Source organism: Phodopus roborovskii, unplaced genomic scaffold (genome assembly GCF_943737965.1).
Source record: "Phodopus roborovskii unplaced genomic scaffold, PHOROB, whole genome shotgun sequence".
NCBI classification, from domain to species: domain Eukaryota; kingdom Metazoa; phylum Chordata; class Mammalia; order Rodentia; family Cricetidae; genus Phodopus; species Phodopus roborovskii.
Window position 1 is genome coordinate 222,155 of NW_026126714.1, and position 72,089 is coordinate 294,243.

Genomic DNA, 72,089 nt, shown 5'->3' on the forward strand with positions numbered 1-72,089 from the left:
TGACTTGCAAACCTAGTCATCTGAGTTCAACCCCTGCTATTGAAAGTGGAAGGAGAGAATTGACCTCAAAATTTTTCTGATGCTCGCATGCATACTATGGTATATACATGTATACAAACACACACACACACACACACACACACACACACACACACACACACACACAGAGATCATGGTCAGGAGTTCTGCTATGTCGGTTGCAAATGTGATGTCAGTGTCTAGGACAATTACTCTCTCTAGTTTGGCAGGAAGAGTCTGGTCAGAACCCACTTCATCAGTCCATAAAGCCCAGAGTAGAGTTTGTTGGGTATTCAGGACACTTCAGACTAGACAGGACAAAATATAAAGAAAAAAGTAGAGTGTTGTGCCCACCCTCGACCATCAAGGAATACGCAACTCAGGGGAGATCTTCTTCTAGCAGTTTAATCAGGATTCTTGAACAAGCTTCTTCTTCTAACACCAGGGAAATGCCATGTGCATCCTGCAGATAGGCTGCTTTTATATGGAAGCAAGCAAGCTGAACAGGCTTAGCCAAATAAGGACTTGGTTACCACAGAGAGAGCTCACCATCGGGAAGGTGGAAGGCGGAAGCCAGTGCCATCTTTAAGGCCTGGCACTTCGCAGCTCTCTACAGTAGAGAAGGAGGGAGGGAGGAGAAGGAAATACAGGGGGAAGAATATGGGTAAAGAGAGGGGGAGGGATAGGGGAAAGAGAGGAGAGACATGGTAAAATAAGAAAAAGGGGAAAACAGCCATGTGGATTCATTGCTTAAACATTAAAAACCATGCTGAGAAAGAAACATTATCCAATTTTACAAACTTTTTAAATAAATAAATGAATTTTCTTTAAATATTTATTCATATAACTTTGCCACATTAAGTTTTTTTCTGGGAATAAAAATGTATTTGAATCAATGCAGGCATAAAATCCTAGTTGTGATGTAATTATTAAATGTAAATTCTATGATGACTTTTGAAAAGACTTTATTATTATTAGGGAAATTATATAGGTCCAGGGAAGAAAATAAGTATATGAAAACAAAACAACCCCCCCAAAAAACAAAACAAAACAACAACAAGGTAGCACCTCATTTTTTTATAGGTAGAATCATTTCTTTTATTCACTACATTTAGGTGCCATTAAACATCACTACATGTTTTGGTGACTATATAACCTGGAGAAACTGCAGAACCCAGAAAAAATGGACAACAGTGTGGAAAGCAAGGGAGGGAAATAGCAAGGCATAACCACATAGAATTAAACCCTGGTCAGAGTAAAGCATAATACCTCACAGGTCATAGGGGCAAAATTGAAAGTTGGGTCAGGTGAATGGAGGGCATTAAAGGAGAACAGTAACCATCCAAACATCAACCCCACTTTACAGCAGGTATTATGTAAATCTGTGGTTGGGATTGCTAGAGGAGGAGCTGGCAAGATAGCTCAGAATAAAGTATTTCCTGTACCATCAGGAGGACCAGAGTTTGGACAATAATAAACAACACAAAAGGAAGGAAATAGACCCTATGCAAACACTCATCCCACAACATCCAACAGAAGCAGAGTACCTGGCAGAGGCACTTGCCACAGTGGATAAATGACAAAGGGTCTACATAATAATGAACACATTACCCTCATTGTAGTGGACAGAACAGTATTCCTATAGTGACTGTTAGTAATTCTAAGCACATGTGGCAGGAGCTTTAATTAGCAATAATCCAATTGAATCCAAGATTTCTATATATGGCACATATATAAGGGAGCAGAAATAATCGCAACTGACAAGTTCCTTCTCAAGTGGTTGATGGAGGTCACTATGAGTTAGAAACTCACCTTGCTGAAGCTATGACACTCTGGGTATTCATGGGAACTAAATGGCATTTCCTCAAAGCTCTCTAGCTGACTTGAGCATACTGAATATTCGGTAGCCCTGTAAAAATAACCTAGAAAACCTGAGTTAGTGTAGTGATATGAGTTTGAGGACACTCCTGATTTATCTTCAAAAGTCAAAAATCCCAAGCCAGGAAATGAAGGACAGTGGTGTGTCAGTCATAATGTCAAGTTTTTGGACTTTGACAGGTAATACACAGGCAGTTGAGGAGGCTGGTTTGGGCAGGAAAGGCTGTCCACTTCTCATTTGGAAATGCTGATTTTCAGTAGTCTCTAGGCTACTGCAGTAATGATAGCAGGGACAAATGTATTATCCTTCACTGAGCGTCAGAGATTGGGGGAGAGTTTGCTACCATATTAAACTCCATAGAAGCATTCCATCAGTTGTAGTTAGCCATAGTACCCAAAGCCTGAACTAATACCTTCCATGTTCCTTTTCCCTGCAGAACTTCTACATTTCTGGGTTCCTGTAAGGTCAGAGGAGAACTCTCTATCCATATAAACAGCTTAATGAACCAGCAAGCCAGGAATATGTGCACTATTGTGCATGTGAGTGTTTGACTGTGGAGAGTACAGTACAATGTCAGGTATCATCTTTAAGAATGTCTTCCATGCCTTTTGAGTCAATGTCTCTTTGGCTTGAAGCTCATCAATTGGGCTAGGCTAACTGACCAGTGAACCCCAAACCTCTGCCTTTATTACAAGAATACACAAGTATGCCTACACAACCATCTCTAGCATGGTTCCAGAGATCAAATCACATCCTCCTGCTTAAAAGCCAAATAATTCATAGGCAGAACAGTTCTCCCCAGCAAGGAAGACACTGATTTCTAAATATATTAATTATTTAAGTGTGTGTATATTTGTATACATTATAGTGTACATGTGGTAGTGGGAGGGTAACTTATGCAAATTTCTCATCTCATATTACAATGTAAATCTCAGGGATCAAACTAAGGTTTTTAGGACTAAGCAGCAAAGACTTTAAATGCTACAGCTATTTGATCGTCTCAGGAAACCATTTTTCTTCCTTCTCCTCTGCCTTCTTCCTTTTCTGCTTTGTAAGTTAATTACATTTAGGCATCACTAGCTTTTAAATGTTTAAATAACCCTGGGCCTTAATTTTCTCACCTGTAAAATAAAATCACTCCATTATAACAACAAAGTAACTGTATTTATAGTCTGTAAGCTTTCTCTCACTACTAAGGAAATATTTACTCGTGAAAAATAGTTTCCTTACCAATTTGAACCTATTTCTCTAAATGAAAAATCACACTGACACTGCAAGTGTGGATAAAAATATGTGGTCAGTTTTACAATAGAGTATTACTCGACTATTAAAAAGAAAAAAAAATGACACCAGGAAATTTTCTTGCAATGGGATGAAACATAAAAAAAAAAAAAAAAAAAAAAAAAAAAAAAAAGAAAATAAATCCTAAATAAGGCAGCCCAGACCCAGAAGACTAACATGTTATGTACCCACTCATACTGGATATTATTTTTTAAATAAAGGATAACCATGTACAATCCACAGACCAAGTGCAGTTAGATAAAGGGCAGGGATGGCACAAGGATATCCCTGGGAAGGTGAACTAGAATAGATTTTGTGGGTGGATTGGGAGCAGGTTGAGAGAGAGACTGATGGAAACAGTACAAGGGGCAGAACTGGAATAGGTGAGTGTTTGGGGATTAGGAGACAATGTTGAAACTTTCATGAGCATGAGCCTTGTGCACACTCCTTGTAATGGATTATATGGAGCCTGTACTGGCTATGTTCTGTAGTCAGACTAGGCTCCCAGTAGCAGGTCTGAGACACCAACCTAGTCAAAACAAAACAAAACACTAACAACAACAAGAACAACAAAAAAGAAAAACCCTGAATACCCATAACCTGTCTTGCCTGTAACATGCACTGGGGTAGTGGTGGGTGGTCCAGAGCTTGTAGGAGTATGGATGACTGTTCTCACTTCAGACCCGAGCCACTAGAGGGAGCTCTTCCCCAATCCTGCCTGAATGGCCAGATCCAGATGCTGGAAGGTGAAGAAGGAAATATGGACTAAAGGAGGTGGTTGGTGGGAGGGTGGGAGGGAGGGAGGGCAGGAGGAATAAGAGTGAAATTACTCCTAGTGATATTCTGCTATACACATAGATTGAGGCCTAGCCTAATCACCATCAGACAGGCTTCCTCCACCTGATGGGAGCAGAAATGACACCTACAGTAAATATGAGGCAGAGCTCAGGACCCCCGTCCCCTCAAGGAGAAGAGTGGAGAAAGGATTGTAGGAGCCAGAGGGATGAAGGACACCAAGAGAACACAGCATACAGAATGAACTATTAGGAATCACGGGGGCTCAGAACAGAGACTAAAGTAACCACAGAGCCTACAAGGGTCTGTGCTAGGCCCTAGCAATATATGCTGTATTTGTTTACCCTGGGGATTTTGTTGAACTACTAAAATTTGGAGTAAGGTGTCTATTACTTTTTTACCTGCTCGTGAAACCGACTTGTTGCTACAGGGTTACCTTGTTATTTCTTGATGTGAGTGTTTATGGGTAGTATAATTGCATCTTGTTATGATGTGTTCAGTTGATATTACTGGGAGATCTGCTCTTTTCTGAGGGAAACAGAGGCAGTAGATCTATGGGAGAGATAAGCAAAAGGGAACTGGGGGAAGGGGAGAGGTAGAGTCTGTGGTTGGGATATAATGTATGACAGAAGAATAAAGAAAAAGAAAAATGTTTTGACACATAGAAAAGTCATTTAAGTTCTGGGTGGTTGTTCTGGCAGTGTTCTGGTTCTGTGTAAAACCACCTGAGCAGGAACTCCATCATGCAGTCATCGGGTGGGGGCACCTGAAGAGGCTTGTGAGAACCAGCTAGGGAGTCCTCTGAGATGAATTCCAAAACCTGTGTTCCTCACAACCACTCTGGAAAATTTACCTTCTTTGACTCAATCTCCTGACTCACAAAACAGGGGGAACTAAGTGATAGACATGACACACAATTGAGAGAAGCATTCAATGAGGAAGGAGAACAAAAGTGGCCAGCAGAATGTGTGCCACAAGATATGGGACAAAGATGAGCTTTTAAATATCAATCAATACATTCTGAAGAGCAGCTGGCCTTGAGTCTAGCCATGGCTAACTAGGTGGTCTCTTTGGCAGAGTGGCTAGAATTTTGGGTATATCAGTTAGATGATGACATACTTATAGTACACCCTCTCCAGTGTGTGAACATCCTGGTGCTTCATGGTAGCATGAGTAGGTATGCTCCTTCTACCTACAGTGAGAGCAACAGAAGTGGCAAGACCCATATTTATTTCTCCTTGCTATTAAAAAGGAACATTAGGAGGTTTGGGAAATGGCTTAGTCTAAGAGCTATACATATAATACATATGAGAACCCGAGTTTAATTTTTAAGAATTTGATAAAAATCTGATGAGACACTATACATCATGAGGCACAGACTGAACATTTCCTGAGGCTCAATATCTCCTTGTTCTAACTGAAATCAGTCACATCCAAGATCAATGTGAAATGTTCTTAAAAATAACATATAAAGTGGCTGAGGAAGATCTTTAAAGTGAATTTCAGCCCTCCGCTGACACATGTACATACTCCTGTACACACACGTAAATATACCGCATTTTAGGGACAGCTTATGAGTTCCTGGGGCTAAGGAGAAGCCAGAGGCCAATATCATTGATCTGAGGTATCGACACCATCATTGCATAGTGTCACTGTATGAGACACACCCTCCACATACAGGAATAGCTATTTATCATTTCACCTGGTGTTTGTATAACAGAATTTTGGAATACATCTGCCAGATGGACTCTTTGTAAAATTATGTACTACTGGAATCTCTAGTCACCAGAGTCTGGGATTGGGCTTAAAAATCTGCATGCTAATAGAAAGACTCTGTTTCTCAAAACTGGGTGACTCCAGAGGCTGTACAAGTATCAAAATGGCAGCTGCCCTTTCCAGAGTCCACGAGAGATGTGGAAGTCATTATGTTTACATGTAGCAGAGCAGGCCTCAGAAGAGCACGGTACCATTTCTTCACTCTTTCTCTACAACCACACGGGTGCTGTGTGGAAAGGGTATGGACAGTACATTCTAGACGGTTTAATGGTAGCCATTTGGTAATAACCTCCCACATCTGTAATTACAGAATACAATGAACTCTGCTGGTATAAATGATAAGTGGGTGCACAGCATCCATCTGATAGAATGACAATTAAAAGGAGGGGGGAGAATATGGACACAATCAGATGGAAATGTCCAGAGGAGATTAACTTTCAATTTGGTCTGCAAAACAAGTAGGAAGCAGAATTTCTCAAATACCTAAAGGGAAAAAGATAGAAGAGGTGTCCATATATATAAACAGACTGCCAAGCATGTGCACACACTATGCACACCTGACTGTATGTGTTTTTGTGAAATAAATATAGCCTGAAATCTTTCTAATATTTATGATTACTCTATGCACTCATGTGTACCACCATGTGCATATGAATGCTAAAGGTGAACTTGTGAAGTCAGTTTTCATTCCCTGTTTAGATGTGCCTATTCTTGTGAAGTCAGCTATAGGTTCAAAGGTAGGTTCAAAGGTTGGAATTGAAGGAGGTTCATATCGAAAGAGCAGAAGGTTGCAAAGTATGTATAGCCTACTAAAGAGAATGGGGAAATCCCTTAGAGTGGAAAAATAAAAGAGTTTTTAATACGAGATTGATCCAATCTCAGATGTGTTTTAGGAATGCATGATATATGGAGGTTGGAGTAGGAGAAGGCAACTTCAAAGCAATAGAAGGATCATAAGGGTTTATTATCCGGGGGTAATATAGCCAAAAATTCAAGTTCTGGTGCTCATTCTAGATTCATTAGGTCTGGAGGAGGGTTCAAGAGTCTGGAGTTTTCTGTCAGCATTTGCAGGTCATTCTAAACTCCACAGATTATAACTGAAGTAACATTAAAAACAAACGACATCCCAACATCAACACTTCTCCATGTCTCCTTGGCTAGTTTTCTCATGTAGCTCCCAATTAGCTCATTTCCAAGAAACATTCATAGACATCTCTGAGCAACAGTGACCACTGACAGCTGACAGTTTCCTGAGAGTACAAGGATAGAAGATCTTTCTCGATATAAGTAAAGACCTGACTATTTTGAGAGAGCCAAACATGGGAGTTGCTTCCACATCTCTTGTGATATTGGAAACTTAGAAATTCTGTTCCCATATACATAGCCAAAGTTGTAGTGATGTACTTAACCAACATTAGCTGCAGTGCTGAATTCTAGGACTCCCATCTCCCAACATCAGCATCTCTGAAAGAAAGTTTGCAGAAACTGAAAGCTGGTCTGTATAGGTAGTAACGCATCAAGGGAAACTTGTTTAGTGTGTGATCATAACCTAACTAACATACTTGCCTTATTCCACTGAAAAAGCCACAGAAACCTACTTACAAATCACCTCTGTGAATACAAGTTACTGTGGAAGGACAGAAGCTCAGTGAGGCAGAGGAACATGATCCCAGCCAGATCTACCTACAGGAGAAGAACCCCATCCCATCTTTGCAGTACCTTCCTTTCATCATATCACATCTCAGAAGCAGATTCTGTTTAGATGCATGTAACTTAAGGAGACTGTCCACTGGAGCATTCCCTGACTACTTGCACACTCTTCAGAATGTCACACTCTGAAATGAAACTCGTCTCACCATCAAGCGTTCTTATTTGTGAACCGGGCTGTTGTAGCAATTTAGTTTCCTGAAATATTACTGCCTTAACAACTATTAGATTTTTCAGTGCACTGAGGGAAAAATGACATTAGACCCCACATCGTGTGAAATTAATAATGTTTGAAATTTCAGTAATTGATATAGTTTCAATATATACTTATATATGTATACTTAAAACTGAGCTGTAAACAGAGAGAACAGTCTGGGAAGAGTTTAAAAGTTAAACAATACAGCAACACAAACAATGCTGTCTAAAAGGACATGTACTCAGCTCAGTTAGTAGAGTACTTACCTAACATGCAGGAAGCTCTAGGAATAATGCACACCCACCACCAGCCTACGAGATATAAATAGTGGCTCATTCCTGCAATACCAGAATTGGCGAAGTAGAGGCAGGAAGGCCCAAAGTTCCAGGAAGTCTTGAGTTATACAATAAGTTTGTGGCCAGTCTAGGCTACAAGAGCCCGTGTCACACAAATACCCAAAGAAAGAAATCCACTGCTTACTGTGTACCTTACCTACCAATGGGTAATGGACTGTTGAACTAGATTCAGCATGCTTTCAACCAACACTCAGTTGGGTCTTTGGGATTCTGCTCTAAGGGAGGAATGACAGTTTCTTGACACCTAAGAATATTTCAGGAGATGATGGCTCACCTGGAGTGGTATGGTACTTCTAAGATATAGTTCTAGTTCTAATTCAGGCACATAGTCTTTGGTCAGTCTACATCAGAGTTTTCTTTAATCACAAGAGTGGAGAGGCCTGACATGCCATGTGATCTATGGACAAGAGTGTAGCCAACAGAGAAAGTGCTCTAGTTAAATTGCCTTCAGCAATGTGAACTTTATCTTGTACCCATGTTTAATTTTCTAAATTACAGTGCCAACAGAACAAACAGATTGTGTATCCGTATGCCTGTGATTATGTCTACTTCTGATATATAACTCACTTTTAAAATTATACTTACCTCTTACTATGAATAAAGATAATTACCTTTACCTGAAGGGAGAGAAGTGGGGGTAGGGGTGGGTATTTTCTCAGGTTCTTGGAGAGCATCAGAAGGGCAGAGACTGCATCTTCTGAAGCAGGACCGTTTCAGGGGTTCTTTACTATTAGCTGTATAAGTTGTTCACTAAAAAACTGTTTATCATTTATCTTTGGTCTAATGAACTCATTAATAACCCACATTCACATGGAGGTAGAAAAAATAAGTTATTCCAATGGTTTGAAATTAAAATCCTATTGAAGAATGTAGTTATTGAATTAGTAGGAAAACTAACTCCTTATGACTGGACAGATCATTTCAAAAAAAAAAGCTGAGAACTGATCTCTGTTAGATTACAGCACACTGACTTAGCCCTGACAGGGAGGTGGGGGAAGTAAACACAGCAAAGTCACAGCACAGAACTACACAGATGTGTTTGTCATTATGGATTTAATCACAAGAAAGCAACTTCTCTGTCCTGGGGTCATCTGCTGAATATTATTCTCATCCAACTTCTCCTTTTTAGTTGTCCCTCAACTCACTTGGAAGGACCACAAATTAAAGGGCAGCCATGTATGTGAACACCAGACACATGAGTGGTTAAGGGAAAAAACCCTAGTTGCCACTTGGTTAATTTCTGGTTGTTTTAAATTTGTTTTCTTTCACAACACATGGAAAGCAAATCTCTCTCATGTGGCAGTCTGAATTTCTTCATCTCACTGACAAAATGACCCTCCTCAGTGGTCACTCATGAAAAGAGTATAACTTCATTCTATTCATGCAAGACATGCAACTAACATTAACCAAAAAAACTTCAAATATTTTGATCCCGACATTGAGGCTTTTTTTCCAAACTAGTTAGAATATGGTTATATTGACATCCACCCTCCATTACAGGCCCTTACTATTTATATTATGGTTGGTAAGAAATCCAGATATTGAGTATAGCTAAGTGTCTATGTAGGGAATTTACCATCCCAGAGAGTGCAAAAAGGAAAAGAATATCATCCCTAGATAGTAAAGTAATAAAACATAGCTGTGAGTGTAGCTCATGTTAAAACACACATGGTTCTTGATCCTTTCTGTAGCGCACACACACACACACACACACACACACACACACACACACACACACACACACGGCCAAACAGACAAGTAAAATAGGAAAAATAATTCTATTGTTCCTTCATTTCACTTAAATTTGTTCATTTGACTGATAAAATAAAAATAATAAATCAAATTCTTATGATCTGATTCATTAGGCCTTGAGATAGCCTTGTGGGTAAAGATGCTTGCTGTCAAAGCTAAAGGCCTAAGTTAAGTCTTCTAGACTTACACAATTCAAAATTAGTAGGGAACAATTCAAATCCTAATTTGGCCTCTGACCATATGTTTACAATGGCAAGGGTTCATCTGCCCACACAGACACTGACAAATAAATAATTAAAATTGTAGAAAGAGTTCACTTAATTCTTCAAGACAATATCTAAACATTTGCTGTGCTCGCAAGTTTTGTATATCAGTGAAAGAATTCCAAAGGTGGAGTGTTCCTAGGACTCAGGAGACCATCTAAAAAGAAGAGGATCTTCTTGTGTTTATGTGAACATTGACGTCACATTTGAGAAGTGTTTGTTAAATAAGAGACACTATTGTGAAGCAATTTGCAAATATTACGCCCCCTCTACACAATAATCCTGAAGCACACACCAAGGAAATAACAGAATTATGAAGAGTTTTGAAGAATTATTGGAGCTGGATTTGAAAAGTCATATGTGCTTCAATGTGTAGCTCTTGATGTTTGTGGAAACTGATTCAAATAAGATGTTCAAGTGAACACTGAGAAGTGAAAACAATAAAGAAGTTAGTAGTGCAATTCTTGGGATGGAGTAACAGATTGGAGATGGTAATTCAAAGCAGAAAATATGGAGGTCAACAGAGCTTGTATTTTAACGTAAATGAATACTCCCTCGGGGTAATACCAAAAAGTACTAATAAAGAATAACTTTTTGTGGTATATATCATCATGGCTCCATCTCCAAAGTAAAGGATTATAACAGCTATTGAAAATCTATTAAGAACCAATCAGGAGTGTGGCAGGCTTTTAATCCCAGCCTTTGAGGCTGGGGTATGCGGATCTCTATGAGTCCAAGACCTGCCTGGTGTATAAGAGCCGGTTCCCAGGCAGCCTCTGAAAAACCTGTTCCAAGAAAAAAAAAAAAAAAAAAAAAAAAAAAAATTCTACTAAGAAAACTATGAAAATGAGTCATCAAGAATGAAACCAGATCCAAATTATAAAGGATCTCAGTCTGTTCTTCACTACCTTGCCAATATGCCATGTTGACATTTTCTGCTTAGTGTATTTGAACAGTGTCACTACTGGCCTACAGCACACATGCACTGGAGTTTCAGGCTTCTTCTCCATGTAAGAAAGCTTAGTTGGGGCCAAAACCCAACTCCAGTCAGCTCTGTCCTAAAACCACATGGCCCAAAGTGATAAACTAAATTTGGGCAAGTACAGGTGGTACCTAGTTTTGCAACTTGGTGTGGTTCAGTGAGCACAGCAAACACAGGTAGCTCCCAGAACTTCCTTGAGGGCAATTAATACTTATCAGTTGATCTTCTGTTCAATCACCCTGAAGGTAACAACTGGGGAAATGAACTGACACATCAGCTCTAACTTCCAATTTAGGGAAAAACAAACCAAATTTCTGATGCTTAAAAACTTTAGATGGTCTGTTTTATTTGTTTGTTTGTTTTTGTTTTCTTTTCCAACATACTTTGCCAAGTTCCTACATAGTTTTCTTGGAGGAAATTCAAAGCAGTCATTACTTGGAAGCACATGGAGCAATGAAATGAGATCTGACACTGAAAAATAAAAAGACATTTCAGAGCAGTGACTCTCAGGTCCTACATTTGAGATACACAAAAGCATCAGCTTATTTCATGAGGCCTACAAATAGGATGCTAAATAGGGCAGTGCTGAGCAGAATGTCTCCATCTCCAGGAATTAGCACACACACACACACACACACACACACACACACACACACACACACACACACACACCCACCCACCCACCCACCCACCTACCTACCTGCTATTAATTCCGAGTCAAGAAAGGATATTTCTTAGGAGTCAAGTGGTATAACTGGGCTGATCACAGTGAGTTCGAAGTGTGAATGCGTCATCGTCTCTTACGTCAGAGGCCGTTTTCTGACACTGATTATGACGGAGGACGACATCTCTGCGTAGGAGCGTTTCCCCCTAGCTACTACAGTGTGGCTTTTGGACTGGAGAGGATAGGACAGAGCGTGATAGTAGCTGTAACTTGGGGGCTGAGCTTTCACTCTGGGGCTGTGCCAGCCCTCGGAGTGTAGGGCTGTAGCCCCAAAGTTGGTGCTTCAGCTTTTAGTGTTCCATAGGGGAGTGTTTTTTTTTGTTTGTTTTGTTTTTTGTTTTTTTTTTTTGTTTTTTTGACTTGATAGGACAGAGTGCGATAGTAGCTGGGGATAGGGGGCTGAGCTTTCACTCCGGGGCTGTGCCGCAGGCCTCGGAGTGTAGGCCTGCAGCCCCACACTGGGTGCTTTAGGTTTTCTTGCTCCAGCTCTCCAGGACTCTGGTGCTGGAGGTCAGAGTGCCAGCGTTGACGCGTCAACTGAGATAAGGAGGTGGAGAGGGCAGTGGTGCCAGCCGGCCCCAGAAGCCTTCCCTTTCCCAGTGTCCCACTGACTGTGCTCTGCTCTGCTGCTGTCCATCTGTCCAGCTGCAAGGCCCCCCATGGTGGGCACAGGGATGGCGGTGCCTCGTACTGCCACCGTGGTGTGCCCATGGAGGATTTTTTGAGCTGCTGCCAGTTCTAATTATCTTCATGTTCTGTGAATTTAAAGTAAGTAGTGCCATGCTCATGGTTCATTTGCCCATGAATAAAAATGCTCTATGGAGGTTCTAAATGAAATAAGGATTTTGGTCATTTTCATCATGTTGGCTGTTTGGGGAGAAAATACACAAAATTAATCCACAGTTGAAGTCTATTGCCTATAGAAGTACACATGCAAAATAAGGGAAGGGAGTGATTGTTTTTCCTTGGGTTGCTGGCAAAGTCTTTAGACTGAGCAAATAAGTTTCAGTAGATGAGGTGTGAAAACAGCATACACAGGAGCTCACAGCATAAGTGAGCCAAGGGCCTGATGTGACATGATGCTTACTGTAGACCAGTGGGTCTCAAGGATTGCTGTGGGGTGTGAGATCCAGCACAGGCTCATCAGTGGTGAGACCCATAGAAAAATGTATAGATATTCCTGATAGTATGAGAATCAAATGTCAGGGGAAAAAAACACAGGAAGGAGAATTGATAGGGATAAGGATAGAGAAGTTGGTCCTAAATGGGGCAAGAAGAAATAAGAGCTAAAATGAGTGTGACTTTCTTGATTAGCTGCAGAGAGGGGTGGGATGTGTGAAGAATCTGGAATAGTCCCAAGTTCCTGGCTCTGTCAGCTAAGTTACTGAGATGGGCCTTATGGGAAGAGAAGCATATTGTAGATGAGAGATGATTTCAGATCACACACATCTCCCTCAGAATCCACAATCAGGGCCTAGGGAGATGACTCAGTGCGGAAAGGAAAGTGCTTGCCATGATCTGGAGTAGGAGCCCTTAAGGCAATGTAAACGCTGGGTGGAGGTATGAATAGAGGAATCCCAGGTTCACTGGTCATCAGTTTATCAGAGAATGTGTGAGCTCTAGATTCAGTGAGAGACTCTGCCTTAGAAAAATTGAGGTAGAGAAGGAAGACATTACAACAGCAGCCTCTGGCTTTTCACATAAAATACACAGGCACCTAGCAGTTACCAACACTTGTTTTTGATAAGGTTGGGGGTGAGGAACACGGAGGGATTTTGCAGACTTGGCTGGATTTTCTGTGGTTCAGTGGGCTGTGTGGATGTGTGTTGCATTTTGTAAGGGAACAATTCTCTCCCCTTCAGGATGGTGTTAGCTATGAGTCTTCTATTGGTGCTGTTTGTCAGATTGAGAAAAGTAGTCCTAGTTTGCAGTCTCCTGATGATTAGACGGTCGATTTTCTTACATGTTTTATTACTATCTGTTGAGATCTTCTTTTTCTTCATTTCTTTTACTGTGGATTATGACATTGATTTTTTTAACTGAGCATTACATTCCTTTCTGTGTATATATGGTGTGTGTGTGTGTGTGTGTGTGTGTGTGTGTGTGTGTGTGTAAATCCAAAGCCCCAAGAGTCGGTTTTTTCCTTCTACCACATTGGTGATGGGGGTCAAACACAGGTCCTGAGGATTGGTGGCAAAGTTTTTACCTGCTGAGCTATCTTCCTGGCCCAATAATATTTAAAATTTTTATTTAGATTTATTTATTATATATAGTGTGTTCTGTCTCCTTATATCCCTGCAGGGCAGAAGAGGGCACCTCATTGCAGATGGTTGTGAGCTACCATGTGGATGCTAGGACCTGAACTCAGAACCTCTTGACAACTAGCTAATGTTTTTAACCATTGTGAGATCTTTCCAGCCCCTGCCCCCACATATTTTTTTTTTTACAAAGTCTTTTATGACTATAAATTTTCCTGTTACACACTGAATTAGTTGTTTTGTGTAAGTTTTATGTTGCATTTTATTATTTTTATTATTATTTTTTTTAAAAAAAACCTTTTATGTACATGCTCTTGCATGTATGTCCATGCGTCACATGTTTGCTGTGCTTAAAGATGCCTTAACGGGTGACATATTTCCCTGGAAATGGAGTCATAGATAGTGGTGAGCCACCAAGTGGACCCTGGGAAACAAACATGGGTCATTTATCTATAAGAATGACAAATGCTCTTAACTGCTGAGCTCTCTCTCCAGCCCTTCCTGTTTTTTTTGATAACTAATTTTAACCCGTTGTAATCAGAGAAGATGCTTCTTGACATGGGAATTTTTTAATTGAATTTTTACTATTTTAAACTATGTGTATGTGTGTGTATGAGCTTGTAGCTTCAGCTGCCCAAGGAAGCGGCAAGAGGGCATCAGATCTCACAGAGCTGGAGTCATGGGCAGGCACTTAGGGACTTCTTGACATGGATTGCTGCAAGAGCAGCAAATGTTTTCAGCTGCTGAGCCATTTCTCTGGGCTTGGCCATGTGGTTTGATTATTTAAAGAAACAAAACAAAAAACAAAGAAAACATTGAGGTGTGTTTTAGCTTAATGCCTGGATTTTTTCTGAAGAATCTTCCATGTACATTTGAGAGTGAATGTATTTTCTGCTATTATTGCATAGTATTTTGCTAGTATGATAGTCTAACTTATTTGTTGTGTTTTTACCATGTTCTCTTTTCATGCTGACTCACTGAAAATGAGATCTAAAAATAACTAACTACTGTTGATGAACGGTTTGTTTTATCCTTACTTCAACAGATTTACTTCATTTTATTGTTCTCTTGCATAAAATCCTACATCTTAAAGACTGAGCTAGCCTTTTCCATCACATCTTTGTTTCTAGTAACAGTTTTAGTCTTAGTCTTTTTTATCTGCTATCAGAGGAGTCTACTTGTTTATGATCAGTTAGTATTGGGGCCTGGTGATAAAGACTAGAATAACCCACTGAGGGAAGATGGATTCAGGAAGAGGTAAAATATGCAATTAACTGCAGGCCTTACTCTGCGAGGTGTGGAAGAATATTTTAGAGGGTATGTGGAGGGCTTGGATATACATTCATAGTCTCTGGAGTGAGATAATGGAAATATTTGCCGTGCCTGAATATCTATTCTTGTGATCCTAGAAGCAAATCGTTATCATTGCCTTGCAACATGATATCACACTTGTTTGTATGTGGCTCAGGTGAGAAAGAGAGAGAGGACCAGGATAAAATATTTTCAACCCTTTTCTGAGCCCTTGTAAGGTCAGTCCTGTACCTTAAGGATCTAAAACACAAGGTTAAAGGAACTCTCCATGAAACCCAGAGCAGAGGCTGTGCACCTGCACTTTGGATCCTTTCTGGAGTCACAGATGTAAAAAGGAAAATAAAGATACAGGGAATAAAAAAAGAGGATACTATTGCATGTATTTTTTTTTTTGGTAGAAGTAAAAGGTCCTTGTCATGTACTAGCATAAAACAGGTTTTATAGATAGTAATTATCTAAGGATTTGTTGTTCATTTTGTCAGACCCCAAGGAGAAGACAGCTGAGGAGTTTCTAGATGGTGTATGTTGATGCCTGGAAAGAGTCAAGCCCATCATTTCTAGGGTTGTTTTTGAAAGAGCCATTTTCTTTTTGGGCTCAAACTGCATTAATTTAACTCAAGAGACAGGAAGGAAGGGGTTAAATCCCAACTCTGAAGCTCTGTCATTAGTTTCTTATCACTCTCCCTTCCTCAGAGGACAAGCTGCAGTTCAGTGTTTTTCCTCTGCAGGAAATGTTTTTTCAAACCCAGTGCATATGGATAAATCATGAACTTGAACTCAGGGAAAAGAACCCAACCCAGATCATTGATACTTTTTTTTTTTTTTTTTACTGGATTTTAAAAATCTTTGGTAGGGACTGTGTCCCTCACCCATCTCCTAAATAAATACATTGAGATTTATTCTTACTTACGAATGGCTGGCCTTAGCTCAGCTGTTTCTAGCCAGCTTTTCTAAATTAAATTATCCCATTTCTCTTTATGTGTTGCCTCTGAGCTCTTTTCCCTTTATTTATTCTATATGCCTTTCTTTCCTTCTTACTCTATGACTGGTGCCCTTGGTGTCCTCCTCCTCTTGTCCCTGGATCTTCTCTAGGTCTCTCCTCCTATTTATACTCTCTGCATGCCAGCCAGCCCTGACTATTTTTTCCTGCCTAGCTATTGGTCTGTTCAGCTATTCATTAGGCCAATCAGGTGTTTTAGACTGGCAAAGTAATGCAGCTTTACAGAGTTAAACAAATGCAACATAAAAGAATGAAACACATATAAAATATTCCACAATGTTCTTTTCTTGATACTATATCCTTATCCTTTAACTCTCCTGGAGTTATGCTCTGTGGAATCTCCCCATAACTTCTGTTTGAAAACTACTGTTTCACCACACTTAGCCCCTCAATAAGAACAATTGTAATTTACTAGAAAACATCTTTGGAGGCATTCTGCTTTGTATTTTATGGTAGCCCATTCAATATGAATAGAGTTGGCCACAGCCACCTGTGCCTGTCTATGTACCAGTACTGTTGAAGAAGCATGCTTATAAGTTTATTTTCTTTGTCTTGAAGGTTGTGGCAGCAGTGCCTGAAGATATGACAACAAGCTTTGATCCTAGTGAGCCATCATTAGAATCGCTGATATGTGTGGTTGCCATTGGACTGGTTACCATTTTTTATTTCTTTGGAGAGGATACCGATCAGTAAGTAACCACTTATAGTAAGTGAATGGTCATTCTAAGTTTTTTGTTTTTGTTTTTTAAGTTTATTTCCTTTTATGTGTATGCTGTTTTGCTTGTATGCATGTGTGTGTGGTACGTGTTCCTGGTCTACAGAAGTGATTAGTGGGCCATTGTTGGATGCCCTGGAGCTGGAATTACTGATGACTGTGAGCTATAATGTTGATGATGGCATTTGAATCTTGGTCCTCTACAAGACTAACAAATGTTCTGAGCCATTTCTCTCTAACCTTCATTTTGTGTTTAGATTGAACATCTAATTGGAGAAACTTGTTATTTCAGGGAAATGAGTTAGGTCTTAGTGTTCTGCATTATGCTAACAGGTGGTTTTTAAAAACTGAACAGAGATTAACAGAAATATTTTTATGTAAGTGTATTTTAAAGGATTTTATTGTAGGGATACTACACACTAGTACTAAAGCCCCAACTTTCTTTCTTTCCCTTTTCTTCTTTAAATTTGGGGTGTCTGTGTTTGTTTCTAACAATATTAAAAAGTTTGCAGGTGTATCTACTTCCCAACTAAGAGTAAAAATCGCTACTTTCATGGCTCTCCTGGATCCTATATTGCTTTTTCCTATGGATCCTATATTGCTTTTTCCTATGCTAACTGTTTTTAAGGAGGGAGTCATAACATAGCCTTTTCTTTCTGAGACTTCTTTTTAGATGTTGGCCTTTGTGCTTCTGACTGACTTCATTTCTAATATCTTCATGGTTTTTTCTTCCTTACCTTCTGCTTACATATATCCCACTGTTTTTTTTTTTTTTTTTTGTCATTTTTTTTTTCTTCCAATTTTCTGTCTCTGTTTTCTAGGTGGCATGAGTGTTCTTGTTTGCATCCCTTGATCACTTTACCCTATCCCCACTGTTCTCAAGGGTGGATGTATCCCTTCCTTATCGAAAGCTGAAGTATGAAGAAGAAAAAGACTAATGAGTTTTTTTAGTCAGTCAAGGTCTAGAGTCCAATGATATTTCATATATTTTTATTTTGATTATTAACCGTAGGAGATTTAATAATGGTGGCTCCTTAAAATACTTTGCTTTAGAGCCAATATATGCATGGGAAACATGGAGTTAAGTGGAATTATACAGTTTTCTTTAGAATAAGACTGTTTCAGAGCCTTTAATATGGTAACACACATGATACCACACAATGGGAGACCTTACTATATAGCATTGTTTTCATTTGAAATAGAAGGCTTTTGGGTAATTTATTTACCATAAGGCCATAAGAAAGTTGGCATCTTAAAGCTGGAAGTAGAAGTCAGATAGATTTGCTTGAAGATATATTTGTTTTAATGTAATTTTGTTAAATTTTTGTTTCAGATTCAAAGCCGACTTTATTTGAGTAAGTAGTCTTTTTTGATTTTAGATCTTGTGATTGTATATAATTTAAAGCGTTTTCACACTTTAGTCATAATAATTTTTTCTTTGCTTGCTCAGTAAGAGAGAATAGACTGGCTGTGGAACTTGCAATGGAAATCAAAAAGAAATGTGATCTAATTGACAAAGTGTGCCTTGCTCAAGAGGAGGTAAGATGTGTTTGAAAATACCATCCATCACAGTGTGGAGCTTAATTGTTCTCCATGGGTTATTGCTTGCCATCAGAGCTTTGTTTCAGACCAGAGCTCTGTTGCTGCTCAACTTCATCACTTAGCCATTCTCTTTGCAGCCACCCTGGTGATGTGTAGTGTTTACCTTCCTGACTAATTAGTCAGAGCACCTTGATTTGCTTATTGCTCATTTAGATATTGTAAAATTGCCTTTTAAGTCTTTTCCACGTTAAAAGATGACTTTATTTTTATTGTGTGTGTCTATTTGTGTAGGCGTGTACCAAGAATAGGACATAGAGGAGTCACTTTCCTCTTTTTATTACGTGGGTCCCTAGGATTGAACTCAGGTTATCAGTCTTGGCAGCAAGCTCCTTAACTACTTACTGAGCCATCACACTTGCCCATTTCCATCCTTTTAAATGCACTCATAATCTTTCTCAGTTTATGCCATATAGATTAGGGCCTTTGCTTTTACTATTTTATGTCATATATAAGAAAGAGTTTTGTCAGATATATGGATTGTAAATCTCTTCTACTCTGTGGCTTACATTTCTGTTTTGTTCAGTGTCTTAGAAGGTAGAGGATTTGAATTACAATTTAATGTAGTGTAATGTTTCATGAGGTTTTTTTTTTGCTTATCAAGGATGTAAAGGTACTTTTACTTGTTATCATGTAGAGACTTTATTTACTGTTTTCATTCGGGAATGCTAGGGCTACTGTGACAAAATACCTTTAGCAGCAGAAGTGAATTTCCTTACAGTTCTTGAAATGAGTCCATGAAGATAGAGCCAGGCTTTGCTTCCTCTGTGACCTGTCCCTTGACTTTAGATATTGCTGTCTGCTTGTTATGTCACTCTCTGTCCTAGTGCTCTCCACATAGGATACCAGTCATATTACGTTGTAGTCATCTTAAATCCCTCATTTTACCTAGCTGTATTTAAAGGCTTTGTCTCTAAATAACACAAATTCTGAGGTGCTGAGACAGGGTTTCTCTGTGCATCACTGGCTGTCCTGAAACTCACTCTGTAGACAAGGGTGGTCTGAAACTCACAGATTTTATCTTCCTTACTTGCCTTATTTATCACATGATATAAATGTCTGATAGCCAGTTACCACATATTGTTCTACTGACAGACTGGAGAAGCCATTAATCTGTTCAGGGGATAGTAGATGACTCACTTCTTTAGATCCACTTTAGTCACACTTGCTGTTAGGGTTTTCAGCCCCAGCAGATGTGGGGCAACTATGGTATTCACAAAGGAAACGTTCTGCCATATGTTGCCTAGGCTGGTGGTTGTGGCTTGTTTGTAGACCTGGCTTTCCTCAGCACAGTGTTTAGATTGCAAACTAAGCTCATAAAATCCAAGGGTACTTCACATGGTGGATATAAATTCTGTTTCCTTCTTTGGTGTCTATTTAGATACAAGTTGAGTTAAAATTTGTATTTTTTCCCTCATGTGTTCCCTTGTTTTATTCAGTATGAAGGCTTAGAGTCATCCTTAAAGGAGGCCAACTTTGACAAGGCATCAACAGAAGTACAGAGTTTGAAGGTAAAAAAAAGTATGATGTAAAAGCTAGGGAAAAGATTCTTATTAGAAATATCTTGTCTCCTCAAAAACAATTATGTCAGAGAAATATGAAATTGTGTATCTGGATCTTACAATGTACAGAAAAAGTTAGTGGAAACAGAATAGTTGTAGGTGGCATAAAATATTTTAAAACATAACAGTTTTATCTCTTGTCATTAACTTGTTTTGAGGGATACAAAATCAGTTTATCAGAAGCTATAGATTTATAGAAAGAAAGAAATTCTGCATTCTGTACTCTGGTGAATGGATTGGAAAGACAATTCCTACTTTTGACATAGTTTGCTCCAGGAAAGAGACATAGAACTCTCACAAATTTAAGCATAGTAGCAGACAAGTAAGTTGTGACCATATTGTTTTTTCTTACCATGGTAGTAGATATTTACTAAAATTAGAATTGAGGTTTACATTGTAAAGAGTGGCATGGTGATAAATATTTAATCCCTTTCTGTGCATCAACCCTTGTCTACACACTCCATCACAGCCAGTTTTCAGTCCATAACCATGATTTCACAGAATGGAGAGTTTAGGAGAGATGGACAGTTAACTCTCCTGATTCAGAGGACACAATGACTTGTCTTAACAGACAGAGTATGATGTGATGAAGTGCCTCAATACTCTTTGAAAGTGGAACGGTTATTAAAACTGAGTTGTGAGCCTGTAGAGTAAATAGAAGTAGCCTGCTCCTACCAATGATAAAACAGAAAAAAAAACTTTGTCACTTAGATTATGTGTTCAGTCCAGTATGTCAGTTCTGTCATCCTCTGTCCTGAGTAGCAAGTCTGTTTCTTATGATTTAGAATGCCCTTGTAGAATCTGCAGGGAGTTTAGACTCCAAATAAACTCATTAATTTTTCTTTATTTTTACATAAAAGTTTTTTTGGAATGCAACTGTTTTAATTCCTTCAGGGGATATTCATTGTTTGCCGTGGTTAACTGGTGGGCACCTAAAATACTTACACTTTTTTTTTTTATAGAAGTTGCTGGCAACTGTTAAACCTGCTGTTATTTTAATATTTGAGAAATGAAAAAATGTATAAAGTGTTTATATATTTGAGTATACTCATCTGATTTTTACCCTACAATCATCTGATTTTTAACCTAACTAAAAATTCTTATGTTTGGCTTGTTAAAGTTAGCTTTCTATTTTAGGCAACTTATAAAAATCTAGAAAGAGATAAATCTAAACTTGAAGAAGAAATATTACTTATAGAGAAGAAACTAGAAGAAGAGAGAGCTAAGCATTATGAAGAAGAGAAATTGGTGAGTCTTATATATTCCAAGAGAATTATGAATCTTACCTATAAATTAAATATTGATTAAAATATTATATGTGAGCCAACCATAGTGGCACAAACTTATAATACCAGCACTTGGGAGGAAGAAACAACAGTTCCAAGCTATCCTGCCCTGAACAGGGAGAGGATATACTATCTTCAAAAATGTAAATAAACTCATGTATATAAAAAATGGAATGCAGGCTGGGCATTCTTGACAAATGCCTTTAATCTTAGCACTCTGCAGGCAGAGGCAGGCAGATCTCTGTGAGTTTGAGGCCAGCCTGCTCTACTGAATGAGTTCCAGGAAGGTTCCAAAGTGACACAGAAAAACCCTGTCTTGAAAAATCAAAAGAGAAAAAAAAATGATGTAGAATAATATGAGAACAAAATTTTTCACATCTGATCTGATCTTTTCACCTCTTTTATTTATTTGTTGTTATGTTCTGTTTTTTCAAGACAGGATTTCTCCATGTAATAGCTCTGGCTGTTGTGAAACTCACTATGCAGACCAGGCTGGCCTGGAACTCACAAAGATCCACCTCCCTCTGCCTCCTGTTTTCTGGGATTAAAGGCATGGGCCAACACCTCCCATCAAACTTTTACTTTTTAGATGTTATGATGAGTGGCTTGTGCATATTCCTGTTTTCGTATTGTTTATATTCATTGACATAGTATTAGAATATAGTCCTGTATGTATAAGTGAGGCTGGCCTAAAACTCATGACCTTCCTGCCTGTGCCTCTTAAGAGCTGGGGTTACAAGTGTGCATCCCCACACTTGGCTCGCTTGTTATTTTAAATGGAAAATTTCAATATTTACGTTGGAAGTAACCATAAAGAATATAACTTGAATATTCATAGTGAAAAATATATAACATATAATATATATATATATATATATATATATATCATTTATTTTACTTTAAATTCTGGATTAAGCAAAATCTTGATGTGTGTGAGATTATTTAACATATGAATTAGTGGGTTCACCTTAAACCTGAAAAGTTCTATGATGTATTGCTTTTTTAAGGACATCATGTGATTACATAATTTTTAAAATCCTTGTGAGCACTTGGAATGCAAGCTGACAAGGCCTCCTTATCTGGCCTCTCCCTTTTATTAACAGTAAATTAACAATGTACCTAACTAATGCATGTTGTCTTGGAGCAAAATGGACTTATTAAATACTTACTGACTGATACTGTCTTTTCAGATGAGTGACCTTTCAAAAATGATCCAGTCTCTAGCAGATGAATCACAGTCTGTCAAATCACAGCTAGCTGAAGTAAGTTAAGTTGAAATAAATTAGTCTGTCACTTCTGAAGACAATTTATGTTTCATATTATTATTAGGTATATTTGTCAGAGTTTTTTAGAGGAACAGAACTTATGAGATGTCATCTATCTATCTGTCTATCTAAATAGATATCTATCTATATATCGGGTATTTATTAAAGCGATTTCCAGGCTGTGTTCCACTCAGACCAGCAATGTCAGTCTACCAACAGAGAGTCCAAGAATCCAGCACTTTCTCAGTCCATGAGGCTGGATATCTCACCTGATACTCAGTATACACTGGAATACCAAAGAAGTAGGCTGTAATGCCAGTGAGGGTGAGGACCAGCAAGCTTCCTCTTCCATGTCCTTTAGATAGGCTGCTGCCAGAAGGTATAGCCTGGAATATAGGTGGATCTTCCCACCTCAAAAGATCCAGATTAAATGTGGGTCTTGCCACTTGAAATTATTTAATTTAGAAACAGTACTCACAGCTTCCTTGGGTTTTAGTTAATTCCAGTTATCATTGATAACCAAACAGCCATCACATTAGGTAATAAAATATTGTTAGTATTTGAAATGTAGCCAATCTTAAATATGCATTTGTTTTAATGTGTTACTTTGATTGAAATTCATTTTCCTCTAGATATATTTAACCTAGGAATGTATCTGAGCACTCTTGAAGTTGTGTAACATGTATCAATAATAAATAGGTTTGCTTCCTGCTGTATAAAGTTTAGGTCAGGAGACAAAGTGTAAGGAGTGTGGGGTCTTTCTCTAATATCTACTCCTACACTAGTGAGCATGGAAGAGAGAGGTCACCAGTGGACTGTCCTCCTGAGACCTCCAGAAAGCCTTCAATTCTAGTTAGAGTTTCTTTTCTAAAATCACAAAGTGGGCAGGCAAGCAAGCAAATTTTTCTGAAGTGTACATGGCAGTAGCAGGTTGCTAAGGGTGACAACCCATTCTTTCAGCTATTTCTCCAGGTTATTCCCTTCCTGGTAGCAAGTGAAGCCATGTTTGGCAAATAGGCAGTAAAGCAGTGTTTTAAGTAAGCCGCTAAATATACCAATAATTCTGTAACTAATAATTGTTCTTTTCTATTTCAGTAGTTAACAAAATGGTCTGCATTGTACATGGAAGGTTCAATAATTTGTTCAAAGTCATGTGGCAAATGACTTTGTCTATCAAAGTAGTGTTGATACTGCCTCTGCTGTAAATAGTGGAATGTTTTGGCTTTTGCTTACATTTTTTATGTTCTTCAGAAAAGACATAATCAGGGGGCTTTCTGCGAAATTGTTATAAACGGTGTATTTCTCTTACTTAGGCCAAAACCACACTAAGAATATTTGAAATAAATAAAGAACGACTTAAAGGAGTAATAACAGATACCTTGAATGAAAATTCTCAACGTCAGGAAAGTGTGCGTCAGGTTTGTAGACTACAGATATTTTTTTTTAGATATGAATATAGCCTTTGATGTTGTGGGTACTCACAAATGAACCATGTGTGGAGTTGTGTAGTGAATGAGTAAGCTTATGAGAACAGGAAGTCTCCCCTGCAGACTCCCATAAAGGATTTAAAAGTGTGTTCTTCCATCTGTCTTCTTCCCTGATAGAAGGCAGTCAGAATTTTTACTCTCACAGGAGACATCGGCTAACAGGATTCCTCACAATAAAGACTGCAGTAAGAGTTAACAGATTACCAATTGGGGTGCTAGAGGAGGGAGGAGTTCTTGGGTAATGTAAAGTGAAATCTTACCTTTTATCCTCACCCTCTTCTCTCCTAGACACTAACCCACAAGTGCTCTCGCTGCTGTTGTCATAAATCTGTTTGTCTTCCCAGGTCCCAGGCCCCTTCCCCTCGTCTCTTTTCTTCCTTCCTTTCCCTCCCTTGCTGTCTCTCTTTTCCTTCCTTTCTATAGTGTGCATATTGAGATGGGGGTGTTTGTGGGGGTGTGGTGTGAGAGTTTGACTGTGCACAGGTGTGACATGGTGTTTGTCCTTACCTTTACTTTGTTACAGACATACTGTCCTTTTCCTCTTGTGGAAACGCCTTTACTATCTTCCCAAATTACTAGTGTGACATTTTCTTCTTACAGTATTATGGATCTCTGAATAGTAGTCTGTCTGACTTGACTATATATCCTGAGTTGCCCGACGTTTTATTTTACTACTTGGCTTCCTGTAATGGATATTTGTAATCTATCTCAATGGAAATGCCAATCACTCAACTACCTTGGCTAATTTGTTCATTTACAATTCTATTATTGTCATTATTGTTATTTTTTTTGAGAGTGTCTTGTATTGAAATTCAGGGTGACCTGGAACTTACTGAGGTACTCAGTCTCCTAATTGCTGGGTTCAAAGTTATGTGTGTGCCTACTGCCAGATTTTTCCTGTTCTATTTTTTATTTTAATTATGTGCATGTGTGTAACTTGATTGTAGATATGTGCACACAAGTGCAGGTACCTTTGGAGGCCACAAGCATCAGATCCCCAACATGGTCTGTAAGGGGAACCAAATTCAGGTCTCGTGAAATAACCATAGATACTCTTGGACTCCTTCATTTTCTTCTGGGGGCCATTTTTCTTGGAATCTTAGATTCTCCTAGTCCAATAAGAATGTGTAATGAGTGGCAGTGGTGTCACATACCTATTTATCCCAGCACTGTGAACAGAAGCAGGTGGATTTCTGTGACTTTGAGCCCAGCCGGGTCTACAGAATGAGATCCTGGATAGCCAGAGAAACCATGTCTCCAAGAAGGAAAGAAGGGAGAAGGAAGGAAGGAAGGAAGGAAAGAGAAAGAGCAAAGAAAGAAAAAGAAAAATGTGTTCTATAGATCTACTGGGCATTTTTGTCCTGATACTACAGTTCACTCAGCAGCCAAGGATTCTTGTTTCCTTATCTTAAATGTTCTGTTTCCTCTTTCAAAAGAGAACATTTGTGATTAATTAACTTGTTTATCTTTCAGATAATAAGGTACAGTAGGTAATTTTTAAAGGCAATTGCATAGCTGTAAAGGTCTTATTTTCCATTTTTAAAAAAGATTTTATTTCAAAATTAATTATTATTTTTTTTAATTTTGTGCATGTTATATTTGTGTGCATTTGTGTTCATGATTAAGGTGCTCTGAAAGGCCAGGGAAGGATGTTGAATCTCCTGTACTTGGAGTTATAAGTGGCTGTGATGAGCCCGATATAGGTGCTGGGAACTGAACTCAGGACCTCTTGGAGAACAGTGCATGGTATTAACCACTGAGAAATTGCTCTAACTCCTTGTTCTCTTTCATGTTTCTGATATTTCGATACTTATTTGCACTTCTTGGTGTTTTGATTCTGCTTTTGTTGTTGTTAGTGTGACAGGGTTTCTCTGTGTAATAGTCTTGGCTGTTCTGGAACTCACTATAATCTCATGCAGGCCTCAAACCAGGAGATCTTTCTGCTGTGCTGCATTTTTTTTTAAATAAAATTTTGATATTGCTGCATTGTCTTCCCTTTCCATGTTTGGTTTTGAAACTTGAATGATGTGTTGATTATGGGACCTTCTTTGCTTTCTGCCCTTTTTTTCTTTTCGAACATTATCTTTCTGTTGTCTCTGGCTCTCTGAGATTGTGTGATGATGTGTCACATAGGGTTTCATTAATATGTTGGATTCTTACATTCTGGAAACTCTTGAAACTGTGGGTTACTAGAACTATTTATTGTGATAATTTAAATTTTGTTTTTTTTTCCTTTTTATTTAAATTTGAAAAAATGTTGTTTTACATGTCAATCCCAGTTCCCTCATGTTCCCATTCACCCCTATAACCCCCACCAAAACCCACCCTATCCCCTTTCTGCTTCTCAGGGAGGGTAAGGCCTTCTGTGACCAAATAGCAATCCAAGAAATATTGGAGAGACTAACTTTAAAGCCCTTCCATGATAATGATATTGACGACTACCTGATTTGTTGTGTGTGTGTGTGTGTGTGTGTGTGTGTGTATTCATTTGTTCACGTGGATACATATGTGTAACTGTGTGTAGTGACTAGAGGCCTTAATAGTGTCAGGGACGGTCCAGTTTATTTTTTAGAAAGAATCTCTCTAAGTAATTCTGTCTATCCTGGAGCTCCCTATGTAGATCAGGATGACTTTGATCTCACAGAATTCCACCTGTATCTGCCTCCTGAGCACTGAGGTGAAAGGTGTGCATTGCTGTGCTGGACAACATGTCATCTCATTGAGCTGGTTGGCCTTAAATCCAATTAGAAAGTGGTTGCTTACTTTAATAACACTTATGCTACTGTGGTACCATAAGCCACATCTTGCTGCTGGGTTGTTATTTCAGCTTTTGTGCTTCACAGGTAGGTGACATTGATGAATATGTTTGGACTGCTGTATGCATAACACCTTACAGCACTATTGAAGCTTGCCAGTAGGGATGAAACATTCAGCTATATGTATGCATAAAAAAAAAAATGAGATGAGTGACAGAAAATGTGATGTGTATATGCATGTTTGAGAGAAGACAGGTACAGGGAGGTAATAGGAGAGATATCAGGAGCATGTGTATACTTCTGTGTGTTGGTATGTGTGTATATGTTCAGGCATTCATAGGGACTAGAGGAGGACATTAGATCATATAGAATTACAGGCACCTTTGAGCTACTCAGTGCAGGTGCAGGGAATTGAGTGTGGGTCCTCTGCAAGAGCAGTATGTGCTTTTAACTACTCTACTGTCTCTCCAGTTCCCTAATTATTCCCTTTTGGTTTCCATTCCTCCCTCTACTACTACTGCTTTCAATCATGAGCCTATCTGGATTGTGTCAAGTCATCTTATTTTAGGATTTTCTAACTGGCTCATGTTTCTTCTATTGTCTGTGGATTGTTTGGTCTCACATGTGTTCCTTCTGGTTGTCCATTTTCTTTTGGGGTTGATGCCTTCTCCTTTCACATCTTTGTTCTATCATCTCAGGTTTTAGAAAACATTGTGGTGAGGACTCCTGTGTTGATTGTTCTTACTATAATAAAAACTGAGTCATCCTCACTTCAAAGTCCTACCATGTATACCAGGCTAAACTGGAACTCACAGTGCAGTTGAGGCTCAGATTATCTGCAGAGAAAGAATATATATATATATATATATATATATATATATATATATATATATATATATCTGGGCATTGGTGGCACATACCTTTTTTCCAACACCTGGGAGGCAGAGGCAGGTGTATCTCTGCTGTGAGTTCCAGGCCAGCCTGGTCTACAGAGTAGGTTCTAGGACAGGCTCCAAAGCAATACAGAGAAACTCTATTGGGAAAACAAAACAAACAATTAAACAAAAGTAATGAGATGTAGCAGAGTATATAGGGTACAAAGATAGAAAGAATTGACTAGATTTTTCATACAAGTATGTGTCAAAATCGTGTACTTGATTAAAATTTTCCTTGTAAATCAATTGAAGAATATTTCTTATTTTGTACTCTTCTGCTTTGAAAGTTCTTTATAAAAAGGAACCCCATCTGAGTCCCTATTTAAGTAGCAACCCTATCTTTTTTTTAATATCATTTAATAACACATTTAGTATCTTTTAATGATATTGAAAAAATTCTTCTAAACATTGTGCTATCTTTCACATCGTTGTTATTGTTTTCCTGTCAGTATTTAGAAGAAGCTAAAGTCATGAAAGAACAAATGAATCAACTCAATAAACAGAAAACAGCAATCGAAGTATCCAATGTACAGGCAGAGCAACGCCTAAAAGTTAAGGAAAATCAGATCAAGGTAATGGATTGTTGGGTCACAATTTTATGGTTAATTGTAAATTTCAAATAATTTTAACAGCTTTTATTTGCTATTGTGTCTTTTTGTTACATTTCAAATGCTTCTAGAACATACATAGATTTGTAATATATATGTTAACAATCCATGTCTTTGTTCTCCAGTATTTTAGCCTGGTGTTCATGAATAAAGAAATAAAATAATGATTTTTACCTTTTTGTTATTTTATATAACCAATTCCATTTAAATGAAAACAAACATTAGACAATATTTGGGAATTTGGGCATCATTCTTTCCATACTACTTCCTGCTGGTAAGGGTCTCTGACAAGGTAATTCCAAGAAGATGCAGAAATCCTGGCTGTAGTCTGTAAGGCTGCTTTGTCCAGCTGTTTTGAATGTAGGATCACCTGGTACTCTGTTTCAGGCAGTCTGGCTTTATCAAAACACATTAGTCTGGAAGGAATCCACATCTTTTCATTTTCTATGGAAACAAAAATAGAAATCCTTTTCCCCAGTAACTTGTCCTTGAGCTTAAATTTTGGAGTCAAAGCATTTTTTTAATTTAATTTATTATTTTATATGTCCATCACAGTTCCCTCTCCCTCTCTCCCCTTTACCCTCTCTGCCCTCTCACATGCAATCTATCCACCCTCCCCTCCTATCCCCCCACCCCAATTCCATATGTAGGGGAATGCCATCCAGTTGGGGTCATGTAGATCTGACAGGTCATGTGAAGTATGGACTAGGGCTTCTCTCCTGTCTCTAGGTTAAGGCAGTTATCCCTCCATGGGGGATGTGTTCGCAAGGTCCTTTTGTGCACCAGGGATACATCCTGGCTCCACTGTCTGAGGTCTCTTAGACTGCTCAGTTCTTCTGGCTGAGAGGCATATTCAGGAGGGCCTGAGTCATTCCCATGCTGGCTTCCCAGCTATCAGTCTGCTGGCCCATTAGCTCCTTCTTGTTCAGGTAAGCTGTCTCTATGTGTTTCTTCAGCCTGGTCTTGTCCTCTCCATCTGCATCTGGGTTCTACTTCGACTCAGTGTTTATGTATGGGTGTTTGCTCCTGTTTCCATCAGGCACAAGTTTAGGACTCCATGGATAAGTTTGTTGTTGATCTCACTCTTCGGGAAGGGCATTTATGATAGCCTTTCCACAGAAGCTCAGATTGTTAGTGGGCAGCAGTCTTGTAGCTCTCTAGACCTTTCTTTGTGTTCAATTTAACTTCAAACCATTATTGGCTCCATCTTTTATGTTCTCTCTCTCTCTCTCATCTTCTATTCCTAACCGGGCTCAATCTTCCTGGTCGCACATATTTTCCTTTACTCCCCCTCATTTTCTCCTACTTCTCTCTCCATTTGCTGCCCCCCCCACTTCAACTGAGCTCTGGGGGACTTGTCCCTTCCCAGTTCTGTGAGGGACTTTATATGAATCTCTTAGAATACACCTTCTATCCTAGTTCCTCTGGTGGTGTGAATTATAGGCTGGTGATCCTTTGATCTAGGTCTAAAATCCACATATGGGTGAGTACATACTGTGTTCCTCTTTTTGTGACTGGGTTACCTCATTCAGGATGGTTTCTTCAAGTGCCATCCACTTGCCTGCGAATTTCAAGATACCATTATTTTTTTCTGCAGAGTAGTATTCCATTGTGTAGGTGTGCCACATCTTCATTAACCATTCTTCAATTGAGGGGCATCTAGGCTGCTTCCAGGTTCTTGCTATTACAAATAGTGCTGCCGTGAACATAGTTGAACAGATGTCTTTTTTGCGTGGATGTGGATCATATGGGTATATGCCCAAGAGGGGGATTGCCGGGTCCTGTGGTAAACTAATTCCAATTTTCCTGAGGAACCGCCATACTGATCTCCAAAATGGCTGTATGAGTTTGCGTTCCCACCAGCAGTGGAGGAGTGTTCCCATTTCTCCACATCCTCTCCAACATGAGTCATCATTGGTGTTTCTAATTTATCCATTGTGGCAGGAGTAAGATGGTATGTCAAAGATGTTTTGATTTGCATTTCCCTGATAGCTAAGGATGTGGAGCATTTTCTTAAGTGTCTTTCAGCCTTTTTGATTTCCTCTGTTGAGAATTCTTTCTTCATTCTGTAACCCATTTTTTAATAGGGTTATTTGGTGTTATGTTGACTAGTTTCATGAGTTCTAAAATTTGCCCTTTGTCGGATACAGGATTGGTGAAAAATCTTTTCCCAGTCTGTGGGCTGCCATTTGGTCTTGTCCACTGTGTCCTTTGCCTTACATAAGCTTTTAAGTTTGAAGAGGTCCCTTATTAATTGTTTTTCTCAGGGTCTGTGCCAATGGAGTTATTTTCAAGGGTACCTCCTACTTTCTCTTCTAAGAGGTTCAGTGTGGCTGGATTGAGGTGTTTGATCGATTTGGGCTTGAGTTTTGTGACAGACATGGGTCTATCTGCAGTCTTCTACACACCCTCATCCAATTGTGCCAGCACCATTTGTTGAAAATGCTGTCTGCACCCCATTGTATAATTTTAGCTGTTTTGTTGAAAATCAGGTGTTCATTAGGTGTGTGGGTTAATATCAGGATTTTCAATTCCATTCCATTGATCTGCCTGTCTATTTTTATGCCAATACCAGGCTGTTGTAAGAACTATAGCTCTGTAGTAGATTTAAAAATCAGGAATGGTGATGCCTCCTGAAGTTCTTATATTGTATATGGTTGTTTTGGCTATCCTGGGTCTTTTGTTTTTCTATATAAAGTTGATTATTATCATTTCAAGGTCAGTGAAGAATTGTGGGGGGGATATTAATGGGGATTGCATTGAATCTGTAGATTGCTTTTGGTAAGATTGCCATTTTTACTATGTTTATCCTACCTGTTCAAGAGCATGGGAGATCTTTCAATTTTCTGGTGTCTTTCTTAATTTCTTTCTTTAGAGCCACAATGTTCTTGTTATATAGGTCTTTTATTTGTTTGGTAAGCATTACACCAAGATTCTTTATGTTGCTTGAGGCTATTGTAAAGGGTGATGCTTCTCAATTTCTTTCTCTGTCTCTTTGTCGTCTGAAAAAAGTAGGGCTATTGTTATTTTTTTGAGTTTATCTTGTATCCTGCTAATTTTCTGAAGGTGTTTATCAGCTGTAGGAGTTCCCTCGTAGAGTGTATTGGGTTGCTTATATAAACTATCATATCATCTGCAAATCGAGACAGTTTGAGTTCTTCCTTTTCAAATTGGATCACGTTGATCTGCTTTTGTTGTCTTATAGCATTAGCTAGATCATCTAGTACGATATTGAGATATGGAGAGAGAGGGCAGCTTTGTCTTGTTCTTGATTTTATAGGAATTGGCTTAAGTTTCTCTCCATTCAGTTTGATGTTGGCAGTTGGTTTGCTGTATATGGTTCTTATTATGTTTAGGTATGATCCTATTATCCCTGACCTCTCCAAGACCTTTATCATGAAAGGGTGTTGAATTTTGTAGAAAGAGTTTTCAGCATCTAGGGAGATAATCATATGGTTTTTCTTTTTCTGTTTGTTTATATGGTGGATCACCTTGATAGATTTTTGTGTGATAAACCATCCTGCATTCCAGGGATGAAGCCTACTTGGTCATGGAGTATGATTTCTCTGATGTATTCTTGAATTCAGTTTGCCAGTATTTTATTGAGTATTTTTGCATCGATATTCATCAGGGATATTGGTCTATAGTTTTCTTTCTTAGTTGTGTCTTTGTGAGGCTTGGGTACCAAGGTTATTGTGGCCTCATAAACAGAGTTTGGCAATGAACCTTCTGTTTCTATTTTGTGGAATAGTTTGAGGAGTAGTGGTATTAGTTCTTCCTTTAGTGTTTGGTAGAATTCTGCACTGAATCCATCTGGCTCTGGACTTTTTTGGTTGGAAGGCTTTCGATGACTGCTTCTATTTCTTTGCAGGTTTTAGGTCTATTTAAGTTGTTTTTCTGTTCTTAATTTAATTTGGTAAGTTATAATTATCCAGAAATTTGTCCATTTCCTTTGAATTTCAATTTTTGTGGAATGCAGATTTTCAAAGTATGACCTGAAAATTGTCTGCATTTCCTCTGTTGTTATATTCCCCTTTTCGTTTCTGATTTTGTTAATTTGCATATTCTCTCTCTGCTTTTTCGTTAATTTGGATAAAGGTTTGTCTATCTTGTTGATTTTCTCAGAAAACCAATTCTTCGTTGCATTGATTTTTTTTTTGTATTGTTTTCCTGGTTTCTATTTTGTTGATTTCAGCCATCAAGTTGATTATTTCCTGGCATCTACTTCTACGGGTGAGTTCACTTCTCTCTGTTCTAAGGCTTACAGTTGCGCTGTTAATTCTCTTATGTGACTATCCTCTGTTTTCTTCATATGGGCACTTAGTGCAATGAACATCCCTCGTAGCAATGCTTTCAAGGTGTCCCATAAGTTCGGGCATATTGTGTCCTCATTCTCGTTGAATATCAGAAAGTCCTTAATTTTTTTGTTTATTTCCTCTTTGACCTAGGAGTGGTACAATTGCACATTGTTCAGTTTCCTTGAGTTTGCAGGTTTTCTGCTATTTGTGTTGTTGTTGAATTCCAATTTTAAAGCATGGTGGTCTGATAAGATACAGGGGACTATTCCTATTCTCTTGTATCTGTTGAGGTTTGTTATGTCACCTAGTATGTGGTCGATTTTAGAGAAGGTTCTATGTGGAGCAGAGAAGAAAGTATATTCTTTTTTCTTTGGATGGAATGTTCTATAGATGTCTGTTAATCCCAGTTGAGACATAACTTCTGTTAGTTCTTTTGTTTCTGTGTTGAGTTTCTGATTGGTGGTCCTGTCTAGTGTTGAGAGTGGTATATTGAAGTCTCCCACTAAAAGTGTGTGAGGTGTTATATGAACTTTGAGTTTTAGTAGCGTTTCTTTTTCAAATGTTGGTGCCTTTGTATTATGGGCATAGATGTTCAGAACTGAGACTTTGTGTTGATGGATTTCCCCTACGATGAAAACGAAATGACCATCTTCATCTTGTTTGATTAATTTTGGTTTGAAGTCTAACTTGTTAGATATTAGGATAGCTATGCTTGCTTGCTTCTTGGTTCCATTTGATTGGAATATCTTTTCCCAACCCTTTACCCTGAGGTAATGTCTATCTTTGGAGCTAAGATGTGTTTCTTGTATGCAGCAGAAGGATGGATTCTGTCTTCGTATCAATTCTGTTAGCCTGTGTCTTTTTATTGGTGCGTTAAGGACATTAATGTTGAGCGTGAGTAAGGACCATTGATTGTTGATGCTTGCTTGATTTAGGTTTGTTGTTGGCAGTGGTATTTTGAATATATTAGTTCTTTTTTTACCCTTGGTTTCTGGTGTAGTTGGATTATCTGTTGTCTACATTTTTGTGGGCGTAGTTACCTTCTTTGGGTTGGAGTTTACCTTCCAATAATTTCTGTACGGCTGGATTTGTAGATAAGTTTTGGGAAAATCTGGTTTTGTCATTAAATATCTTGTTTTCTCCATCTATAGTGATTGAGAGTTTTGCTGGATATAGTAGCCAAGACTGGCATTCATGTTCTCTTTATATTTAAGAACATCTTTCCAGGATCTTCTGGCCTTGAGGGTTTCCATGGAGAAGTCAGGTGTAATTTTGATAGGTCTGCCTTTATATGTTACCTGTCCTTTTTCCTTTACTGCGCTTAATTTTCTTTATTCTTTATGCTAGGTGTTTTGATTATTATATGTGGAGGGGTCTTTTTTTTTTTTTTGGTCCAGCCTATTTGGGGTTCGGTATGCTTCTTGTACTTTCATGGGCATGTCCTTCTTCAGATTTGCAAAGTTTTCCTCGATGATTTTGTTGAATATGCTTTCACCAACTTGAGCTGGGCTTCCTCACCTTACTCTATGCCTATTATTCTTAGGTTTGGCCTTTTCACGGTGTCCAACATTTCCTGTATGTTTTTTGTTAAGGATTTGTTGGATTTATGATTTTCTTTGGTCGATGAATCTATTTCTTCTAGTTTATCTTCTGTACCTGAGATTCTCTCTTCGATCTCTTGAATTCTATTGGTTATGCTTGTGCCTGTAGTTCCCGATTTTTTGCCCAGTTTTTCTATTTCCAGCATTCCTTCAGTTTGTGTTGCCTTTATTTTCTCTAGTTTAGTTTTTGGTCTTGAACCATTTCATTTACCTGCTTAATTTTTTATTTTTTTTTATTTTTTTGGTGGCTTTCAGTACTTTCTTTGCTTTCCTTAAGGAATTTGTTCATTTCTTCCACTTTTTGTTTGTTTTTTTCCTCCATTTCCTTAAGGGATTTTTCTCACATCTTCTTTGAGGGCCTCTATCATTTTTATGACAGAAATTTTTAAGTCGTTCCCTTCTGCTTCCTCTGCTTTGTTGTTGTGTTCCATTCTAGTTGGTGTAGATTCCTTAGATTCTGGTGGTGTCATGCTTGTCTTTCTGTTGTTAGGTGTTTTCTTGTATTGCCGTCTTCTCATAGCTTCTTCCAGTAGGTGTTGATGGGGTCTCCCCCTCTCTCTATGATACTTCCCCAGTGGGATTTTGTGGTCAGTGAGTCAATATCTATATCTCTGGGTAGTCCAAGCTCTATAGGAGGTCTCTCCACAGACAGGGACCCAGGGATGGGGTCAGGGCTGAGGATAATGTAGAAGATGCCACTAGCCAATGGCTCTAGTCAATGGCTGGGGGAGGAGGACAGAGGCTGAGCTGAAACTTGGCAAGTTTCTGCATGATAGTCTGATCTCACTGGAAACTGGGACTCTCCAGCTGAGGCCTCTTTCTTTAGCAGAGGCCCTGCTTTAGGGGTCAAGGATCTTGCTGGCGGCAGGAACTCAGGGTGGACTCTCAGATATAGGCGGATTTAAAAAAAAAAAAAAAAAAAAAAAAAAAAAAAAAGAAAAGAAATATCAACAGCAGCAGAAAAATCAGTTGATGGTCTTCCAGTACTCCTTCAAAATATTTTACAACGTGTCTTTGTTTGTCTCATTTGGACTCTCCAGCTAGTTACTTCCTTGTATAAATCAAGAATCTGTATTTTAGTTTTTTGTGGGTATAATCATGTGAGTTTTTTGGCCCTCAGAAACCAGAAAGGTTGTAGTCCCTGCAGCTGAGGTTACAGGGAGTTGAGAAATGCTAGATATGGGTAGTGAGATTGAATTTGGGCCTTTGTCAAGATAATATCTGCTCTTAACAGCTGAGCCATCTCTCCAGCCAGAGATGTTAATTTTTTAGTTGGTGTGTATTTGTATGTGCCCATGTATAGGAATGTGCATTTGAGTGCAGTGCCCAAGATGTCTATGATGTTTTCATAGATTTGTATGAATCTTTTTTATAGCTTTTGTATGTCTCGGAGATAGATGAAACACCACACAACATATCCCACTCCATATGTTATTGGCCACTGCATGCTTCCCACAGAGGCCAGAAGAGACCACTGAATATCCTGGAGCTGGAGTTACAAGTTACCCATCTGATGTGGGTGCTGGGAAAAGAGCTTAGATGCTTTAGTAGAGTAACAAGTCCCAAACTGCTCAGCTATCTCTCAAGTCCGACTGTAAATTAGTAAAAAATGTAAAGAATGTCAAAAGAAAGTATTTTAGGGAGTGGGGAGATGGTTTAGTGGGTTAGTGCACTTGGTCTGCAAACATAAGGTCTTGAGTTTGAATTCTAAGCACCCACATAAGAAGATCATGGCTGCACATGCCTGAGAGCCCCGCACAGGGGACAGAGACAGTGGAGATTAGACCCTGTTGAGCAGCCATGCTTTTGAGATAGTGGAGTTCTTATTACATGAGAGGTCCTGTCTCCAGGCAGTAAGGTAGAGTATGATGGAAGAAGACACTTGCATCTTCTTGCCTCATGCTCTTGCAGCTGTATGTGCACCTGCATACTCATGTGTGTATGATACACACAAAAGAAAATATTTTATTGCTTTGTAGTTAACAAGAATGAACCATTATAAAACACTGTATTTGATTTTGTTTTCTCTTCTTTCTTTTCCTTTTTCTCTTCATCCTTCATTCCTTCCTTCCCTCACTACCTCGCCTTCCTCCATCCCTCCTTTCCATAATATCCATAATATTTATTTTTGCATACAGTGTTTCAAGAGGTAGTTTTTTCTTACCAGAACTCACTTTATTATATCAGGCTGGCTCCCATCTCACATAGATCTGCCTGCCTATTCCTTCTGAGTGGTGGGGTAAAAGATGTACCATGTTCAGCAAGTTAGTTTTTCAGGATTAATAGTCCCTAAATGTGGAGTTAGAAGATAAAACCAACTGTTTACATATCTCAATTGCAGAGAGATACTTAGGGTACAAAAGGATTTATTCATGGGGATTGATTTAAAAAATTATAATATTTAAAAATTTACTTGTGTATGTATGTGTCAGGTATGTGCATTCCATGATGTGGGTATGGAGTTCAGAAGACAAATTTTGGGAGGCAATTTTCCTACCATGTGGGTTCTGGGGATTAAACTCAGATTATCAGTCTAAGTGGCAGATGCTTTTACCTGCCGAGCCATCTCATTGGCTCAGGATTGAATTTCAGATGAGTTAAGTTCTAAATTGTAAAGCTATTATCATGAGTCATTACCTTCTCTTTTTGTTTTCTCTTTTTACTCAATATCCAGTCTCTGATGGAGAGCCTGCTAAGGATGAAAGACTGGAATTCTGTGCTTGGGGAAGATGTAACTGATGATGGTAATCTGGATGTAGAAGTGAACAATGACTTAGAGAATAACGTGCACTGACTTGTGGCGACTGGCTCCTTGTTTCCTCTTCATTCCACATGTGTATAGAGCTCCTCATATACTTAGACTTGGCACATTTTGTCTATCTTCATGAAATACCACGCTCCCTTTCCACCTTATTTAGCTAGTCTTTTGTGTAAATATTTCTTTACCTCTTCAGAGTTGTAGACTTCTTCTCTTTTGCTCTTCTCTATAGCCTATATTTCTTCATTATAACAACACAGCTCTTAAGTTCCATAACAAAAGGGGAACTATAGTAAGGTATAGTAATATAAAATATTTGTATTTTTCATTTTTATTTTATAATAGAAGAAACATAAATTCTATTTATGTTTAATAGTACTTAACTTGGAGCCATGGTTCATTAATAATTTTAGTGTTGAAGCCACGGTTGACTAATTAACCTGGATGCTGTAATGCCATAAGAATCTAAGCATAGTTAAGTCCATGGACACTGTTTAGGTAAATATTCAGTTCTTGTTGGGTCTCTGTAGTACACTGTCTATCTTCCTGAGTGTAGATCACTCTACCTTATATAAATTATTATTTTATTTTAATTACTCTTTTTACTGAGACAACATCTTGCTGTAGGTCAAGCTGGCCTGGAATTCACCTTGAAGTCCAGGCTGGCCTTATACTCATGGGAATCCCCTTGTCTTAGCTGTGAAATGTTGGAATTAGAGTCAAGAGCAAGTAAGCTCAGCCTCAAATTATTTAATTTTGGCCAGAAGAGGGGTTGCAAGACTAGATAAAGAACTAATGTATTCATTTGGATGTGTTCACTAAGTATGGTTTTATTTTTCACTGTAGGTAATCAGCCTAAGGGAGCTTTGAGGAAGCTAATATATGCTACTGAGGTTTGTATTAGTATGTAAAAATCTAGATGAGAAGGAGCAGGACCTACAGCAGACATGAAATCTGTGTGTCCTTAGTAACTAATTTAAAGATTGCTTTAATTTTTTTGTATAAGGTTATATGATAAATGATGAGAATTTTCTTTTTCTTTTGATGTATTAATTTTCTGTGCATTGGTGGTTTGGCAGTATGCTTGTTTTTATGAGGGTTTGAGATTCCCTGGAACTGGAGCTACAGACAGTCATGAGCTGCCATGTGCGTGTAGAGACTTAAATTCAGGTCCACTGGAAGAGCAGCCAGTGTACTATCTCTCCAGCCCCTAGGATTTCCTTATCAATTTCTTTTTTTATATCAACTTTAGAAATTTTTATAATTATAGTATTTAGAAATGTTCAAATTGTACACTCATTTCTTCCATTAAAGATATCTTCAGAATATTATTGTTTTATTTAATCATTCCCCATGTGCATTCTTTTCTTCTGGTTCCAATGGTTCTATATACTCTTTTGAGAAATAAATAATAGCTGTGTTGTCTTCTGGTTTATTCCCTCTGTCAGTTCTTAGTTAATCTGTGTAAAAAGTCCTGATTGTATAGGGTGAAGGCTGCTTTGGCAGCTGCACTGATGTCTTTATGTTGTCCATGATAACATCATCACGGGGAAAATAACTGCAGAACAGTAGTATGGGGTATATTGGGGATGTGTGTTTCTTTTGTGTAATTGATAATTGCTTTTCTTCTTCTTTTCCTTCTTTGAAGTTAAGTGCTTCGTTAAAAACCCTAGAAGGAGACAGAAACCAAATTTATACTCAGTTATCTGAAATAGATGCAACAAATGATGATCTTACAGGTAAGGGTTCTTGACGAGCACGTCTCCTTAAAGAGAATGAATTACTTCTGAGTTTTACTGTCAGTGGTAAATGTATTCCATTATCTCTTATATTTATGTAAATTATTAAAAGTATGTAAGAATGTGGAGTATGGTGCATCTTTGTTAGGGTTTCTATTGCTATGTAGAGACACCTTGACCATGGCAACTCTTATAAGGAAGACATTCATTGGATCTGGCTTATAGTTCAGAGTTCTAGGGCCTGCAAATTATAAGTATACCATAAAGTAGTATTCCATAGTAATTGCACTGCAGAAGATCACACAGGCAGACATGGTGCTGGGGAAAGATCCAGGAGTTCTATATCTAGATCTGCAGGCAGCAGGAAGAGTGCCACTGGGTCAGTCTTGAGCATCTGAAACCTCAAAGCTCACCCTCAGTGACAACTTCCTCCAACAAAGCAATACTTCCTAATAGTGTCACATCCTCTGAGCCTAGGGTGACATTTTCACTCAAGCCACCACAAGGAGTACAATGTTGGATATAGTTTTAGATGTTAAAAAGTTTTAAATTTAATTTTTTCCTTACATTTTTTAAAATTGAGAAAGTGATCTTCAGGACTTGAGCTTGTAATGTCTACTATTTTAATATATTCATATAATTTATTAGCATACACAAGAGTGGCTTTACACCTGTAAAAATATATTTTTTTATGGAAAGCATTAAAAAAGTTTGCTGATTTTGTTCACATTGAAAAATAGTTTTTGCCAGTTGTGTTTGTGCTGTAAAAGGTATATCACATCTCACTGTGTTAATGAAATAAATTCATATTTTTATATCTGAAAAGAATGGATGGACATATTCAAATGTCTGTGCTGGTTAACTCAGAATGGAACCACAGGCATCTTTTTTTTTTTTATTTCTCCTCATCTATATTTTCTTTTCAAAACAGGCTTTATTGATCCTGTTACACTTGCTTAAATGATGCAACATAAGACAAAAACTTCTGCTTGTAGAGCTTCATTTTACCTGCCTGATGCTTTTCCTGCCTGTTTCTAACTCTACACCTATGATCACAGGCAAAGCCCCTTCACTGATTACACAGCTGAATATAAACATACCAGAAATCAACATCAACAAAATAATCCTCTCAATGAATACAAGAAACGTCAATATGTAGTCAACCATTGCCACGGCTGCCCAGAACTTCACATTTCTTCCTTTTCATTCTTAACTTATTCTGTCTTCCAAACGATAGCCAGAACCATTTGAATCTGGACCTATGCTCTATACCAGACTTCATCGTTGTGAGGCCAGCTTCAGTGTACTTTATCTTCTTTATAACCTTCAAGACCAGGGTTGAGAACTGATGAGAAAAAGACCAAAAGGGTCTCAAAGGCCTTTAAGACTTTTAATGAGCAAAATGCTTAAAAAAGATTGAACCATTGGATTAAATTGCCCTACTCACTGATTATACTAATTGTATTGTTATTAGACCTGAAAAAACACTAGTCTAATTAAAAAAAATGCTGCTATCTGAGAATAGTATTAACAGTGTGGAAGATACAGAGAGGAATAGGCACTCTGTTTTCAAGGCAGCTTTATCGAGGCATACATTAACGTACATGTATCTTAGTAGGAAGTACCAGTGTAGCAAGCAATTAGTTCACCAGTTATTCCATTGTTTACTCCTTCTCTTGGCCAGTCTTAATCCCCCCCCCCACCAAATAATATGGGAAACTCTTGTGTGTGTAGAGCGTTCCTCCAAATCCACCTTTTCTTTTTCCATGGTGTTTTAAAAAATTATTTAATGTTTTTTATTTATTTACTTTATTGGGAGTTTGCTCACATATATGTCTGTGTGAGAGTGTCAGATCCTCTGGAACTGGAGTTACAGACAGTTTTGAGCTGCCCTGTGGGTGATCGGAATTGAGCCAAGGTTCTCTGGAAGAGCATTCATTGCTCTTAACTGCTGAGCCATGTCTCCAGCCCCAACATTCTTTCCTTAATGCGTCATAAAATTTTTCAATAATTAATTTTTAACATATGGGAGCATTTTTCTCTAACCATCTCTCATCTCCCATAGATTCTGGCCTTTTTGGTAATTTATAGTGTTCTTCCTTTAAATGCATGTTTCTATGTAACCCCAGGCTTCTTGAAGTCCTCACATTTCTACCTCAGCTTCTCACATGTCTGCTTTATATAGGCTTAAAATTACTGCACCTGGCCTGTACAGTGCCCTATTATAGTGTCTGGGTTCAGTGCATAAAAGCCCCTTCTTCTGAGCCTGATGGTCTGAATTCAGTCTCCAGTGGAAGGAGAGAACAGACCCCTGCTAGTTGTCCTCTGACCTTTGCCCACCTGGGCATGCAGGCTGAGGTGAACACACACACACACACACACACACACACACACACACACACACACACACACACAAACGTTTTTTGAATTGAGCTATACTTTTTCCCAGTCCCCTTCCCTCTGAGCCCCTGCCCTCCACGTCTCCCAAACACTTAGTTTTAAAAGTTTTAAAATGAGATAAAGTCAGACACTAGAAAAAAGAGCTTGAGTGTATAATGGTAAAATAATTTGTGTTGTTTTTTAAGGCTTCTTTGCATTAGTATGATTCAATTATATTACAGCTTGTATTGACCATTGATTTCTTGATAAGTGACTTGTTAGATCTGGCAGACAGCATGGATGGGCATTTTTTTTTCTGATATAGCTTTACAATTTTTGCAGAAGTCAACTATTCATGATTTCCTGTATATTTTCCCTTTGCTATTACTGTATCGACACAAACTTTTCTTTTGGTCCATATGTTTATTTAGCTTGCATTTTAGAATAATAACATCCCATTGCACATAGTTACTAAACTTTTCCTTGTTATGATTTTGAAACTGCCCTTTTGAAGTATAGTGCATTTTTTTCTTGTATTCGATTGGTTCACATATGTTTTGGGAATGATACCTTAGAGCAGGTCAGAGTTGAGGTTCTCATTTTAATATTAGAGCTGTGTAGAGTTGTATTAATCATAATGAAAGAAAAGTGAGATATGTAAAAATAATGGTGTGCTAGTTCATACAGAATTCACAATCACTTATAATTGTTAATCCATTTTGTGTGTGTCTGTATTCATATGTATATAGAGGACAAAGGTAGATATTCAGGCTTTCCTTCAATTCCTTTCCCCCTTATTCATTGAGAAAGCTGTCATTAAACCTGGATTGTGCTGCTCAGTAAGCCCTTGGGAACTTGTTTTTTCCATTTTCAGCACTCAGACAGGTCTTATATGGGTGCTCATGACCCAAACTTTGGTCCTCATGTTTGTTTAGCCAGTACCTTACTGACTGAGCTATCTCCCCAATTTTGTGGGTGATTCAGTAGTATAGCAGTTGAAATAATGTAAAAGTCATTATTCTTTCCAGTCTTCATTTTGTTTGAGTCTTGGTCTCTCAGGAAACTGGAAATGAACACTTATTATCAGCTAGTTTGAATGACAGCACATGAACAATTTAGACTAAAAAAAAGACTGATTTATTATGGTACTAGTAACTGAACTGTTGTGTATAGTAATTGTCTATAGCTGTATGTCCCTGGGCATGTCCAATCTTGTCAATTATCTTTTTTTCTTTAAGATTTATTTATTTATTATGTATACAATTTTCTGACTGGATGCACACCTGCAAGCCAGATGAGGGCACCAGACCCCATTACAGATTGTGTGAGCCACCATGTAGTTTCTGAGATCTGAACTCAGGACCTTTGGAAAAACAAACACTCTCCTTACCATCTCTAGCCACTAAATTTTAAGACATATTTTTAATTGTATATTGTCTGAGTGATTCCATATACATTTAAAAAAACCCTAGGCATGTGATTAAGGATTTTTGTTTTCAAGACAGGCTTCTCTGTGTATCTTTATAAAGTAGGTGGGTTTTGAAGTCACAGTGATCTGACCAACTTTGTGTATCGTTAATATTTTTAATATGTTTTTAATTGTATGAAATTCCTTTAATTTCTTTATTAAGAACTGAAGACTTTAATTCCTTTAGTTTCTTTATGATTTTGTACCTTTGTCTAGAGCATATGCGAAGTCTCAAGTCTGAACAAGTGTCTTTGCAGTCAGGTAATACACAACTTGAAATCGAGAAACAGAAGCTTCAAAGGAAAATCACAGTGATGAGGGAGCTGTACCAAGACAATGAAAGGATGCTTCACAGGTGAGAGGTGTTTGGTAACTCCAGTGAATGGCAAGTGAAATGTCTTTAAATGCATGTTATGTATTAGAGGCTTTACACATTGATTATTGGATGTTATCAATTACATAGAATCATTCATGTTGTTTTTTTTTTTTTTTAATTTGGTGTTTGTTTGTGTTTTCAAGACAGGATTTGTCTGTGTAGCTTTGCAGCCTATCCTGGAACTCACTCTGTAGACCAGGCTGGCCTTGAACTAAGAGAGATCCACCTGCCTTTGCTTCCTGACTGCTAGTTTTAAAGGAGTGCCCTACATCACCTGGCTACATCATTCATTTTTAAGAATGTTATTTTGTCTTGGACGATTTTCTTCATGAACAAAATGTAAATATGTTGGAATTCCCAAGCTACCTTTCTCAGTATCTGGTAACATTTATCAGATTATTGCCTTAAACTCATGCTGACATGAGTCCAGGAATCTGAGCGGTGTCTTTGGATGGAACTTCCTATTGTATATAAATCTGACTCCTTTCTTCTGCGCAAGTTAGGCTTGCTTAATATTCTTTGTTGTAGTTACTAAATGGCAGTATCATTGTATTTGTGAACAGGGCAGCTGCTAGTCATCCTTCAGTGCCCCTTTTGTGTCCCATATTTGTTTGTCTTATCATCAAATTCTGTCAAATTTCTTAACCTTTAATCTGATGGCTTTTTATCATCTACCAATACTCTGGTTAAAGCCATCATTAGCAGTAGTTGGTTCATTACAGTAGCCCTATGAATGTCTTTATATCTTCCTACACTGTCTTTTCTCTGTAAACTCAGAATAACTCCTAAAACATAAATTGTGCATACTGTCACAGTCTTTCCTGCACCCCCCTCAAATGTTTTAAACAGACTTAAAACAAGATTCTCAGAACCAAGTTTACCATACCCACCTTGTGAGAAGCTATAGACTATTCTATGTCTCTTTTCTTTGTTGCTATCTATTGCCATTGGCTTTCTTCATTTTTGGTGTGCCCAGCACATCTGTATGGTAAGGTCTTTCATCTTTCAGGCTTTTTCTTTCCTTCTTTTTATTTTTTTCACTATGTGGTGTTCTATGTGCTTGCATTTTTGAACCTTTGTTTCATTCAGATGTGGGGTCCCACTATCATCTTAAAGAAGGCTTTCTCGGTACCCTAACTAAACCAATATCTCTTATTTTGTTCCGTTATTTCTCGTCACATCTTGTTTTGTTCTCTAATCATCATGTCCTCCGCTTCACATTAATTTAAACTCTGTAAGAAGTATGGTACTTTTATTTATATTCCCAGTGCCTAAACTGAAAGGAAAATAGTGGGTTTCCAATCAATATTTGTGCTCAATCAATTCTTCAATATCCTTGAAAGGATAATAATCAACTTTATACAGAAAAAGAAATAAAATCAGGATAGCTAAAACAATCCTGTACAATAAAGAAACTCCAGGAGGCATCACCATCCTCAACTTTAAGCTCTACAACAGACCTATAGTCCTGAAAACAGCCTGGTATTGGCACAAAAATAGACAAGGTCACCAATGAAATTAAATCAAATATTCTGCCATTAACCCACACAGCTACGGACACCTGATTTAGGACAAAACAGCTGAAAGTATATAACGTGAGGAGGAAAACATCTTCAACAAATGGTGCTGGCACAACTGGATGATGGTGGGTAAATGACTGCAGATAGACCCATGTCTATCGCCATCCACAAAACTCAAGTCCAAGTGGATCAAAGACCTCATCATAAGTCCTTCCACACTGAAACTCGTAGAACCTCATAGAAGAGAAAGTGGGAATTACCCTTGAACAAACTGGTACAGAAGACTGCTTCCTGAACATAACTCTAGTAGCACAGACACTGAGATGTACAATTAATAAATGGGACCTCCCCAACTGAGAAGCTTCTATAAGGCAAAGGACACAGTGGACAAGACCAAACGGCAGCCCACAGACTGGGAAAATATCTTCACCGATCCTACATCTGACAGAGGGCTGATCTCCAAAATATACAAAGAACTCAAGAAACTAGTCAACAAAATACCAAATAACCCTATTAAAAATGGGGTCCAGACCTTAATAGAGAACTCTCAATAGAGGAAATTTAAAAGGCTGAAGGGCACTAAAGAATGTACTCACAGTCCTTAGTTATCAGGGAAATGCAAATAAAGGAACTTCGAGATACCATCTTACTGCTGCCAGATTGGCTAAAATTAGAAACACCAAGAACAACTTATGCTGGACAGGATGTGGAGAAAGGGGAACACTCCTCCACTGTTGGTGAGAGTGCAAAGTTGTCCAGTTATTTTGGAGATCATTAAGGCGGTTCCTCAGGAAAATGGGAATCAGTCTACCACAGGCCCCGGCAATCGCCATCTTAGGCATATACCCAACTGATCCACATCCATGCAACACAGATTTCTGTTCTACTATGTTCATGGAAGCATGGTTTGTAATCACAAGAATCTGGAAGCAACCAACATGCCCTTCAACTGAAGAATGGATAAAGAAGATATAGCACATTTACACAATGGAATACTACTCTGCCGGAAAAGAAAAGAATAAAATCTTGAAATTTGCAGTAAAGTGAATGGACCTTCAAGAAACTATCCTGAATGAGGTAACCCAGTCACAAAAAGAATAAAATTGTATGTACTCAATCATATATGTATTTTAGACTGAACAAAGGATCACCAGCCTATAATTAACACTGCCAAAGAAATTAAGATGCAAAGAGGATTCTAAGAGATTCATATAAGTTCCCTCACAGAAGGGGAAAGGGACAAGATCTCCTGAGCATATGGGGAGTGGTGGGGCAGTGAGTGGAGAGGGAGCTAGGAGGAAGAGAAGGGGAGGAGAGGGAAGCATGTGGGCCTAGGAAGATTGAGTCAGGGGAGGAATAGATGAGAAGAGAGAGGGAACATAATAGAGGGAGCAATTATATGTTTGAAGAGAAAAATGAACCTAGAGAAATATCCAGAGACCTTCAAGTCTCACTGCAAGTAACAATTTGAGCAACAGTGGAAGGGCTACCATAAATGCCCTTCCCTGATAATGAGATTGAGGACTGTCTTATCCACCATCATAGAGCTATCATCTAGCAGCAGATGGAAACAGAAGCAGACACCCACAAGTAACCACTGAGCAAAACAGGAATTCAGAAGCAGAGAGAGAGGACAAGACCAGGCTACAAATATACATTGAGACAGCCAACCTGAAAAAAGGAGGAGCTACTAGGCCCCCAGACTGATAGCTGGGATTCCAGCATTGGACTGACTCAGACTCCCTAAACATGGGTCTCTGCCGGAAGGCCTGGGAAGTCTAAGGGACCTTGACAGTGGAAACAGGATATGTACCTGGTGCACAAAAGGACTTTGGGTGCACATCCCCCATGGAGGGATACTCCCTTAACCTAGAGACAGGAGAGAAGGCCTAGTCCCTACTCCAAATGATGTGTCAGATTTAGATGACCCCTCCTGGAAGACATCACCCTACATGTTGAGTGGGGGGTGGGAGAGGAGTGTGGTCGGGGGGCATGGGGGTATGAACAGAGGGAAACAGGGAGGGAGGAAGGGGGAACTGGGATTAATATGTAAAATGAAAATAAGTAAATAAAATTGTACTCAGTGTATTTAAATATTGATGGCAATATGAGACATTGCCCTGACATGTCCGGATAAGGCAGAGAAAAGACCCTTGTGATACCAATCTTGCAATTGCAGATTTCCTAATAAGAATTATAGTTTAGAATTTTCATTATAAAACCAAGCACACTTTGACTTTTATTGCCCTTTGGAAGTCCCTTGTCTGTCCTATTCCTTCATACATTAAGTGTGCATGTATTTATGTATGTGTGTGTGCGATGTAAAGTCCATTGTTAAATTTGTTTGTAACTTTAAAGCCTGTTTTTTTTCCCCAGAGATTTGCTGGCCTTTCATTTGTAAACTGAGAATGATGAAGATTCTGAGAGGCCCAGTGTGAGAACTCCTGGTTGAGGGCTAACACAGCAATTTCTTTCAGTTCTCATTCTGTAAACAATTGTCTTCTCTGACTACCTCTTTTTTTAGAATTGTTTATTTGGTGAGGTACCTGTTCACATAGAACCCAAGCATGTGCTTGAGTGCTGTCACGTGTTCTTGATGGTGAGAAGGCCATAATATACTTTGTCTTAACTTACAGTGCTGTTGGTTGGGAATTTACTTTAGGAAATACACAACTTATGTTAACCAAGATGTGTTTTATTTTGTTTGAGACTGTTTCATGTAGTCCATGCTGGCTTGACCCTGATTACAGTCAGCTGTGACTTTTAACTCCTGATCTTTCTGCTGTCACTTCCCAAGTGCTTGGAACAGATGTTTTCCACCATTGTAGATTTTATCTAGTTTTAAAAAATGATTTATTATGCTGGGCATGGATGGTGTACACGTTTAATCCCAGCACTCAGGAGGCAGAGGCTGCTGAATCTTTGTGAGTCTGGTCTACAAAGCTACATAGAGAAACCCCATCTTATCAACCAAAGCAAAATAAAGAAACAAAACTGTGATTTGCTCTTTTAAATTATGTATGATGTGTGTGAACCTGTAAAAATAAGTGCTGGTGCATGTAGAAGTCAGAAATGTTGGCCCTCCCTGGAATTGTAGATAACATGCTGTTATGAGTCACTGGATATGGGTCTTGGGAACTGAGCTCAGGTCCTCTGCAAGAGCAGGATGTACTCTTCTTAAAGGCTGAACTATTGCTCCTGCCCATGGATATTTATTTTCATTTTATGTGTATGTGAGAGTTCCTGTATGTATGTCTATGCACAATGCCTGTGCCTGGTGCTCTCTAAGGCCCGAAGAAGGCATTGGATCTCTTGAAACTGAGTTACAAATGCTTGTGAGCTGCCATGTGGTTACTGATTACTGAACTTGTGTCCTCTGCCAGAGCAGTTTGTGCACTCTTAGGTGTGAGCCATCTCTCCAGTCCCATGGCGAGTTTTAAATAAAATACACAGGATTCAAATTTGTGTATTCTTTACATCATATGTTTCATGAAAAGTGATCAACAGAGAAGTAATCCTGTATTACCCCAGGAACCAGTGGCCCCAGTATTTGCTAATTTACCAGTTAATGGTTAATGAGTTAATGAAGTTAATGAATAATGCTTAAAAATTCAAAGGTGCAACACATTTTTTTTGTCCATTTTCAAAGTAGTGGTGAAAATATGCATTGTGTTCTGTTTGTATGTGTTCACACTGTGATTTAATGTATTACTTTATTTTCTGTTGCTGTCCTGATCACACTGGTCATAATGAAAAGTCTAGGCACAACTGAAATTGAGGCCATGGAGGAGGACTGTTTATTGCGTTGCTTTCCATGGATTGATCAGCTTCCTTATATAACCCAGGGGTGGCACCACTTGCATTGGCTGGGGTCTCTCTTACATCAATTAGTCATGGAGAACATGCCCACAGGCTTGCCTCAAGCACGTCCTGGGGAGTTATTTTTCTCAGTAGAGATTCTCTTTTGCCAAGTTTCTGTAGTTTGTGAGAAGTTGACAAAAAGCCCAATGAATATGTCTATTTTGAATAGTATTATATATTCTGCTCTGAATCAACTCACAGATCAAGCTGAATTATGCCACAAGCTGTTCTTCAGGGTAGGACATAGAAACTTTGTAAAACTGTATAAATATCAGAATAAGTTCTTGCCTCTATAGGCTATACTTTTGGTTAACTTATTTTCTATATTGCTTGTTTTCATTCACGTTATTTTCTTTTTTTTTTTTTTCATGACTGATACATTATGTTCAGCTCTTTAAGTTTAATATTGGGAAGAAGTGAAATATTTGAATCTAGAAGTTTAGTATACTGCTTTATATATGTGATTTCTCTTCGAAGTTCTATCAGTAGAGTTTAAATTTCAACATTTAGGCTGTATTAGTTACTTTTCTGTTGCTGTGATAAAATACAATGGCAGAAAAGAAAACAAACAAACAAACAAAAGCACCTAAATACCAAACTGTTCAGGTCAAGGCAACTAGTAGATGGGAGAACTTGTTTTGGTGTACAGTTCCAAAGGGAGAGCCCATGATAGTGAGGGGAGCATGGGAGCATGTTCTTAGAGCAGGAAGAGGAGAGATCATAACCCCCTTAAAGTTGAAGAAGACGGATAAAACTAGAAGTAGGAAGAGGCCATATGCTCCCAAAGCCTGCTCCCGGTGACAATCATGTATCATATAATAACATGGTGGTACAAAATGGACCACAAATAGGACAATGCCACCCATTGATTCTTTGCCATCTTTGTTTCTTTAAGTATACTCTGATGTCCACACAGTGATGAAATGCCTTGTTGCTTCATTTCTCAGAGACTTATTGTTACATGGTATCTGACTGCTTTCTCTGTACCTTGTTTTCATTTTTATGCAATGGAAATAATAGTTTTGTATGGCTGTTGACTAGTTTAATTGCCCACAGAAATGTCTCGTAACAGTTCTGGCACACAGTAACTGTTCAATAATTTACCTGTTACTCGTTAGTAAAAGAAAAAAAGTAGTGCAGGGTTAGTGCTAGTGCTGGGATTATTTATTCTCTTGTTCTTTTTTTCCTTTTTAAAAGTTTAAATTAGAAACAATATTATTTTAGATATCAATCCCAGTTCTCTCTCCGTCCCATCTTCCCAAGACCCCATCACATCCTTCTTTTGCTGCATAGAAAGGGTGAGGCCTTCAATGGTGGATCATCAAAGTCTGTCACATCATTTGGGGCAAAGCCTAGGTCCTCCCCTTTGTTTCTAGGCTAAGAGACTATCCCTCTGTGGGGATTGGGCTCACTCTCTTATTATTTTTGACTACCAATTAAAAATATTGGGTCTACAACCTTTACTTCAAGCACTCAAGAAGCAAATACAGGTGGATCTATGTGAATTAGAGGCCAATCTGGTTTAAAATGTGATTTTCAGGTCTACATTATGAGACACTGTCATAAAAACCAAACAAAACAACACAAGCCATAGTTGTAGTTATTGGCCCTCTTACTAACAAACATAGTGACTTACTATAATAAAACTTGATCCTAGTTCCCACTCCCTCCTTCCATAATGGCCCGCTCACACCCTCACATCCCATTCCCCCCCAACTCTACAGGGAGGGTGATGCCATCCAAGAGGGGACATCAAAATCTGTCTAATCATTTGGAGTAGTATCTAGAACTTCCCTCCTGCTTCTAGGCTAAAGGAGTATTCCTCCACGGGGAATGTGCTCCCAAAGTCCTTTTATGCACCACAGATACATCCTGGTATAACTGTCAGAGGTCCCTTAGACTGCCCAGGCCTTCTAACTGAGGTCCACGTTCAGGGATCTGATTCAGTACAATGCTGGTTTCCCAGCTATCAGTCTGGGGGCCATGAGCTGACCCTTGTTCAGGTTAGCTGTATCTGTTGGTTTCAGTAGCCTGGTCTTGACCACTTTTCTTATCACTCATCCCTCTTTACAAGTGGATTCCAAGAGTTCAGCTCAGTGTTTAGCTGTGAGTTTCTGCTTGTATTGCCATCAGCTACTAGGTGGGGGCTTAATGATGGCATATAAATTAGTTATCTATCTCATTATCAGGGAAGGGAATTTAAGGTAGACTTTCTACGATTGCTCAGATTGATAATTGGGGTTATCCTTGTAGGTCTCTGAGTCAATTTTCTCTTCAAACTTATAATGGCTCCCTCTATTATATTCTCTTTCTTTTTCTCTCTCATGTATTAGTCTCCCAATTTAATCTTCCTGGTCCCACATGTGCTCCGCTCCTCCCCTTCTCTTTCTCCTGACACTCCACTCACTGACCCCACCCACTCCCAATATGCTCAGGGGATCCTGTCCTTTCCCCTTCTGTGAGGGACCTTGTATTATTGTCTTTGGTTCCTCCTTGTATACTAGTTTCTCTCACGGTGAGAATTATATGCTGGCAATCCTTTGCTCTATGTCTCAAATCCATATATAAGTGAGTAAATACCATGTTCCTCTTTTTATGAGTTGGTTACCTCAATCAGGATGATTTCTTCAAGTTCCATCCATGTACCTACAAATTTCAAGATTCCATTGTTCTTTTTTTTTTTTTTTCAGCAGAGTAGTAGTATTCCATTGTGTAAATGGACATCTTTATCAATTTTCAGATGAGGGGCTTCTAGGTTGCTTCCAGATTCTTGCTATTTCAAATAATGCTGCTATGAACACAGATGATCAGATGTCTCTGTTAACATGGATGTGTATATGCCCAAGGGTGGAATTGCCAGGGCTTGTGGTAAACTGATTTCGATTTTCCTGAGGAACCACAATACTGATCTCCAAAATGGCTGTACAAATTTGCACTCCTGCCAGCAGTGAAGGAGTGTTACCCTTTCCCCACATTCTTTCCACCATAAGCTGCCATTGGTGTTTCTAAGTTCAGTCATTCTGGCAAGAATAATATGGTAACTCAAAGTTGTTTTGATTTGCATTTCCCTGTTGGCTAAAAGACTGTTAAGCACTTTCTTAAGTCTCTTTCAGCCATTTTTGATTCCTCTATTGAGAATTCTCTCTTCATTTGTTGTTTTGGTAACTAGTTTCTTGAGTTATTTGTCTATTGTAGAGATCATCCCTCTGTCAGATGTTGGGTTGGTGAAGAATTTTCCCAGTCTGTGCACTGCCATTTGGTCTTGCTGACTGTGTACTTTGCCTTACAGAAGCTTCTCAATTTGAGGAGGTCCCATTTATGGATTACCAATCTCAGTGACTGGGCTACTGGTGTTATGTTCAGGAAGCTGTCTCCTGTACCAATTTGTTCAAGAGTGCCTCCCACTTTCTCTTCTAAGTGTGGCTGGTTTTATGTTGAGGTCTTTGATCCATTAGATGTTTCTGTGAATTCTTCCTTTGCCACATCATCGTCTGTATATAGTAGACATAAGGTTTTTTTTTTTTTTTAACTTAATCTTGTATCCTGGTAATTTGCTGAATGTGTTTTCCAGCCATAGGAGTTCCCTGGTAGAGTTTATCGGACCACTTATGGAAACTATCATATCATCTGCAAATAGTGACATTTTGACTTCTTCCTTTCAAATTTGTATCCCTTTGTTCTCCCTTTGTTTTCTTATTGCTTTAACTAGAACTTCAAGTACATTATTGAAGGGATATGTAGAGAGAGGGCAGTCTTGTCATGTTCTTCATTTTAGAGGAATTGCCTTAAGCTTCTCTCCTTTCAGTATGATGTTGGCTGTTGGTTTACTATATATTGCTTTTATTATATTTAGGTATGTTTCTGTTTTCCCTGATCTTTCCAAGGATGTTCAATTTTTTCAAAAGCCTTTTCAGCATCTTAGTGGGATTATAATGTTGTTATTCCTTCTCCATTTGTTTTTATTGTGGGTCTCATTGATAGATTTTTGTAAGTTGAGCCATCCCTGCATCCCTGGGATGAAGCCTATTTGATCATGTTGGATGAGTCCTCTGATGTGAATTTGGATTCAATATACCTGTATTTAATATAGTATATTTGGATCAATGTTCATGAGTAATGTTGGTCTGTAGTTCTCTTTCTTATTTGTGCATTTGTGTGACTTGTGTAACAAGCCCCATAAAAAGTTTGGTAATGTGTGAGGTTTATGTGAGCTTTCAGTTTTATTAGTGTTTATTTTATATATGTGGGTGCCTTTGTATATGGAGCATAGATGTTCAGAATTGAGACTTTGTACTGATGGACTTCTCCTATGATGGGTATGAAATGGCCTTCTTTATCTTTCTTGGTTGATTTTGGTTTGAAGTCTAACTTGGTAGATATTGGGATAACTGCACCTTCTTGCTGCCTGGGCCCAAATGATTGGAAGTTCTTTCCCCAACCCTTTTTCTCTAGGTTAGTATCTGTCTTTGAAGCTTAGATGTGTTTCTTTTTTACACCGAAAGGGTAGATTCTGTCTTCAGGTCAATTCTATTAGACTGTGTCTTTTTATATGCAAGTTAAGACCATTAATGTTGGTGGAAAGTAAGGACCATTCATTCATTAATTGTTAATTCTTATTTGTTTTAGATTTCATTTTGTTGTTGTTGGCAGTGGTATTGTTGTGTATATTTCCTATGCTTTTGCATTTGGGTTCTGGTGAAGGGGTGTTATCGATTGGCTAGTTGTTTGTTATTGTAGTTAACGTCCTTGTGTTGGAGTTTTCCTTCCAGAACATTCTCCATGGCTGGATTTGTGGATATGTATTGTGAAAATCTGGCTTTGTCATTAAATAACTTGTTTTCTCCATCTACAGTGATTGAGAGTTTTGTTGGGTATGGTAGCCTTGGCTGGAATCTGTGAACTCTTAGTACTTGTAGAACATCTATCCAGGACATTCTGGCCTTGAGAGTTACCATGTAGAAGTCAGGTGTAATTTTGATATTTTGATTGATAGGTCTGCCATTATAAATTACCTGGCCTTTGTTCTTCTTGTCCTTTATATTTTTTATTTATTCTGTATGTTAGATGTTTTGATTATGATGAGTCAAGGGGAGTTTTTTTGTTTTGTTTTGTTTTGTTTTATGTCCTGTGTATTTGGTTTTGGGTATGCTTCTTGTATTTTCATTAGCATAATTTCTTCAAATTGGAAAAGTTCTCTTCAGATTGGGAAAGTTTTCTTCAATGATTTTTTTTGAATATATTTTCTGCATCTTTGAGCTGGGGTTCTTCACCTTCTTCTCTGCCTATTATTCTTTGGTTTGGCCTTTTCATGTTATCCCACATTTCTTCTATGTTTTGTTGGATTTAAGATTTTCTTTGGTCAATGAATCTATTTCCTGTAGTTTATCTTCAACTCCTGAGATTCTCTCTTCAATCTCTTATATTCTGTTGGTTACGCTTGTGTCTGTAGTTCCTGATCATTTACCCAGGTTTTCTGTTTTAAGCGTTCCCTCAATTAGGGATTTCTTTATTGTCTCTATATCAGTTTTCAGGTCTTGAACAGTTTGAATTGCTTCCTTCATCTGTTTTATTGTTTTTCTTTGCTTTCTATACTTTCTTTAAGAGATTTTTTTTATTTCATTCATATATTCTGTGTCCTTTTTCTCTATTTCTTCCAATTTATTGTTTGTTTTTTTTTTGCATTTCTTTTCTTAATTTATTTTATATAACAAAGTCCATTTAAATGAAAACAAACATATATACACAATATTTGGGAATTTGGGCGTTCTTTCCAAACTACTTCCTGCTGGTAAGGGGCGCAGTCACGGGGGATTCGAAGAAGATTCAGAAATCCTGGCAGAAGTCTGTAAGGCTGCTTTGTCCAGCTGTTTTGAATGTAGGATCACCTTGTACTCTGTTTCAGGCAGTCTGGCTTGATCAAACCACATTAGTCTGGATTTCTTCCATTTCTTTAAGGGATTTTTTTTTCATAGCATCTTTGAGGGCCTGTGTCATTTTTAAGAACTTTTTTTTTTTAAGTCATACTCTTCATCTGTTTTGATATGTTTAGTTCTTTTTGGTGTCGAGTCCCTAGATTCTGGTTTATCATACTCTTCTTTCTATTGTTGGGCATTTTCTTCTATTTCTGTCTTCCCATCACTTATTCCAGTGTGTGAAGGTGGAGTTTCTGTCTCTCTTTACGCTGCTGTCCTGGTGAATGTAGTTGGGTCAGGAGTTCGATGTCTGCAACCATGGATAATCCAAGTTCTCTTGGAGATTGCTCCCCTGGCAGAGGCCAGTTGGTGGGGTTCAAAGTGTAGCATCAAGGTGTACCTGAGTGGATAGGTGGGTCCAGTGGGTTCAGAGCAGAGCCAGGAAGTTCCACAGAAGTGGAGGGTTTGTTGGAACCACACTTTTTCCCGGTGCCAAATTTCATATCAGAGACACACAATTTTTTTTTCTTGTTTTTTTGCACATGGCCTTTGCTGTGGTGTATGGCAATTGCTTTGTGTGATACACTATTTGTGATTGTAGTTGATTATATTGATTACATACATTAAAAGGAATGAAAAACTTTTTTTTTTAAGGAAAATAACAGTGGAGGAAAATTGTCGATTGGAGAAAGAGGAAGAACTTTTCAAAGTCAACAAGAGAACCAACCATGTGAACAAAGAACTAGACACCTATAGGTAAGACATCCTCTTTCTTATTTTGATGCTTGGCATCAGAAGCAGTAAAATAAAATGGCTTTGTTGTTTTGTTTGATCTCAGACAAGGTCTCTGTATCCCTGACCCATCCGGAACTCTTTCTGGAGGCAGACTTGCCTTGAACTCAAAGATCTGCCTGCCTATGCCTACCAAGTGCTAGGACTAAAGGCTTGTGTGTCCTAACACAACTACTCAGTGAATTGGCATATTTTTGTTTCATTAATTTGTATTTGAATTTCGTGGAATTTTGTTGATATTCAGAGAATATAAAAAGGAAAATTTTCTTTTTGGGGATTTTGACATATAAGTATAAGCATATTTTATGTTAACATGAAGAAGTTTATAAATAGGTATGGATGTTGTGTGTGTTGGCACTGGGAGGTGGAAAAGAAAGGTCACAAGATCAAGACCAATATTGGCTAAATCGTGAGCTTGAAACTAGCTTGACCTGCATGAGACCCTGTCTTCAAGAAGGACATGATGAGCAGTTAATTCAAGCTCATTCATGAATATTTTTTCAGCTGGGAAATAATATACACAGTATTAGCATTCAGCAAGTTTGCCATGAAATGAACAAGCCACTCTTAGAATTTTAGTAAATGCTTAGCTAGTCTTTGGTTCAGTCCTCAGTGGACCTGAGGAAACACTAGAATGTCTGTTAGAGGATCACCACAGCAACTTGAGTCATAAGACACTTCTATCAACCTTAGGAAGGGTAAGTTTGAGCTTTATCTAAAAGGACAAATTACTTTTTTGTTTCATAAAGACAGTAAGTTAGTTATACTTTTACCTCTTAAGAGTTCCTCTCCTGAGCTGAGCATTGGTGTCAGAGGCAGGTGGATCTCTGTGAGTTCAAGTCCAGACTGGTCTACAGAGCCAGTTCTAGGACTGTTGGGGCTACAGAGAAACCCTGTCTTGAAGTAAACAAACAAACAAACAAACAAAACAAAACAAACAAAAACGATTTCCTTTTCTGGGACTCTGTTAATTTTATAGGATCTGAGTTTATCTTTCATGATTTTGAGTCCTGAAAATGAAAACCAGATGATCAGGCATGCTTGCATGTGCCTGAGACTTTTGCACTTAGGATGGAGGCATGGTAAGATTGTAACTGAGCCCCTGAACAGGCTGCTTGAGACCTTCTGTACTGTGTAAATTTTTGTGACATCGTGTTAGGCACATCCAAGTAATAGTGCTCACATAGTTTAATTGACATTAGACTTAGGGGAGGAGAAGATGGTCTTTAATACCTGTCAGCATCTCTCAAAAGAGGAGTCTTGTGGTTATAATTAAATAAGGAAGAACACTCAGTAATATTCTTGTAGCCACATGCTGTTATTCTTTATTATATGTCAGCACAGTGGAGTAACTATTTGTTCCATGTAGACGGCGTGCCAAGGATATCGAAGAAGAATTGGAGAGAACAATTTGCTCCTATCAAGTGCAGGTATGTGTGTCAAGTGACAGCTGTATATGCAGTTAGAGCACTCTGACTGGATAGAATTGATGCAGGACTGTAGCTTTCATCACTCCTGAGGTGTTTTGTGAAACTGAAATATACACAGGGAGCCAAAGATGCTGAAATAAAAAACTTCTGCAGCTTTCCTTTCTTTTGGAATGAGTATTATACAGCACAGCACTGTCTGGCACCATCACAGTCCCATGTTGTGCTTGTTATCTGTTCCTTGGAAACTCTAGTAGTTGATCATCTTCTGCAGTTTGTTGGCATTAAAAACCTTATGTTCAGGTTTGTTTAAAATTTCAGGAGAGAAAATCATCTGTATATGTGAAATTGTGCTTTCAAAATGGTTATAATGCTTCAGAGATGCATCGGCAGTGGGAATTATGGTTTGGGCCATGAATTTTAGTGGTGGCAATGAAAGTTTTTTATTTATGAATAATTTTAATAACTGTATTTTAGGTTATGGCTCATGAACAAAGGGAACATGACTATTGGGTAAGTTTTTAAGTCCCCTAACATATACTATTCATGTTATATTAGTTAAAGGTATAGACAGTATTTAAAAATAATCACTTTCTATGAATTTTGTTAATTTTACCAGTATTTAAATCATATTTAGGCCAGACCATAGGAAGCACTGAGAATTAATCTTTTATTTCTGTGCTTTACTTGTACATTTCCCTCTGAATATAATTAGTTTTAAAATCACAAAGTCTTGAGAAGGAGTTTTGGGGGTTGGAGAGAGAGCTCAGTATTTCAGCTCAGCACTTGCTGCTCTTCCAGAGGACCAGAGCTGTGTTTGGTTCTGAGCAAGTCAGATGATTCACATTTGCCTGTCTTCTACTTCCAGGTGAATTTAGACCCTCTTCTGTCCTCTTAAGACACCTCCAATCACACTCGTGTGTGCATGCACACACACATAACATGTGTACATCTTCATATTTATGTGTCATACAGTGAGCACCTTATAAGTCCAGGTATATCAGAGTCAGGAGAAACACTTATGCACATAAAACTAAATAAAATTTTAAAACAGTTAAGTGAATTGTAACATTTTACTAGCTCAGGGTATTGTACTGAATTCCTTTTTGTTTAAAATTGATTTTTATGATTACAATTGGAAAATAATTACACACAGAGAAACATCCTTTTTGGAGCAGGGGTTTGAGGCAAGGTTACTTTGTGTATTGATGGCAATCCTGGAATTAGGTCTGTAGACCAAGGTGGCCTTAGTGATGCACCTGCCTCTACCTCCTTTGAACTGGGATTAAAGTTGTGCACCACCATTGCCTAGCTAAAAAAATTATAGTAGTAAAATATATTTAAGCTATATTTACGGTGGATGTTAAGTGCATTAGTTGGCTAAAGTCAATTCTCATGTATATTGCAAAGTTATTGACAGTAGTGTCCCTTTTATTTGAAGAGTGTTAGTATTTGCTACTTATAAATGGTAAGCTTACATTTTGCATTGATCTATCTAATGTACTCTATATTCTATATCTGATCTGTAGAGTCAACAGAATGGGAAGCATGTAGAATACCATATGTTTGGCTTTTATTAATGATTATTTGAGAGTATTGCAGGTTCTTGGTATTTATTATAACTAAGTTGGGCATGGTGCTGCACACTACCAACAAATACACACATACAAATAATAACTGCTGCAATTGTGTTTGTGAATGGTCTTATACTTAATAGTAGTGTGATATGTACAGATTGTATTTAGTTATTAAAATTGACCTGTATTGTCATTCTGTGAAACTGTTTTAGACATTTGTAGTTTCCAGTATTATGGACCTAAGGACCATCCATTTCCATTGACTTTGCTCTATGTTAGTCTGCTAGCCACTTATGATTGGATATTTTCATCATCAAATGATTTTAGGCTCTGATACTGCATTTAAACAGCAACATTAATTGTCAAGTACCAATAAAACTCCAGCTTTACATTTATGCATTTGGATGGCTTAAAACTCATTCCCTTTTTGAATAATTCCCAAAATTAAAAATGTTTTATATTGACTACAATAAGTGCCAATTCTCTTTTATTTATTTATAATATTTATTTATTTTTCTTATTTTATATATGAATCCCAGTTTCTGCTCCATCCCTTCCTGCTCCCTTTCTTCTACCATCCCATGCCCAACCACCACCCTCAAATAACATCTCCCCACTCCACATGTAGGGTGATGAGTTCTTGGGTGGGTCATCTAAATCTGTCAAATCATTTGGAGTAGGAACTAGGCCCTCCCTCTTGCCTCTAGGAGAAAGGAGTATCACTCCATGGGGTACATGCTCCAAAATCCTATTATGGATCAGGGATACATCCTGGTTACACTGTCAGAGGTCCTTTAGACAGGCCAGGCCTTCTGAGACCCATGTTTAGGGGGTCTGAGTTGTTCCAATGCTGGATTCCTAGCTATCACTCTGGGACCCATTAGCTCCTCCTTGTTTAGGTCAGTTGTCTCTATGTGTTTCTATAGCCTGGTTCTGTCCTCCCTCTCTGCATCTGGATTCCAGTTTGGCTCAGTGTTTAGCTGTGTGTATCTGCTTCTATTTCTATCAGCTTCTAGATGAGGGCTCAATTATTGTACATAAGTAAGTAATCAATCTCTTTATCAGGGAAGGGCATTTATAGTAGCCTAGCAAATGTTGCTCAAATTGTAAATTGGGATGAGACTTGTAGGTCTCTGTACATTTCTCTATAATCATTTTTTATAGAATCCTATAATGGCTCCCTATTTTATGGTATTTCTCTCTCTCTATTTTTCTCATCTATTCCTTCCCTGACTCAATCTTTCTAGTCTCATGTCATGTGTTTTCCTCTCCTGCCCTTCTCTTTCTCCTAGTCCCCTATGCACTTACTGCCCCACCACTCTGAATATTCTCAGGAGATCTTTTCCTCCCCCCATGAGAGATCATGTATGAATCTCTTAGAAATGTCTTGTATCCTAGTCTCATCACTGGCACTGTAAATTATAAGCCAGTGATCCTTTGCTCTATGTCTAAAATCCATATAAGTGAATAAGTACCATGTCCCTCTTTTTGTTACTGGGTTACCTCATTCAGGATGGTTTCTTCAAGTTCCATCCACTTGACTGCAAAGTTCAATATTACATTCTTTCTTTCTGGCAGAGTAGTAATCCATTGTGTAAATGTGCCACATATTCATTATCTATTCTTCTGTTGAGGGGCATCTAGGTTGCTTCTAGATTCTTGCAATTACAAATAATGCTGCTATGAATATAGTAAACAGATACCTTTTTTGCATGGATGTGGATCATTTGGGTATATGCCTAAGTGTGGGATTGCTGGGTCCTGTGATAGACTGATTCCCATTTTTCCTTAGAATCACCATAATGATCTACAAAATGGCTGTACATGTTTGCACTCCTGACAGCAGTGTAGGGGTTATCCTGTTTCTTCATATCCTCTCCAGCATAAGTTCTCATGGTGTTCCTAATTTTAGTATTTCTGGTAAGATGTTATCTCAAAATTGTTTTGATTTGCATTTCCTTGGTAGCTAAGGATGTTGAGTACTTTCTTAAGAGTCTTGAAGCCTTTTTGATTTCCACAATTGAGATTTCTCTCTTCAGATCTGTGCTCCATTTTTAATAGGTTATTTGGTGTTTGGTGACTAGTTTCTTGAGTTCTTTGTATATTTTGGAGATCGACCCTCTCTCCGATGTATGATTGGTGAAGATCTTTTCCCAGTCTGTGGGCTGTTGTTGGGTCTTGTCAAGTGTCCTTTGCCTTACAGAAACTTCTCAGTTTCAGGTGCTACCATTTATTAATTGTCTGTGCTAACGGAGGTATGTTAAGAAAGCAGTCTCCTGTACCAATTTTTCAAGGGCACCTCCTACTTTCTCATCTAAGAGGTTCAGTGTGGATGGATTTATGTTGAGGTCCTTGATCCATTTTGACTTGTGTTTTATGTATGGCTATAGACATGGGTCAATTTGCAGTCATCTACAAACTATCATCCAGTTGTGCCAGCACCATTTTTTGAAGATGATTTCCTCTGCTCATTGTATGCTTTTAGGTGTTTTATCAAAAATCAGTTGTTTCTAGGTGTGTGGGTTAATGTCAGGATTTTTTATTTGATTATATAGATCTACTTGTATATTTTTCTGCCAATACCAGGCTGTTTTCAGGAGTACATCTCTATAGTAAAGCTTGAAATCAGAGATGGTCATGCCTCCTGAAGTTCATTTATTGTACAGGGTTGTTTTTTTATACTCAGTCATTTTTTTCTCCATATGAACTTGATTATTATTGTTTTAAGATCAGTGATAAATTGTGAGGGGATTTTGACAGGGATTTCATTGAAACTGAGAATGTTTGTGGTAAGATTTCCATTTTTACTATGTTTATCCTACCTATCCAAGAGCATGGGAGATCTTTCCATTTTCTGGTATCGTCTTTAATTTCTTTCTTTAGAGTCACAAAGTTCTTATTATATAGGTCTTTTACTTGTTTGGTAACTTTACAACAAGATACTTTATGTTGCTTGTGGCTATTGTAAAGGGTGATGTTTCTCTGATTTCTTTCTCTACCTCTTTGTCGTCTGAATAAATTAGGGTTACTGATTTTTTTTAAGTTTATCTTGTATCCTGCTACTTTGCTGAAGGTGTTTGTCAGTGGTAGGAGTTTCTTGGTAGAGTTATTTTGGGTCACTTATGTAAACTATCATGTTACCTGCAAATAGTGACAGATTGACTTCTTCCTTTCCAATTTGTATCCTCTTGATCTCCTTTTGTTGTCTTATTGCTTTAACTAGGACTTCAAGTACATTATTGAAGAGATATTGAGAGTAAGAGAGCAGCATTGTCTTGTTCCTGATTTTAGAGGAATTGCCTTCATCTCTCCACTCTGTTTGATGTTGGCTGTTGATTTACTGTATATTGCTTTTATTCATTTAGATATGTTCCTGTTATCCCTGATCTCTCCAAGACCTCTATCTCAAAGGTTTTTCAGCATCCAGTGACATGATTACGTTGTTTTCCTTTTTCAGTTTGTTTATATTGTAGATCACATTGATAGATTTTCATATGTTGACCTGTCCCTGTCACCCAGGGATGAAGCCTATTTAGTCATGTTGGATGATTTCTCAGATGTGTTCTTGGATTCGATTTTCCAGTACTTTATTGAGTATTTTTGCATCAATATTCATGAGGAATATTGGTCTTTAGTTCTCTTTTTTTGTTGTGTCTTCTTTTGGCTTAGTTACCAAGGTAATTGTGGCCTTGCAAAAGGAGTCTGGTAATTAACATTCTACTTCTATTCTGTGAAACAATTTGTGGAGTTACGTTATTAGCTTTAGCTGGAATTTATGGTAGAATTCAGCACTGAAGCCATCTGGCCCTGGACTTTTTTTGGTTGGGAGGCTTCCAATGACTGCCTCTATTTCAGTGGGGATTATAGGTATTTTTAAGGTGCTCATCTGTTCTTGATTTAATTTTAGTTAGTGATAGTTATTGAGAAATTTGTCCATTTACTTTGAGTTTTTAAATTTTCTGGAGCATAGGGTTTCAAAGTATGACCTGAAACTTGTCTGGATTTCCCCAGTGTCGGTTGTTATGTCTCCTTTCTTGTTTATGATTTTGTTATTTTGTGTTAGTTTGGATAAAGATTTGTCTATCTTGTTCATTTCCTCAAAAAGTGAACTCTTTATTGCATTGAGTTTTGTATTGTTTTCCAAGATTCTACTTTATTGATTTCAGCCCTCAAATTATTTCCTTGCTTCTATACCTCTGGGGGTGAGTTTGCTTCTTTTTGTTCTAGGGCTTTCAGTTTTGCTGTTAATTCTCTAATGTGACTATTCTCAGTTTTCTTCATATGGGCACTTAGCGCAATGAACTTCCCTCATAGCACTCTTTCAAGGTGTCCGATAAGTTCGCATATGTTGTGTCCTCATTCTTGTTGAATTCTAGGAAGTCCTCCATTTCTTTCATTATTTCTTCTGTGATCCAGGTGCAATTGTGCACTGTTCAGTTTCTGTGAGTTTGTAGGATTTCTGCGAGGTGTGTTGTTGTTGAATTCCAGCTTGAAAGCATGGCGGTCTGATAAAATACAGGGGACTATTCCAATTTTTTGTATCTGTTGAGGTTTGTTATGTGGTCGATTTTAGGGAAGGTTCCATGTGGAGCAGAGAGGAAGGTACATTCTTTTGCGTTTGGTTGGAATGTTCTATAGATGACTGCTAAACCCAATTGAGACATAACTTCTGTTAGTTCTTTTGATTATTTGTTAAGTTTGTATCTGGTGGAAATGTCTAGTGGTGAGATTGGGGTGTCGAATTATCACACTGTGAGTATGTGAGGTTTTATGTAAACTTTGAGTTTTAGTAGTGCTTCTCTTACAAATGTGGGTGCCTTTGTATTTGGGACATATATGTCCAGAATTGAGATTTTTTGCTGATTGGTTCTCTACGATGAATACGAAATGACTTTATTCATCTGTTTTGATTGATTTTGGTTAAAAATCTAACTTATTACATATTAGGAGAGCCACACCTGCTTGTTTCTTGGGTCCATTTGATTGGAAGTTCTTTTCACTACCCTTTGCTATGGGTTAATGTTTGCTTTTGAAGCTTATCTGTGTTTCTTGTATTCAGCAGAAAGATGGATTCTGTCCTGCTATCCATTTAGCCTGTGTCATTTTATATGTGATTTAATACCATTAATGTTGAGGGAAAGTAAGTACCATTGATTGTTAATGCTTATTTGCTTTAGATATTTTGTTGGCCATGGTATTCTGAATATATTTGCCCTGTTTTTAAGTTGGGTTCTGATGAATTGGGGTCATCTATTGCCTATGTCTTCATGAGCCTAGATAACTTCCTTGTGTTGGAGTTTTCATTACAGAAGTTTCTGTAGGCCTGGATATGTAGATATGTATTGTGAAAATCTGGCTGATTCTTTTTTTCTGTCTATAGTGATTAGGAGTTTTGCTGGCATAGTATCCTGGGGTGGCATCCATGGACTTTTAGCACTTTTAGAACCACATATCCAGGACCTATGGTCCTTGAGAGTTTCCATGGAAAAGTCCGGTGTAATTTTGACTGGTCTGCCTTTATATGTTACCTGGTCTTTTTTCTTTGCTGCTCTTAAAATTTTTTCTTCATTCATATGTTTGATTATATGTGTCAAGGGGTTCTTTTTCCTTGGTCCAGTTTATTTGTTGTTCGATATGCTTCTTGTATTTTCATGGACGTATCCTTTCCAACTTGGATAAGTTTTCTTCATTGATTTTGTTGAACATGATTTCTGCCCCTTTGAGCTGGGCTTTTTCAAGTTCTTCTATACATATTATTGATAGAGTTGGCCTTTTCACAGTGTCCAACATTTCTTGGGTGTTTTCTGTTAAGGAGTTGTTGGAGTTAAGATTTTCTTTGGTCAATGAATCATTTCCTCCTGTTTATCTTCAGTGCCCGAGATTCTCTCTTACATCTCTTGGTTTTTGTTGGTTATGCTTACATCTATAGTTCTTATTATTTGTGCAATTTTTCTATTTACAGCATTCCCTCAGTTTGTGTTTTCTTGATTGTCTCTATTTCAGTTTTCAGGTTTTGAACTGTTGGAATTATTTCCTTCATCTGTTTTTTTCTTGACTTTTCTTACTTTCTTTAAGAAATTTGTTCATTTTTTTCCATTTTTTTTGCATATTTTTCCTTTCATTTCTCTAAGGGATTTTCTCGTATAGTCTCTGAGTGCCTCTGTCATTTTTATGACGATATTTTCTAAGTCCTCCTCTTCTGCTTCATCTGCTTTCAAGTCTTCAGGTCTAGTAGTTGGTGTAGATTCCCTAGATTCTGATGACTTCCTTCTTGTCTTTCTATTGTTAGGTGTTTTCTTGTATTGTCACCTTACCTTCACTTCTTCCAATGGGTACATGTGGGGTTTCTCTCCTGTTTATGCTACTCCCCCAGTGTGCTTAAGTGTGTCAGGAGTTTGATGTCTGTATCTCTGTGTGGTCCAAACTCTCTAGGAGCTTACCTCTCAGGCAGGGGCCTGGCAATTGGGGTCAATGATCAGGTAGGCAGGGACTCAGTTGTCCAGCATGGATAGTCTGGTCTCTGGCAGAGGCCTGGCTATTTAGGTATCAGGCAGAGGCCAGGCGATGGGATTCAAAGATTATGCAGGAGGGGACTTGATGTGGTTTAGTGTGCTCAGAATAGATCCAGGAAGTTCCCTGAAGTTGGCGGGATTATTGGACCTGCTCTGTGGTCCAGTGCTCAATGAAAGCAGTGGGACAGTGGCCTAGTTAGGGCACAGGTTGGGGTGAGGGCAGATTCTGGGTGGGTGGTTTGTGGATCAAAGTCCTAGGAGTGTTCTCGATGGCTACTGGATGTAGGTGGGAGCTACATTCAGGGCTAACCCGGAAGTTTCCAGGGAAGGGTATGGCAGGGATTGGACCTGAACTGGTCCCAGATTCACCTCCAGCAGGGTCCCGGTCATGAGGGCCAAAGATCAGGTAGGCGGGGACTCAGGGTGGTCCTGCATGGATAGGCATTCTGGGAGAGGTCTGGCACTCCAGCAGAAGTCAGGAGATGGGGGTCACTGAAAGAAGCATGGTGATGGGGGTGAAAAAAGATAAGTGCAGATTCTTAACCTGTTTTTAGTCGTGAAGTTATATGCCATCATGCTCTAGACATTTGAGATTTTATAGATATAGTTTCAAAATCTATTATTTTCTTCAAGCTGGAAGCTCGTGCTTTGGAAAGAAACGTCAATGAATTAAAGAGAAAAAATGCTCTGATGAGACAAAAGTAAGTATTCATAAGAATACTTTATTTGAAATAGTTTCTTCATTGTGTAATGCTTGTATAAATATATTTTTTTAAAATAAATGTAGTAAATTTCATAATGTTATAAAATATCTGGTCAGTTTTAGTACTATGAAGTTTAATTTGTGTGAAATACTTTTTGTTTGGTTAGTTCAGGGACACTTCAAGATGCTTTTACAAATCACACTATTAAAAGTGTCAGGTAAAAACATTACAGAATGATGAGTGTAGAAAAAACAAGAGTGGGCAAAAGAAAGGATGCCTTTCTGACACTGTGATGCTTTCTCAGAGTACTTCATTCCTAGTAAATAGGAAAGCTGTTCTATTTCAAGTCTAAGAAACAGGAATTAAGTAGCACTTTTTTAGAAATGTAACACTTAAAGATACAAACTTTAGAAATGCAATAGTCTCCTCATTTAGTGGAATTTTAAATTTTACAAGGGGAAGTGTGGGTAACTCAGAGCAGTTCTGCACTGTTGCCCTGACCTTTTCCTTTCAGAGTCAGGTAAAGCCCCTGCCTCAGTTTCCTTAGTCATAAAATGACACATTTCTACTAGTTTATCTAGTATGTTCTACTTCAAGAATGTATGTATACTCTGTAAGATAGCACTCAACCAAGTACAATTTATAGAAACATCCAGTTGTAAACATGAGCACCTCTAAGAAGAAGCCAGACCTCCATAAGAAGTGTGGAACTGTAGAAATGGATCTGGGCAGATCAGTGGTTGTTCTTTTTTCTTTTCTTTTTTTTTTTTTTCAGCAGATTTTGAGCTTGGAACTGCTTTGGAATTGGCCTTTGCCTAAAATGTGGTGTTTCTTTCTGATGAGTAACATAGATATATTTGTTTTTTGTTTGTAGACTAACTAAAGCAGGATATTCACCTGATTTTATAAAGACAGCATTTGGCAGAGGTAGTGTTTTTTATAACCCATATTTTAAATACATATCATGTATCCATATATATTGTATATAATAGTTTAGTTTAGTTTAAATTAACATTTTCACCCAACAGTATTTAGGATTTTGTAGTGGTGATTTTATTTGAAATTGTTTCATTAACTCTGGGTTTTGGCTTATTAGCATTAATGAAAATGACTGATACCTCATTTTCTCAGGGAAATGTCCTGACAGGTCCTTTAAAGGCACAGTGCTATTAATAAGGTACCATTAGTTATTTTTGGGGAGAATGAATGAGAAGTATTTAAGTGGAATAGCATTGTGACTACATATTAACAATACTTTAAGAATTTTTGAATGGTTATTTTAATTATCAAGCAAATTTCAGAGTATTGATTTAAAAGTTAAGACAAGGTCTAGAGTTTGATGACTGTAATAATCCCAGGGAGCTTAGCCCTTCAAAGATGTATTTAGTACCTCTGCTGGTGATTTACTAAGTTAGCATTTTAATGACTTCCAAAGAGCTAATCATTTGCATTGTGCTTTCCAGTTGAAGTGGAATTAAAGAGAAATCTTCATGGGTAGAATATACCTTCAACTACCTATGGACGTCAGCAATCATTTTGAGAGTCATATTTCACTAAAATGTAAATATATATTACACTGCAAATATTGAAGACTTCAAGTAGTAACAATGCTTGGAGTGGGACAAATATATAGACGATGCCACTATGATGGGTCAACCATGCTTTGATCGTCTCTGTAGACCATTTGTTGGGATGGTACACACTCTGTAAGATTTACTGTACTTGAAACAGGAATTCCCTGGTGTTTAATTTCCTTTTGTTGCTGATTTTGTTGATTTTTTTTTTTTTACCTTTGGAAGCATAATCACAATTGGGAATGATGAATTTGTAAAATGATAGGGGTCTCAGTCATCTGGATTATATATTGAATACATGGTGATATTTGAGTCTTTAACTTGAAGAATTCAAAAGTAATTTCTGATTCTCCACAGTATTTTATGAATTTGTTTACTTTTATAATCTGACTTTTACTTGGGCAGTGTTGGTGTATGGCTTTAGTCCTAGCACTTGGGAGGCAAAGACATGTAGATCTCTGATTTTGTGTCTAGCCTGGTCTACAGAGTGATTTCCAGGATAGCCAGAGCTACACACAGAGAGATGCTATTTCAAAAAACTAAAAATCAAAACAAAATAAAACCTCCCAAACTGTGTCTCCCAAACTGTGTGACTAGAACATTTCATGGTTGGCCATGACCTATGTGGCTCTGACTTAAATCAAGCACTTTCACATTGCAAACCTTCATGTATGTAGTAGGTTTTTCCCCCCCGGCGCCTGGGCCCACCACCACCCTAGCCCCAAATAACACACAGAGACTCTATATTTGATATAATGCTGTTGGCCAGGTACTAGTTTCTTATTGGCTAGTTCTGTCTTAAGTATTAACCCATTTCTGTTAATCTAAGAATTTCCAAGTGGTTTCATCTTACGGGGAATGGGGCCGGCATCTGGTCTCCCCAGTCTCTCCATGCTGACTCCTCCTTACTACTTCCTGGAATCCTTCTTGTCTCCTAGTACTACCTGTCTTGCTTTCCTATTGACCAACAATACTTTATTCATTAACCAGTATGATAAGGTGATGGGAGATGTCACTCTGTAAATACGTTTATCATACTGGTTAAGTTGGATTATTGGGAAGTATATGGTCACAAATTTCCAAAAATATCTGTGTATGTTGTCAGACACGTTTGAATCGTACTCTGAGTCAAAAAGGGAAATCATTTTCATTTTCAGGTAATTGGGTATGCATACCCAATTCCAGGCCAGCTAGGGGTACATAATGAAACCATTTCAGAAAACAAAATAAAATGCAACACAAAAAATGACAAGCTAACAAAGAAACACAAAAAGCATATGTACATCATCCTCCCTCAATCCTATAGTGACTCCTAAATACCAACAGCAACCTTTGTTTAACTTGTGTGGCTATATACAGTAGATAATAGTTTGGCATTGTGTGTGGTTCTGTTGTTTTTTGTTTCGGTTTTATGTAAAATACATCTTGAGAGTTGTGTTATTTACCCAGGTAAAATTTCTCTAGAGCTTGTATCCTGCCTTCCACATTGAACATATAAATATAAAAATAAGCACCATTCCACTCAAACTTATGACCTTCCTATTTTAAAAATCAGAATTGTTTTTGAGATGAACAGGTGACTCAGCTTTTAAAAGCACATATTGCTGTTGCAGAGGACCTGAGTTCAGTTCCTAGCACACATATTGAATAGCTCAAGGTCCATGTAAACTTCATCTTTAGAGGATCCAATGTCTCTGGACTCATTGGCCACTGTACCTTTCATGGACATGACCCCCATGTTGATAGAAAGGTAGAAAGAAAGAATAAGAGGAAGAAAGAAAGAAAGAAAGACACACACACACACACACACACACACACACACACACGCCAATTTAAAAAGAAAACCTTGAAAATATCAGAATTCTTTACATAGGTGTAAAGCTGAGGGAATTCAAGGTGTGAGTATTTATATATGCACCTTATGCTGTTATTTTAATAAACTTCTAATTTGTTGAAAAGCTTCAAAAACACCATGCTCTGTTCAAATATGTGCAGTGTTCAGGGCACATATTAGACATAAGCTGACAGACAGTAGGATAACACGATGAGAGCTGTTGAATGTGATTCTGACTTATGGTTCAGCTAATTGGATCTACATTTAAGACTGCTGTTATTATCATTGTCATTATTATTATTATTATTATTATTATTATTATTATTATTTTCTTTTAGATGTCGATCCCAGTTCTCTCCCCTCTCCCTCCTCCTCCCTACCTCTTACCCTCTCTCCCCCCTTCACATGTACCCTGACCACCCTCCCCTCCCATCCCCCCACCCAATTCCACATGTGGGGCAATGCCATCCAGGTGGGGACATATAAATCTGTCAAGTCATTTGAAGTAGGGACTAGTACTTCTTTCCTGTCTCTAGGTTAAGGGAGTGCCCTCCATGGGAACATGGGTCTCAGCTAGAAGGACTACCCAGTCTAAGGGACCTCAGGCAGTGGAACCAGGATGTATTCCTGGTGCACAAAAGAACCTTGTATATACAACTGCTGTTTTAATTATTCCAGAGCACTTCCCATATGGTCCCTATATACTGTGCTGACCTTCACTGAAAGGAGCTATTCTCTCTCCTCCAACTGTGTTGGAGGGTCTATTCAGAACCTCACCTTTCCTTCAAGAGGGAGGAGGAGGAAGCATAGTATTTAAACATTTTCATTACTCTAAAATCTCCCTTATGTTATCTTTTCATCTCACTTTACCTTTAAAATAATCTGTGAGTAGACATTTGTGAAGTATAGGCACTGCTTTTACTTATATTTCTAGAGAAAATTTTTTTGGGTAAATAACACAACTGCTTGTAATTATAGACTTACTTATTTTTTTAAACAGGGTAAATAATGTTAGACCAGATATGGTAGCACATCCCTTTAATTCTAGCAGTTGAGGTGCAGAAGCAGGAGGATTTCTGTGAGCGTGAAGGCAGCCTCATCTACAGAGTCAGTTCCAGGCCATTCTGAGAATTGCTTAGTAAGACTCTACCTCAAAAACAACCAAACAGCAAAATCCTTTGTAGCTCCTTGTTCTGATCTGTATTCTTCTTCCACACAGTTTAAGGCAAGTGTCCACCCGAACTATGGAAATTCAGGGGAATCCAGAGTGCTCTCAATGACACTGTGGGTGTATGTAGCACTCAAAACTTTGTGAATTTTGAAGCATTTCATAGAGCAGATTTTAAATTTTTGATGTTCAACACTTAAGGTCTATAAACACACATCTCTCTCTCTCTCTCTGTCTCTGTCTCTCTCTCTCTCAATATATATATATATACATATATATATATATATGTATATATATATATATTCTTCATCCTGTTTGACTCTGGCACCCTTTAGTCCTAAATGAATACACAGATGGTATATTGGGTATACAACAGTTGGCTGGTGGTTGGGCTTCTTATTGGCTATCTCTGTCTTAATTATTAACCCATTTCTATAATCATGTATTTCCACCTGATTTGGCTTATGGGAGAATTCTTCATCCTGTTACTTCTTTGGTGCACTAAATCACTATCCCTCCACCTCCTGTTTTGCAGCATTCTCATCTTGTAGTCCTGCTCTATATTTTCTGGCTGGCCAATCAATCAATCATTATTTTATTCATCCTAATAAGACAAAATATATACAGAAGGAATTCCCAGATCATATGGAAATTGCAAACACAGTGCCAGGCACTTCCAATTAGGAATACTCAACCTACACTGGATAACGAGAAGTTATACTACATAAAACCTTTAAAGAATATATAAGATAGAGCAGTGTAATCAGCATTATTGGCTGAAGAAGCAAGATCAGAATGTAGAAATATAATTTGTGTGGGGGCATTTTTGTGAGTGCTTAAAGAAAGCAAGGTAATCAAGAAAAAAATATCAAAGAGTTGAAGGAACAGTTCAGGACATGAAAACAGAAATAGAGACAATAAAGAAAACACAAACTGAAGGAATGCTGGAAATAGAAAAAAGTGGGCAAATGATCAGGAACTACAGACTCAAGAAAAATCAACAGAATACAAGGAGAGTGAGAGAGAGAATCTCAGGGGCTGAAGATAAACTAGAGAAAATAGATACATCGACCAAAGAAAATCATAAGTCCAATAAAACCTTAACACAAAACATCCAGGAAATGTGGGACACTGGTTAAAGCAAAAGATAAGACTAATGGGTGTAGAAGAAGGTGAAGAAGCCCAGTTCAAAGGTGTGGAAAATATAATTCACAAAATCGTTGAAGAAAAATTTCCCAATCTGAATAAGGACTTGCCATAAAGAAGCACAAAGAAGAAAACCCAACACCAAATAGACTGGACCAAAGAATAAAGACCTCACACACATGGTAATCAATGCACCTAACATACCAGAAAAAAAAGAAGAATATATTAAGAGCGCAGGAGAAAAATTTCAGATAACATATAAGGTAGAACGGTCAAAATTACACTTAAATTCTCCATGGAGTTACCAAGATCAGAATGTCCTGGGTAGATATTTCTACAAGTATGAGAATCCCAGATGCCTGACAAGGCTACTATACCTAACAAAACTCTCAATCATTATAGATAGAGGTAACAACATATTTAATGACAGAGCTGGATTTTCACAATGAATATCTCCAAATCCAGCCCTATAGAAATTTCTGGAGCGAAAACTCCAACCCAAGGAAGTAAACTAACTCCCCACAAAGACACTAGTAATAGATAATCCCAATTCACCAAAACCAAGTTAAAGCATGGATAATATATTCACAATACCAGCACCACCTACAAAAAATCTAAAACAATAAGCATTAACAATCAGTGGTCCTTATTGTCCCTTAACATTAATGGTGTTAACTCACCTATGGAAATTCACAGGATAAAAGAATGGATACAAAGACAGAATTGATGGTTTTGCTGCATACAAATAGCTACATCTAAGTTTCAAAGGCAGACTTTCCCTCAGGGTACAAGGGATTGGGAGAAGAATCTGCCAATGAAGTGGACCCAAGACGCCTGCGGGTATAGTTATCCCTAATACCTAACATGTTAGACATCCCACCAAAATCAATCAAATGAGATGAAAACAGTCATTTCATTTTCATCATAGGAGA

The 72,089-nt window shown here is 38.1% G+C and overlaps 1 protein-coding gene and 2 non-coding genes across 3 annotated transcripts; 2 read left to right on the forward strand and 1 right to left on the reverse strand.

Moving 5' to 3' along the window:
• Positions 1–11,790: 11,790 nt before the first annotated feature.
• On the forward strand, positions 11,791–43,113 carry LOC127214447 (melanoma inhibitory activity protein 2-like). Its single transcript, XM_051174848.1, is given in 15 exon segments — positions 11,791–11,934; positions 16,857–16,956; positions 16,959–16,987; positions 18,347–18,372; positions 18,468–18,552; positions 20,052–20,133; positions 21,295–21,422; positions 22,651–22,722; positions 24,039–24,143; positions 28,353–28,475; positions 37,085–37,195; positions 37,401–37,470; positions 38,015–38,061; positions 38,817–38,907; positions 42,971–43,113. Coding segments are annotated over 15 exon segments (1,356 nt in total).
• Positions 15,504–15,625, forward strand: LOC127214451 (small nucleolar RNA SNORA26). Its single transcript, XR_007833848.1, has one exon. It is a non-coding gene; the product is annotated as a small nucleolar RNA SNORA26 (small nucleolar RNA).
• Positions 40,149–40,277, reverse strand: LOC127214450 (small nucleolar RNA SNORA61). The gene has a single exon (XR_007833847.1). It is a non-coding gene; the product is annotated as a small nucleolar RNA SNORA61 (small nucleolar RNA).
• Positions 43,114–72,089: the final 28,976 nt, after the last annotated feature.